The sequence below is a fragment of the Ranitomeya variabilis genome, chromosome 3 (genome assembly GCF_051348905.1).
Source record: "Ranitomeya variabilis isolate aRanVar5 chromosome 3, aRanVar5.hap1, whole genome shotgun sequence".
Lineage (NCBI taxonomy): Eukaryota > Metazoa > Chordata > Amphibia > Anura > Dendrobatidae > Ranitomeya > Ranitomeya variabilis.
The window spans coordinates 369,012,150-369,084,238 of NC_135234.1; positions in this window are offsets into that span (position 1 = coordinate 369,012,150).

Genomic DNA, 72,089 nt, shown 5'->3' on the forward strand with positions numbered 1-72,089 from the left:
CTCTGGGTGGATTTGGCCGCGGACATGGATGTTCAGGGTTTGTTTTCTCATGTGGATCAGCTTGCTGCAAGAGTTCAGAGTATCCAAGATTATGTTATTCAGACTCCAGCCTTAGAACCTGGAATTCCTACTCCAGATTTGTTTTACGGGGATAGATCTAAGTTTTTGAACTTTAAGAATAACTGCAAATTGTTTTTTGCTCTGAAACCCCGTTCCTCTGGTGACCCCACTCAGCAAGTTAAAATAGTTATTTCTCTGCTGCGTGGTGACCCTCAGGACTGGGCATTCTCCCTTGAGTAAGGGGATCCGGCATTGCTTAATGTAGATGCATTTTTTCAATCGCTCGGATTATTGTATGACGAACCTAACTCTGTAGAGCATGCTGAGAAAACACTTTTGGCCCTGTGTCAGGGTCAGGAAGCGGCAGAATTGTACTGCCAGAAATTTAGAAAATGGTCTGTGCTCACTAAATGGAATGAGGATGCTCTGGCAGCAATTTTCAGAAAGGGTCTTTCAGAAGCCCTTAAAGATGTTATGGTGGGGTTCTCCACGCCTGTTGGTTTGAGCGAATCTATGTCCCTAGCCATTCAGATTGATCGGCGCCTGCGCGAGAGCAAAGTGGTGCACCATATGGCAGCGTCCTCTGAACAGAGTCCTGAGCCTATGCAATGTGATAGGATTCTGACTAGAGTGGAACAGAGGGGATACAGACGTCAGAATGGGCTGTGTTTTTACTGTGGTGATTCTGCTCATACTATTTCTGATTGCCCTAAGCGTATTAAGAGGGTCGCTAGATCTGTTACCATTAGTACTGTACAGCCTAAGTTTCTCCTGTCTGTGACCCTGATTTGCTCGTTGTCATCTTTTTCTGTCATGGCATTTGTGGATTCAGGCGCTGCTCTGAATTTAATGGACTTAGAATTCGCCAGGCGCTGTGGCTTTTCTTTGCAGCCTTTGCAGAGTCCTATTCCCTTGAGGGGTATTGATGCTACACCGTTGGCCAAGAATAAACCTCAGTATTGGACTCAGCTGACTATGTGCATGGCTCCAGCACATCAGGAAGATTGTCGTTTTCTGGTGTTGCATAATTTACATGATGTTGTTGTACTGGGTTTTCCATGGTTACAAGTACACAATCCAGTGTTGGATTGGAAATCGATGTCTGTGACTAGTTGGGGTTGTCAAGGGGTACATAGTGACGTTCCTTTAATGTCAATTTCCTCTTCCCCCTCTTCTGATGTTCCTGAATTTTTGTCAGATTTCCAGGATGTATTCGATGAGCCCAAGTCCAGTTCCCTTCCTCCTCATAGGGACTGTGATTGTGCTATCGACTTGGTTCCTGGCTGTAAGTTCCCTAAGGGCCGACTCTTCAATCTGTCTGTGCCAGAGCATGCCGCTATGCGGAGCTATGTTAAAGAGTCTTTAGAGAAGGGGCATATTTGGCCATCTTCGTCACCATTGGGAGCAGGATTCTTTTTTGTTGCCAAGAAGGATGGCTCATTGAGACCTTGTATTGATTATCGCCTTCTTAATAAGATCACGGTCAAATTCCAATACCCTTTACCTTTGCTCTCTGATTTGTTGCTCGGATTAAGGGGGCTAGTTGGTTTACCAAGATTGACCTTCGAGGGGCATATAATCTTGTTTGTATTAAACAGGGTGACGAATGGAAAACTGCATTTAATATGCCCGAAGGCCACTTTGAATACCTGGTGATGCCTTTCGGGCTTTCTAATGCTCCTTCTGTATTTCAGTCCTTCATGCATGATATTTTTCACAATTATCTTGATAAATTTTTGATTGTGTATTTGGATGATATTTTGATTTTTTCCAATGATTGGGAGTCTCACGTGAAGCAGGTCAGGATGGTATTCCAGATCCTTCGTGATAATGCTCTATTTGTGAAGGGGTCTAAGTGCCTATTTGGGGTCCAGAAGGTCTCTTTTTTGGGGTTTATTTTTTCTCCTTCGTCTATAGAAATGGATCCTGTTAAGGTCCAAGCCATTCATGACTGGGTTCAACCCACATCTGTGAAGAGCCTTCAGAAATTTTTGGGCTTTGCTAATTTTTATCGCCGTTTCATTGCCAACATCTCTAGTGTGGTTAAGCCTCTGACCGATTTGACGAATAAGGGCGCTGATGTGGCAAATTGGTCCTATGAGGCTCTGGAGGCCTTTCAGGAGCTTAAGCGCCGATTTACTTCTGCCCCGGTCTTGCGTCAGCCTGATGTGTCTCTTCCTTTTCAGGTTGAAGTTGACGCTTCTGAGATTGGGGCAGGGGCCGTTTTGTCACAGAGGAACTCTGATGGTTCCTTGATGAAACCATGTGCCTTCTTTTCCCGAAAGTTTTCGCCTGCGGAACGCAATTATGATGTCGGCAATCGGGAGTTGTTGGCGATGAAGTGGGCATTTGAGGAGTGGCGACATTGGCTTGAGGGAGCCAAGCATCGCATTGTGGTCTTGACCGATCATAAGAATCTGATTTACCTCGAGTCGGCCAAGCGGCTGAACCCTAGACAGGCTCGATGGTCTCTGTTTTTCTCCCGTTTAGATTTTGTGGTCTCTTATCTTCCGGGATCTAAGAATGTTAAGGCAGATGCCCTCTCTAGGAGTTTTTTGCCGGATTCTCCTGGAGTTCTTGAGCCGGTTGGCATTCTTAGGGAAGGGGTTATTCTTTCTGCTATCTCCCCTGATTTACGGTGGGTGCTTCAGGAATTTCAGGCTGATAAACCTGACCGCTGTCCTGTGGGGAAGCTGTTTGTTCCTGATAGATGGACAAGTAAGGTAATTTCTGAGGTCCATTGTTCTGTGTTGGCCGGTCATCCTGGGATTTTTGGTACCAGTGATTTGTTTGCTAGGTCCTTTTGGTGGCCTTCCTTGTCGCGGGATGTGCGTTCTTTTGTGCAGTCCTGTGGGACCTGTGCCCGGGCTAAGCCTTTCTGTTCCCGTGCTAGTGGGTTGCTTTTGCCTTTGCCTGTCCCTGAGAGGCCCTGGATGCATATTTCCATGGATTTTATTTCAGATCTTCCTGTGTCTCAGAGGATGTCTGTTATCTGGGTGGTTTGTGACCGGTTCTCTAAGATGGTCCATTTGGTACCTTTGCCTAAATTGCCTTCCTCCTCTGATTTGGTTCCATTGTTTTTTCAGCATGTGGTTCCTTTGTATGGCATTCCGGAGAATATTGTGTCTGACAGAGGTTCCCAGTTTGTTTCCAGGTTTTGGCGGTCCTTTTGTGCCAGGATGGGCATTAATTTGTCTTTTTCTTCGGCGTTCCATCCTCAGACAAATGGCCAAACTGAGCGAACTAATCAAACCTTGGAAACCTATTTGAGATGCTTTGTGTCTGCTGATCAGGATGATTGGGTGGCTTTCTTGCCGTTGGCCGAGTTTGCCCTTAATAATCGGGCCAGTTCGGCTACTTTGGTTTCAACTTTTTTTGTAATTTTGGTTTCCATCCTCGTTTTTCTTCAGGGCAGGTTGAGCCTTCTGATTGTCCTGGTGTTGATTCCGTGATGGACAGGTTACAGCAGATTTGGACTCATGTGGTAGACAATTTGACGTTGTCTCAGGAAAAGGCTCAGCGTTTTGCTAACCGCCGTCGGTGTGTTGGTCCTCGGCTTCGTGTGGGGGATTTAGTCTGGTTATCTTCTCATCATGTTCCTATTAAGGTTTCTTCCCCTAAGTTCAAACCTCGGTTTATTGGTCCTTATAAGATTTCTGAGATTATCAATCCAGTGTCTTTTCGTTTGGCCCTTCCAGCCTCTTTTGCCATCCACAATGTTTTCCATAGATCGTTGTTGCGGAGATATGTGGTACCTGTGGTTCCCTCTGTGGATCCTCCTGCCCCAGTGTTGGTTGAGGGGGAGTTGGAATATGTGGTTGAAAAAATTTTGGATTCTCGTTTTTCAAGGCGGAGGCTTCAGTATCTTGTCAAGTGGAAGGGTTACGGCCAGGAGGATAATTCTTGGGTGGTTGCCTCCGATGTCCATGCCACTGATTTGGTTCGTGCTTTTCACTTGGCTCGTCCTGATCGGCCTGGGGGCTCTGGTGAGGGTTTGGTGACCCCTCCTCAAGGGGGGGTACTGTTGTGAATTCCGCTCTTGGGCTCCCTCCGGTGGTTGTAAGTAACACTTTTGTGAATTCTGCTCTTGGGCTCCCTCCTGTGGTTTTGAGTGGTATAGCTGCTTCTTGGATTTAGTATCAGCAGCTGCGTCCATTGATCTTCTTTCTGCTCGGCTATATTAGTCTGCTTTTTCCCTCAATCAATGCCAGTTGCTAATTGTTCCTGCCTGGAGGCACGGCTCTTGGATTTCCCTGACATTCTGTCTCGTTCAGCAAAGATAAGTCCTTGCTTGTCCTTTTGCAGTCCATTTGTTGTGGACTTATTGTTCAGCACATTCTATGATTTGCTCATTTGTCCAGCTTATCAGTATGGATCTATTTAGCTAAGCTGGAAGCTCTGGGCTGCAGATTTTGCCCTCCACACCTTTAGTCAGGTGTGGAGATTTTTGCATATCTCTGCGGTGGACTTTTTCTAGTTTTTATTACTGACCGCACAGTGTTTCTTTCCTTATTGTTTATCTAGCTAGAATTGGCCTCCTTTGCTAAAATCTTGTTTCATACTACGTATGTCATTTCCTTCTCCTCTCACAGCCAATATTTGTTGGGGCTGTCCTATCCTTTGGGGATTTTCTCTGAGGCAAGATAGCTTTCCGTTTTCTACCTTTAGTGGAAGCTAGTTCTCCGGCTGTGACGAGATGTCCAGGGAGTGACAGGAACATTCCACGGCTACTGCTAGTGTTGTGTTAAGATCAGGAACTGCGGTCTGTATAGTTACCACCTGCCCAGAACTAGTCGCATGTTGCTCCTAAATTACCAGTCCATAACAGAGGCGCAGCAGACAATGTTACTAGGCCCAACCCAACAAGTAGGCCAAATGCAGTTTAATATAAAAAATATTTAAACAAAAGCCTGAAGATTGAAGCGCAAGAAAAATAAACCAGGAGAACACCAAGGAGCGGCAAACACCGTTAGTAGGCCCCAACTCAACAAGTAGGCCAAATGCAGTTTAATATTTGAAACGGGACAACAGTTGAAGTTCAGCTTTGTTCAGTGAAGGAAAAAAAAGATGCAGCGGCAGACACCGTTATTACGCCCAAATAATAAAGACAGTGGTAGTAGGCGCAAAGTATTAAATGGAGTCCAGGGCCCCTGTATATTTTAACTATCATCTATCATTTCAAATAATTCATATTGGCAGTGCCATTTCAGGTTTTACCCACACAGACTACACATTGGTGGAGTTGGGAGAGGTAGTATTGCAAGTGGTAGAGCACAGTTCAATCTGGGGGGGAACACTCTCTCGTGGGCGGCGGTACTGGCACAGGGCCCCTAATATTACGATAGTGTAATATGAGTTGTGGTTCAGTGTCTCCCCCCAAAAAATTAGGAAGTCTGGTGGAAGAGGCCGTGGGCAGGGGTTGCCAGCTGGTACTGATGGTGCTGGTGGTGCTGCATCTCGTTGTAGTGGCAAAAGCACAGTAGCATTCAGCCTGCGTCATCGTCTGGCTACACAAGGCCTCGAAGGCTCGCTTACCAGGGAGTAGGAAAACAGCTTTTAAAGCCGGAGAAGCAGGAGAAAGTGTTGTCTTTCCTTGCTGACTCACTGTCTAGCTCTTTCGCCTCCTCTTCCCAAAGTTCTAAATGTAAGAGCAGCCAGTCGTCAGTGGATGCTCCCGGTCAGGAAAAAGATGTTTCCTTGTGTCCTTCTCCCAAACCAAAAGTGAAGGATGTAGCAGGCGACACTACAGGTTACTCCATGGAGCTCTTTACACATACCGTGCCTGGGTTTGAAAGGGAAATTGTACACTGCCAATTACAAGAAGAATAGAACATGGAGTGCACTGATGCACAGCCACAGCTAGATTGTGATGCTGTTCCATTGACTCTGATCACTACATTGCCCTCGCAGTTTACTGAGCCAGAATGTGACCCTGATGAGACTATGGTGCCCTGTCCCGAACGCTATAGCACCTTACACGGTGACACTGAGGAAGGTGCACATGACATTAAGGAGGAGGTGATAGATGACCCAGTTGTTGACCCAGATTGGCAGCCATTGGGGGAAGTGGGTGCCGCTGCCACTAGCTCAGAAGCGGAGGAGGATGATCCGCATCAGCCATCTACATTGCAACAGCTGTCATCTGGCAGGCCCGTATCAGGCCAAAAATGTTTGCGAAAAACAAAAACAGTTTTAGGAGAGCGTGGCCATTCGGTGAAAGTAGCACAGCACACAATGCCTGAAAAGGTTTTCAATAGTAGGAAGAGTGTAGTGTAGCAATTTTTTAACCAAGATCCGAATGATCAGTCAAAAGTTATCTGTAAGAAATGCTCTAAGACCTTTAGCAGAGAGAAGAATCTTCAAAATTTAAATACAACGTGCATGCTTAGACATTTAACCACCATGCACTTGCAAGCCTGGGTTAACTACGAAACGTCCCGTACCGTTGGTGCACCTGCTCGGAGGGAAGGTAGTCAGCAATGCTACATTGCTTCCCTCACTGTAAGCCCACCGGTTAGGACTTAGGACACCACCAGCAGCAAATCTAGAGGTATCGTCATAAGGCCAAAGCAGTCAGGGAATCACAAGGTTATTGGTAGGAAAGACTGTATGTAGGCCAACAACAAGAATACCATAACAAACTCTCTCTCAATCCACCATGTCCACCACCACCACCACCGCTAGTTCCACCATATGCAGCTCTCCAGTCCAGCTCACCCTACAAGAGACTCTCGTTAGGAAAAGAAAGTACTCATCCTCTCATCCGCGTACACAGGATTTGAATGCCCACATTGCTATACTAATCTCATTACAGATGATGCCCTACCGTTTGGTTGAAAGCGAAGCTTTTCAAAGACCTGATGGCCTACGCAGTACCACGCTATGACCTACCAGTCGACACTTCTTTGCGAGAAAAGCCATCCCAGCCCTCCACCAGCATGTCAAAGACCGCATTGTCCATGCCTTGAGGCAATCAGTCAGTGGAAAGGTGCACCTCACAACAGATGCATGGACCAGTAGGTATGGCCGGGGACGTTACATGTCCATCACGGCGCACTGGGTTAATGTGTAGGATGCAGGGTCCACAGGGGGCAGCCATAGTGCGACAGTTCAGCCTATCCCACAGTCTCAGGAAAAAGTTGGCATACGGCATTCGCCACTCCTCCTCCTCCTCCTCCTCCAGAAGCAAAAGCTCATGCACAGAGCGCAGTCGCCCTACCACTCCATCCGCAGCTGCCAGTGTTGCACACGGGGTGTCCCATTATCGAACAGCTAGTGGTAAGCGTCAGCAGGCTGTGTTTTAAATGAAGTGTTTGGGCGACAACAGACACACCGCGGAAGTACTGGTGGAGTACTTGCAGCAACAAACTCAGTCATGGCTGGGCAGTGTACATCTTGAGGCAGGCAAGGTATTCAGTGATAACGGAAGGAATTTTATGGCTGCCATAGCCCTTTCAGAACTGAAACACATACCTTGCCTGTCTCACACCTTTAACCTGGTGGTGCAGGGCTTCCTCAAAAATTATCCAAAGTTACCAGCCCTGCTCCTGAAGGTGCGAAGACTTTGCTCGCACATCTGCCGGATGCCCATACACTCCAGCCGTATGCTGAACCATCAGCGAATCTTCCCCAGCACCGCCTAATAATCAACGTTGCAACAAGGTGGAACTCCACACTGCACATGATTCAGAGGCTGTGCGAACAGAGGCGTGCTGTTATAAATTTGTGGGAGGATACACGGGAAGGCCCTTATCGATGTTCTTCCTCTCAGGTCATTCCCCTTTGATTACTGGGCATCTAAACTAGACACCTTTCCTGAATTGCCAGAATATGGATTACAGAACCTTGATTGCCCTGCTGTCAGTGTGCTTTCAGAAAGAGTGTTCAGTGCTGCTGGTTCAATACTAACCGAAAAAAGGACACGTCTGCCTACCAAAAATGTTGATTAGCTAACCTTCATTTAAATTAACCAATCATGGATTTCACATTCTTTTGCCCCACCTTCCCCTGCTGACTCGTAGCTTGCCTGAAACATGACTTGCTTTTGGGGGGAGACACAGAACCCCAACTCTGGCCCTGTGGTATAACACAACACTATGAACGTGGAAGAAAATGTCTGCCTAATATACGACGCACTAGCAGTACAGCTGAATATACACTGTGTGAGAATTTGAATCTCCATTTTTGGGGGGGAGACACTGAACCCTAACTCTGTCCCTGTGGGATAACACAACACTATGAACGTGGCAGAAAGTGGCTGCCTGATATATGACACACTATCAGTACAGCAGAATATAAACTGTGTGAGAATTACTATCTCACTTTTGGGGGGAGACACTGAACCACAACTCTGGCCCAGTGGTATAACACAACACTATAAACATGGCAGAAAGTGGCTGCCTGATATACGACACACTAGCAGTACAGCAGAATATAAACTGTGTGAGAATTACTATCTCACTTTTGGGGGGAGACACTGAACCACAACTCTGGCCCTGTGGTACAACACAACACTATGAATGTGGAAGAAAGTGTCTGCCTGATATACGACGCACTAACAGTACAGCTGAATATACACTGTGTGAGAATTTGAATCTCCATTTTTTGGGGGGAGACACTGAACCCTAACTCTGGCCCTGTGGGATAACACAACACTATGAACGTGGCAGAAAGTGGCTGCCTGATATATGAAACACTAGCAGTACAGCAGAATATAAACTGTGTGAGAATTACTATCTCACTTTTGGGGGGAGACACTGAACCACAACTCTGGCCCAGTGGTATAACACAACACTATGAACGTGGCAGAAAGTGGCTGCCTGATATACGACACACTAGCAGTACAGCAGAATATAAACTGTGTGAGAATTACTATCTCACTTTTGGGGGGAGACACTGAACCACAACTCTGGCCCAGTGGTATAACACAACACTATGAACGTGGCAGAAAGTGGCTGTAATTATTATAAAAAAAAATAAAAAATACTGCAATAACAAGCTTCCTACAATGATCTCAGGGCAAGTACGGCAGCAATAAAAAGGACAGCTGAACAAAAAAATTGGTAGACAAATAAACAAGACAGGTAACTGTGCAGAAAGGAGCAACAGGATTTTTGCTTTGAAAAAAGCAGTTGGTTTGCACAGCACCGTGCACACAGCTATGCAGCTGCTGCACTAAAATACGACCTCCACTGTCCCTGCACAAAAAGGTGGTGTGGGACAGTGAAAATCGCTCCAGCACAAGCGGTTTGGGGTTTTTTATTTCCTCCCTAACTCTGTCCCTGCTTCTGACTAACTGCAGCAAACTCTCCCTATGCTCAGATCAGCAGAAGTAAGATGGCGGTCGGCGTGCACGCCCCTTTATAGCCCCTGTGACGCTGCAGACAGCAAGCCAATCACTGCCATGCCCTTCTCTAAGATGGTGGGGACCGATACCTATGTCATCATGCTGCCCACACTCTGCGTCCTCATTCATTGGCTGAAAAACGGCGGTAACAGCGTCATATGAAACGCGACTTTGGATCCCACACTAGGATCGGTTCGGGTTTCATGAAACCCGACTTTGCCTAAAAGTCGCCGATTTCTGAAAATGACCGATCCGTTTGCTCAACCCTAGTGATGAGTGGCAAAATGCATTCTTGAATTCAAGTCTAATTCAAAGTATAGTAAAGTATAGTAATTAGAAATCTCTAATTTGAAAGATGGAATTTGAAAGATACATGGATCAGACTAAAGTCTTGATCAGACTCCTGGGTCTGAATATATCCCCAGCTAAGGGCAATCAGGAGATGGAGAGTAGTCATCATGGTGGAGACAGGGAAGTGTTGGCTGTAGGGACCTTGGCACATATGGCAGACTTAATGTACAGCTGCCTTTCCCATGGCCCTTGTTTTACATTCATCTCGGCCAAAAAAGAGTACTGATTGTTCACCTTGATAGACCCATGCTACAAGGAGAACTTTGCATCTTTTTTTCCTGAGGTGGAGAGGTATTCTAAACTCGTGCTATACCAGATAACCATTGTGGAATATATGTTGAAAAAATTCCCATCAGACAATGCCAGAGGCAGGGGGCAAGGTACCTTGCCCAACCAAGTAGGAGAGGCCAAGGAGACACACAGCAGGTACAGCAGAGGCAGGGTACAATGTTAAAGTCCTGGGCCAATTTAATGACACCCTCCCTGCGTTCATGACCTGATGACTGGGTATTTTTGACAAGAAGGGAAATATTTTCAAAGATGGTCAAGCAATACCTGGCCAACAAAGCCAGCATACTCCCTAATTCCTCTGCGACCTTCAGCTATTGGGTCTCAAGGAAAGACACCTGACATGAGCTGCCCCTCTATGCCTTGGAGTTGTTGTTCTGTCCTGCCCCCTAGCGTCTTATCTGATAGGATTTTTAATGCCACCAGGGGGGTCAGAACAGACAGGTGCTTTCATCTGTCAACAGAAAGTGCTGACAGGCTCACTCTGATAACAATGAACAAAGCATGAATTAGATCAGACCTTTCCACACCAATACATGACAATGCACATATAGTACTTTTACTGTTCAATATTTGAATGGATGGATTACCTTACTTGTATTTTTTTCCTGGCTTTGAACTTTCTTATTTTTTTATGAGACATTCCAGTTGGTGTTTTCAAGGGTGTATGGATGACCCTGCTTGTAATTATTGACAGACTCTGCAATGTGTGCAGAGGTTTAATGAGTGTAGGAGTAACATAACTACACTTTGTTCACAATATTTGAATGATGCACTACAGTTGGCTTCAAGGATGTATGGAGGACCCTGTTTGTAATTTTTGTCAGTATTTGCACTTAGTGCATAGCCTTTATGAGTCTAGGAGTACCACTACATTACTGTTTGAACAGAATGTGTATGAGGCCCTCATTTAAGTCTAATACAGGGTGTATCTGAGTCCTTCTGACTCACTAATTTTTGGCAGTTCTTGCTTCCTTCATAAATTTCACTGATATTTCCAATTTCTTCAAAACAATTCAATTTTGGTTAACCTAAATTACATTTTTTTTAAAACCGTTTTTAAAATTTGCCTTATAAACAAGTCATTATACAGGAAAAATGTTTCTTAACTTTTTTTGTGTAAACTACAATTTCTCGCTAATTTTGAATATTTTGTTGTCTGTCCTTAAAGTGGAGTAAAACTATAACATGAGTCTTCCCCATGCTGTTCTCCTTCCATTCAGCACTTTTTCCATCCATTTCAGCATTTTCACTTCCCCCAGACCTCCTTATAGAGTCTACTGGAAAAATGCTTGGATTTCTCATTGACTCCCATTTTACTTGTTATTCGAAATGAGCATCCGAGTATTAGGAATTGCTCAGTTCATGTAACGAGCATATAAGCATTTTAGTGCTGGCTCATTTTTAGTGCCTTCATATTTTTGTCCATGTATTAGTGTTATTTCACACATGTATTATGCCATGACTACCACTATGTACTACCATGTGTAGTCTCGAAAGCTTGCAATGTGTTACCATCTTTTCAGTTAGCCATTAAAAGGTATCAACCACTGAGGACTATCAATTCTAAATATTTTTCATGACTACCACTAGTCATTCAGTATGAGCACTGGCTAGGCATGTGATTTGAGTTGGCAAAGTCACAATAAATTTTAGAACATACTGAACGATAAGAATAAGGTTTCTACAGCCACCCCCATGATGACAAGAAGTAACCTGATTGTCTCCGAATGATGCATTTTATCATACGCATTACTTCTTCCTCCTTCGCAGACCTTTTTTTTGTTTTTGGAACCAGCCCCATTCTATCTCACCTCCACAATCCTCTCACCCACACAAGTTTCGAATATTACTCCACAATCTTTCTATTAATGTGGTCTATGCCGTAATCAGCAGCTGCCAGCTACATCATTTCTCTTGCCAACTTTCTGTGTTAACAAATGTTGAAAAATGTGCTTAACTTCTTCTTTGCCACTGATATCCGATGGCATTGTAAACACTGAAAATATTGCCTTGCATACAGCACTTAGTTACAGCTGAAACTAGAAGTTTACACTATATAAAAAGACACATATGCATGTTTTTCTCAATATTTGACATGAAATCAGAATAAACCTTTCCCATTTTAGGTCAATTAGGATTACGATAATTAATTTAAATAATTAATTTAACATTTGCCAAATGCCAGAATACTAATAAGAGAGAGAATGTTTTAAGGCATTTTTAATACTTACTGCAAAGTCAAAAGTATACAAACATTTCATTAGTATTTGATACCATTGCCCTTAAACTGAATGACTTAGGATACCCTTTCACAAGCTTCTCACAATAGTTGGTCAGAATTTGGGTCCATTCCTCCTGACAAGACTGGTGTTACTGATCCAGGTTTGTAGGTCGCCTTGTTCGCACCTGCCTTTTCAGCTTTGCCCATAAATTTTCAATAGGATTGAGATCAGGGCTTTGTGATGGCATCTCCAAAACATTGACTTTCTTAACCTTGTTACCTTTTTGGCAGTATGCTTTGGGTCATTGTCCATTTGGAATCCATTTCCGCCCAAGCTTTAACTTCCTGGTTGATGTCTTGAGATGTTGCTTCAGTATTGCCATATAATCTTTTCTCATGATGCCATCTATTTTGTGAAGTGCATCAGTCCCTCCTGCAGCAAAACAACCCCACAACATGATGCTGCCACCCCTGTGTTTCACAGATGGGATGGTGTTCTTAGGCTTCCAAGCTTCTTCCTTTTTTCTCTAAATGCAATGATGGTCATTATGCCCCAAAAGTTCAATTTTAGTTTAATCAGACCACAGGACACGTCTCCAAAAATTAAAGTATTTGTTCCTATGTGCATTTGCAAATATTAAACTGGCTTTTTTATGTTTCTTTATGCCTTTCAGCCCATGTTGCTACAGTACTCGTTTCACTGTGGATATTTACACAATCTTACCAGCTTTCACAATGTTCACAAGATCTTTTGCTTTTGTCTTTGGGTTGATAAGCACACGTTGGACCAAAGCACGTTCATCTCTGGGACACAGAACCCATCTTCTTCCTGACAGGTTTGATGGCTAGACATTCCCATCTTGTTTGTACTTGCGTATAATTGTTTGTACAGATGATTGAGGCAATCTTGATATTGTACCCAAGAATAAGCCAGTCTTGTGCAAGTTCACAATCCTCTTCCTGATATCTTGGCTGATTTCTTTAGACTTTCCCATGAGGCTACACAAAGAAGCAGCGTGTTTCAGGTGTGCATTAAAATACATCCACAGGTGTGTCTCTAATTAACTTTTCAGAAGCTTTCAAACACATGACATCATCATATGGGCAGTCCAGAATAGTTTAAAGGCATAGTAATCTTAGCATATGTAAAGGTTTGACTTGCAGTAAGTAGTAAAAATGCCTTAAAACATTCTCTCTTTCATTATTCCTGCATTTGGCAAATGTTAATAATTATGGTAATCCTAATTGACCTAAAACAGGAAAGGTTTATTCTGATTTCATGTCAGATAATGAGAAAGCATTAAGTTACTTACCGGTAATGGCATTTTTCGGAGGCCCATGACAGCACCACGAGAGGGGATCCTCTCTTCAGGAACTGGAAACCTACAGATACAAAAGAGCGGCACCTCTCCCACGCATCAGTTGGATTACAGAGTTTGAGAGGACCTCCATGGTTAATGGCACAAAAAAATACATACAAAAAATATATACAACTTTAACAATTCACCCTATGTGAAAACTTATAAGCGGAAGAAGTGCACATCCATACTTCACGGGAGGGAACTAAGGGTGTTGTTATGGGCCTCTGAAAAATGACATTACCGGTAGGTAACTTAATGATTTATTCGGACTCCCATGACAACACCACAAGAGAATTACAGAGATGTAAAACTAGTAGGGAGTGACTACAGCCTGCAGCACCATTAACCCAAAGGTAAGTTCTGAGGAAGCACCCATGTCCAATCTATAATGGTTAAAGAAGGTGGACGGGGATGACCACATAGCAGCCTTACATATCTGTATTTGTATATTAGCTTTCTGGCCGAGCACTCTGCCCTCCTGCATGTGGTGGATTTTAATTGCATCATTGTCCTACCTACCCATAAAATCATACTTTGAAGAGAGGTTTTCACATCTACCCAGGAATTCAAACTTCAGTCTTAGAGAGTTATGCACACTAGACACATAGGACCCAGCAGATTTGAGACCACCTAGTGGTTGGCTGCTGGGCATACATGAATTGACCAAATTATGTGCTAAGCGTCTAATTTTTTTCTAGTATCCAGAAGCCATATGGCTATTCATATTTCATATATTTCATATGACATGCTTTAGCACTAGAGTGCAACTTTTTTTTGATTATTGTATATGGAGATGGCTGCTCGTAGTATACACCTGTTCACACAAGCTTGGAAGTGCCAGTCATTTTTTTGTCATAGTTTAAGTCACGAAGTGTCGCCAGCTCTCAGTCAGCAGAGAGGCAGAGCACAGGTGAGGAGTGCTGCTCCCCTGACCTCTGCCACAGAAATCAATGGGGCTACAAATAACTGGAGGTGCTGCCTATCGCTTTGTATTTTGTCTTACTGACCACAGCGCTGTCCATTGTTATCTGTAGCTCCATAGCAGGAGAGCCCTGCTTACTTCTTCTCAGTCTCAGGATCTGCTGAGATGAAAAGTGTGGATCTTGACTTCTGAGATAGAGCTACAGATAGCACTGGACAACAGGCAGAGCCATAAGCACATCTCTGCCAAGTACTGAGTACACAGCAGGCAGCCCAGAATAAGAATTGCTCCCAGTGTACAAAACATATTACTGGTACTACATGGTACTGTGCAGTGAGAATTGCATCCAGTATACAGGACAGGTTTTAACTATATACTATAATGCTGTGTATGTATATAATATATAGTGCACTTCTGTGTATATAACAATATAATGTGGAAAGCTATATATATAACTACAATATGTACTTTGTAGTGTGGTGCTATGTATATAGTATATATTGTGAAGTTGTGTTTTCTATATATTATATAATGTAGTACTATGTATATAGTATATACCATATAGTTTGAACTCCAGTAGAGCTGTGTATAGCTATATATTATGCTTGTGGAACTGCTCCACTGGAGACCATAGTGGATTTCAAAGTATATTATATAGTACCATATATACTGTGTACATAACACCATACTCAGAGGTGTAATGACTGCGGTTACAGAGAGTGTGACCACAATTGAAGATGTGGAGGAGGTGACCTGCTGACACTCGCCCCTATTTCAGCTGGATGTACGTCATCCACTTGGAATGTACTGCGGCATAGAGAGACACTAGCTAGCTATATACATCTGCTATATATGACAGTTGATGTCAGTGTGCTCGTTGCAGGCAGCACAGGACATCACTGTCATGTGTCACCCCACTCCCTCTGCACTGGCTATGGAGGAGGCAGAAGACGCTACTCATCATCAAATCAGCTGGGACAGGGGAGATTTTTTCTTTTTTTTTTTCAATTTTAAATGTTTATTTAAAGAGTGCCAGGATTGAGAACATCACTACAAGATGGGGGCCAGAATTGGGAACATTATTATTCAAAGGGGCCACGGCAGGGTACAATATTAAGGAAAGGGGCCAAGATGGATGACATTATTACAAGATGGGGTCCAGAATGGAAGACATTATTAAAGAAAGGTGTCAGGACGGAAGGGCAGTAGCATAGCTACCGGGGGGCAGAGGGGGCCATCGCCCCAGGCTCGGTGTTCAGAGGGGGCCCACCCGGAGCTACGCTACTGTAACTGTATCATCGCTCACCGAGTGCAGATACAGTTACATCCTGCGGCAGAGCAAGGAGAATTGATCTCCCTGCTGTGCCGCTATGGGGCCCCTGAGCAGGCCTATAGGGGTACTGCCTTATACTACAGGGTCTGCCTATATGGGTGCTGCCTTATACTACAGGGTCTGCCTATGGGGGTGCTGCCTTATACTACAGGGTCTGCCTATGGGGTGCTGCCTTTTACTACAGGGTCTGCCTATGAGGTGCTGTCTTATACTACAGAGTCTGCCTATGGGTGCTGCCTTGTGCTATATAGTCTGCCTATGGGGGCTGCCTTATGCTATAGAGTCTGCCTATGGGGCTGCCTTGTTCTATAGAGTCTGTCTATGGGGGCTGCCTTATGCTAAAGAGTCTGCCTATGGGAGCTGCCTTGTGCTATAGAATCTGCCTATCAGGGTGCATTAAACAATATAGAGTCTGCCTATGGGAAGTGCATTATAGTATATTTAGAATGATCTGGTGCATTATACTATATGAAGGCTATCTAGGGTACCATCGCACAGTGTGGGGATTACAGTGAGTGGGCCATTATACAGTGTATGAGCCGTCAAGCAGTTTGGGGGCTACTAAGGGGTCAGTATACTGTATGGGTGGTACTGTACAGTGAGGGGGTATTGTACTGTGTATAAGAGAGCATCATACTGTGTATAGCGGAGCTGAACAGGGTACTGCCTTATACTACAGGGTCTGCCTATATGGGTGTTGCCTTATTCTACAGGGTCTGCCTATGGGGGTGTTGCCTTATACTACAGGGTCTGCCTATGGGGTTCTGCCTTATACTACAGAGTCTGCCTATGGGTGCTGCCTTGTGCTATAGAATCTGCCTATGGGGGCTGCCTTATGCTATAGAGTCTGCCTTTGGAACTGCCTTGTGCTACAAAGTCTGCCTATGGGGCTGCCTTATGCTAAACGGTCTGCCTATGGTGCTATAGAATCTGCCTATCAGGGTGCATTATACAATATAGAGTCTGCCTATGGGGAGTGCATTATACTATATTTAGAATGGTGCATTATACTATATATATGTATATATATATATATATATATATATATATATATATATATATATATAGGGTACCATCTAACAGTGTGGGGATTACAGTGAGGGGGCCATCATACAGCATACAGTGTGGGAGCCATCAAACAGTTTGGGGGCTACTAAGGGGTCAGTATACTGTATGGGTTGTACTGTACATTGAGGGGGTATTGTACTGTGTATAAGAGAGCATCATACTGTGTATAGGGGAGCTGTATGGGGGGAAACTCGGGACATTAAATGTAAAGTGGGCACTTATTGTTATAGGGGCACTCAGGTTACTGTGACAGTCAAAGGGGCTCACAGAGCATTATTACTTTCTAGGGGGAAAAATGTGGGCACTGTTTTCTAGGGCACTTGCGCCAAGCATTACCATATTATAGAGGGGTTCTTTAGAATTTAGAAGGCACAGAGAACTACACAGTAGGTGCAGTAATAGGGACACATATGGCAGCAGCGGCTCAGTATTGGGGTATCAGCAGGATGAGGAGTTTGTTCAGGTTGGGAATAGATGGTGATGGGGCTGGAATATGAGAAGTGAAATGTGTCTTTGTTGTATTCTCTACAGCCGAGTTGTAGCTGGAAGAAGTTGTCATGTCGGTCTGAGCCAGAAGGAAAAGATGGGAAAAGTGAACGATTCCATCAGAAAGAATGTCAGCGGTAAGTCATTATCTGTAACTGTGCTGTGATCTCTTATATGTTCTGTATGACTGGTATCTACCACTGACCATATGGTGGTAATATCCATGTTGGTCTTTATATAGAGATTATCTTCAGTAACAGTGCGGTCATCTGCTGAGATTCTCCTCCACTATTAGGGCACATCATCCAGTTGTAATCAAGGTTATCTGGTTAGGGGCCCACTCAGAAGTCCCCCCCCCCCCCCCGAACCAAAACCAAAGCTATGCCTCTGCGGAACGGGCATTATTAAAGAAGTGGGCCAGGATGTAGAACATTATTAAAATAAAGGATAAAGATTATGGTCACATTTGCAAATCTGTACGCCCCTAACATTCACCAAGTGCAATGGATCACAAATACATTAGACACTTTACAACTCTTTAAAGAAGGACTTCTGATCGTGGGGGGAGATTTCAATTTAACACTTCATCCTGAGATAGATGCTTCTAGCGGTTCCTCTCCCATCTCTCACACATTACGACGTAAACTCTTGAACAAACTAGATGCTCTGCAACTCATAGACCCCTGGCATCTTTCTCACCCTATCACTAACGACTACACGTTCTTCTCCCCTCCTCACTCCTCATACCACCCAATTGACTTTCTCCTAGCCCAAGCTCAAGCTTTACAAATAATAAAAGACACCAAAATAGGAGCTATCACCATTTCAGACCATGCACCTATTTTTATTGATCTCATTATCAACTCACTACCCCACCCTGCCTTATCTTGGAGACTAAACGAATCTCTTTTAGATTCTCCAAATAATATGGGAAAAATAAAAACCGTACTCTCACAGTATTTTGCTGAAAACATTACTAAAAATCAACTCACTCCTAATATATGGGAAGCCCATAAAGCGGTCCTTAGAGGGGAACTAATTTCTATCGCTTCCTATGCTAAGAAACAAAGGGACAAGGAGATCATGTTGCTTTTACATCAAGTCAGTTTAGCAGAACGTCTACATAAAAAGTCAGTCTCTCGGGATTCCCGTCAGGACCTTGCCTTTCTCCGCAGCAAACTTAAAGATTTGCTAAACGCCAAATCTGCAAAAACGTTCTTACACTGCAGACATAGGTTTTATATTCATGGGAATGAATGCAGCAAGCTTACCACCCAATTGCTCAAAAATCAAAAAGAGAGAATGTTTATAAAGCATATCCATACCAAGGCGAACAAGAGGGTGGCTAGATCCGAGGAGATTGCTGAAGCTTTTCGACAATACTACGAATCACTTTACGATACACCTGTACCTATGAGAGAGTGCCCTGCTGCTGAAGACAGGATTCATAGTTTCTTGGCTCCCATCTCCCTCCCCAAAGTACTTCCCAATGATCACTTAGCTCTTCTATCTAAAATCACTCTTCAAGAAATTAAAGATGTCCTTCAAACCATCCAAAACAACAAAACTCCAGGTCCAGACAGTTTCCCTGTAGGTTACTACAAGAAATTTTCCGATACTCTTCTCCCCCACCTACCTGACCTCTTCAATTCATTTCTGGAAGGGGAGAGTCCACCTAGTCAATCCCTAGAGGCGTATATTACCGTAATTCCCAAGGACGGCAGGGACGGCAGCTTCTGTAGTAACTATAGACCAATTTCTTTGCTCAATACCGACCTAAAATTATGGGCAAAGGTTCTGGCTGCCAGAATCAATAGTGTTTTAGAAACACTAATTCATCCTGACCAAGTTGGCTTCGTTAAAGGTAGAGAGGGCAAGGACAATTCTGTTAAAACCCTCCTAGCTATTTCTCATGCTAAGCACTCTGGCATTCCCCTTGCCATTCTGTCGACAGATGCCGAGAAGGCCTTCAATAGAATCAGCTGGCACTACCTGATTTGTACTTTACAAAAGTTTGAGTTTCCTCCTCCGTTTATAGAGGCTATCATGACTCTCTACACGACTCCAACTGCTAAGGTCAGAGCGAATGGATTATTTTCGATTTCCTTCATGATTAGAAATGGCACTAGACAGGGCTGCCCTCTCTCCCCTTCCCTCTTCGTATTGGTGATGGAGACCTTGATCCAGAAAATTAGACAGGACCCTGATATTAAAGGATTAACAGCGGGCCAGAATGAATTCAAGACAGCTGCTTTTGCTGATGATCTTTTACTCCTGATCTCTAATCCCAAAACAGCCTTCTCCATTCTTTTAAATTTATTTAATGAGTTTGGTATTATCTCAAATTTTAAAATTAATATGAGCAAATCGGAAGTTCTGAATATCTCGATACCAGATTCAGTAATCACGATTCTCAGACAAACTACCCCTTTTAATTGGCCTCCTGAGAAATTAAAATTACTAGAGATTTATCTTGCTTCAGACCCCACCACACTCTTCAAATTTAACTTTCTCCCTTTACTAGCTAAGATACAAGCTTTGCTCAAAGCTTACAATTTACCTTATATCTCCTGGATGGGTAGGATTAATGCTATTAAATCCTACATTCTTCCAAAAAAATTTTATGTAATGAATATGATTCCCATCCCTCTTCCCAGTTCTTTCTTCACTTCCGTGAATAAATTGGTTGCAAATTATGTATGGAAATCTAAAAGAGCCAGACTCCCCCCTAAAATTCTTTCCCTACCAAAAAATAAAGGCGGACTTGGCCTCCCCAACTTTAAGGCTTACTACCATGCAATTCACCTCGCTAGATAGTTACATTTGGTTAAGTATAACCCAGACCCTAAAAACCCTAAATTCGAAATTAGTCTGATGGGTAACAAGGCAGATATTTTTCTTTGGTCATCCTGTGCTCCTCCCACTCACTCACTCGATGTTATAACTCACAACACCTTAGCTATTCGACGCTCTCTAGTTCCTAATAAAGTGCCTCATTGTTATTTCTTAGACAATATCCCATTGAAAATCATCCCCTGGCTTTATGACTCCAATTATACTGATGCTTTTGGTCTGTGGGACTCTTTACCTAACCTACCAATTTCACACCTTCTTTCCAACCAAATTCCCTGCATAGACGCTTGGCCAAGGGACACCAAGAGACGACCCCATGACCCTTTTCAAAAACACCATGTAAATTTTATTATTTCCAAATTTAAGTCAGGATTAAAACATAACTCTGATTGGCTCTGGTTAGAATTTCTGGTAGGCCTCAGATCCCCTCCCCCTAAACTCATTTCTAAAATCTACACTAATCTCATTGGTCCTCCCACCCAGTTCAAACCACTTTACCTATCTTCATGGGAATCGGAATTAAAACTGTCTTTGTCTCCCCAAGAATCGAGCCATATTTTGAGTAACTCTCATGGCTTCTCAAGATGCATCTCGCTACAAGAAAATTCCTTTAAAATTCTCTCACGCTGGTATAGAACCTCTGAAAAATTATTCTACATGGGTTTTACTTCCTCCCCGCTCTGCTGGAGGTGTTTAAAATCGGTGGGCTCCCTGGCACACATTTTTTGGCTGTATCCTATTATCTCCAAATACTGGTTAGATATCAATAAATATCTCCGTCACTTAAGCTTGATTACACAGGACCTAAAACCTCAAGAAGTTTTACTCTCGCTCCCTGCACAAGCGTATAAACCCAAAAAACATGACTTCTTCTTTTGTTAGCAGCGGCAAAGCACCTGATTTCAACTCATTGGTGACAACCGTCCCCCCCTACTTTGAATGAGTGAATAAGTAAAGTTCAGGACATTTATAGAATGGAAGAACTGTCAAGCTAGGATTCCGGTACACATGAAAAATTTCTACTCACTTGGCAGCCCTGGGTTAATAACCACCACCCCCTCCCCTGACTGTGCCATTCATCCATTTATTGTCCATCCTTTTCCCGAGCCTACCTTTACCACTGGATGCCATTAGAGCCAAGGTGCGGAGCCCGACCTTAACTAAATATGATTATTGTATTCCAGCTATATTTCCATTGTTTGCTCGACCCCTCATGTTTTTACTGACTCTTTTTCACAGGTCTCTGGGAGATACGTTTTCGGTCTTGTGGAGACACCACTATAACCTCTCATTTTTTTTACCTGGAAAATTGTTCTTCCCCTTTGATTATATAGTTATGTGATCTATACTCGGTCGCTCACATGAGGTTTGATCCGAATGCTTTTCATCTTTGTTATAATGTCGCACTTTTCATCTTCTGGATCAATTGTGTACTACAATTTCTCACATGTTTATTTTGTGATTGGCCGGTGTAGGTCACATTCCTTGACCCTGTTATGTTGTGTTATGAAAAAACTTTTTTCTTAAGTAAAGAATTTATAAAAAAAATAAAGGATAAAGATAAGGGACATTAAAAAAAATGGGGGCTAGGACAGGAGACATTATTACAGGATAGAGGACACTATAAATGTGTCAAAGCCAGTATGGAGACATTATTGAAAAATGAGACCAGGAAGGGACATTATTATAGGAATGAGGAGCAATATTACAGCATGGGGAAATTTATTACAGGATGGGAACATTATTAAATTTTGGCGGGCAGGACAGGGGTCATAATTTTTAAAGGGAATCTGACAGAAGTTTTTTGCTTTGTAATCTGAGGCCAATATGAGGCAGAGGTTAAAACATCGAATTCAGCAATATGTCACATGTCCAGCCTTGTGGTGTTATTTACTTAGACTGAGACTTAGATTTATACTACTGATTATCATTGCTTGTACTACAGAAGCCAAAGCAGTGAGCCCTACTCTGACTCCTCCCCTTCTGTGATAAACACCTGTCTATAGCTATTCACACAAGGATCCTGGTGTGGGTGGGGTTAGCTTGCTCAGCTCTACTGCAATGTTAAGTCTAAAAACTCTTGATTGTATCAGAATGCCAGCATCATTTAAACTAAGTGATACATCATTGGATTTAGTGTCTCTTTGCCTACATCATGTTGCTTTTAAGGTGTTAAGATGGAGACCATTATTAAAGAAAGGTACCAAGCTTGAGGGGATGTTATCACAGGATTTGGGACATTATTGCCCTATGGGTGCAAGGATAGGGGATGTTATTACAGGATGGGGGACAACATTACAGGGCGAGGGACAATATTATAAGACAGTGGACATTATTACAGGAAGGAAAACATTATTAAAGAAATTGATTCAACATGCTTGACATTATTAAGGAATGAGGCCATGATGGGGGTCATTATTCAAGAATAGAATGCTGGATGGGGACATTATTAAATTAATGGGCCAGGATGGAGAACATTATTAAATAATTTGGCCAGGATGGAGGACATTATTGAAAGAAGGGGGCCAGAACAAGGAACCTTATTAAAGGACTAGATGGTGGCCCGATTCTAACGCATTGGGTATTCTAGAATATGCATGTCCACGTAGTATATTGCACAGCCCACGTAGATAATTGCCCAGCCATGTAGTATATTGCCCAGCCACATAGTATATTGCCCAGCCCACGTAATATATTGCCCAGCCACGTAGTATATTGCCCAGCCACGTAGTATATTGCACAGCCACGTAGTATATTGCACAGCCCACGTAGTATATTTCCCAGCCACGTAGTATATTGCACAGCCCACGTAGTATATTGCTCAGCCCACGCAGTACATTGCACAGCCCACGTAGTACATTGCACAGCCCACATAGTATATTGCACAGCCCACGTAGTATATAGCAGCCCACGTATTATATTGCACAGCCCACGTATTATTTTGCACAGCCCACATATTATATTGCACAGCCCACACAGTATATTGCACAGCCCATGTATTAGATTGCACAGCCCACATATTATATTGCACAGCCCATGTAGTATATTGCACAGCCCACGTATTATACTGCACAGCCCACGTAGCATATAGCACAGCCCACGCAGTATATTGCACACCCAGTGCAGTATATTGCACAGCCCACGTATTATATTGCATAGCCCATGTATTATATTGCACAGCCCACGTAGTATATTGCACAGCCCACGTATTATATTGCACAGCCCACGTATTATATTGCACAGCCCACGTAGGATATTGCACAGCCCATGTATTATATTGCACAGCCCACGTATTATATTGCACAGCCCACGTAGTATATTGCACAGCCCATGTGTTATGATCCTTAGTGGTTGAGGATCACAAATTACTCCAGCAAGGTGACTAAACATAGGACAAGCTCTAGGGAGGTGGAAAACTGGACTGACCGCAAAACTGAACCTATCCAACCACACTAGAAGCAGCCGGTGAACGTGTCTAAAATCCTAGACGTCTCGAGCCAGCCTGAGGAACTAACTACCCCTAGAGAGAAAGAAAGACCTCTCTTGCCTCCAGAGAAATAATCCCCAAAAGATATAGAAGCCGCCAACAGATAATAACGGTGAGTGTTGTGAATTTGGATTCTGGGCTCCCCCGGTGGCTACTGGTGGAATTGAACTTGTGACATCATCTTCCCTGTTCACCTGTTCTGATTAGATCTGGGTGTCGCTATATAACCTGGCTTCTCTGTTAGATGCTTGCCGGTCAACAATGTTATCAGAAGCCTCTCTGTGCTTGTTCCTGCTCCCAGACATCTACTAGATAAGTTGGACATTCGTCCATGTTTTGTTTTTGTATTTTGGTTCCAGTTCACAGCTGCAGTTTCGTTACTGTGTCTGGAAAGCTCTTGTTGATCAGGAATTGCCACTCTGGTATTATGAGTTAATGCCAGAGTCCTAAAGTAATTTCTGGATGGTGTTTTGTTAGGGTTTTCTACTGACCATGAAAGTGTGCTTTCTGTCTTCTGCTATCTAGAAAGCGGACCTCAAATTTGCTAAAACTATTTTCCTGCTGCGTTTGTTGTTTCATCTCATATCACCGCCAATATATGTGGGGGGCCTCTGTCTCCTTTTTTTGGGCATTTCTCTAGAGGTGAGTCAGGTCTTATATTTCCCTCTGCTAGCATTATTTAGTTCTCCGGCCGGCGCTGGGCATATAGGGATAAAAAGTAGGACATGCTACCTGGCTACTTCTAGATGATGCGGTAGGTTTAGTTCATGGTCAGTATAGTTACATCTTCCAAGAGCTTGTTCCTATAGAGGCTTATGCTAGTTCTCTGGCCATGGAGATCATGACAGTTTGACCGGCCCACTAAAGGGTTAAAATCCTTGGCTGAGAAAGGAGAGAAATAAGAAGTCTGCTGAGAGTTTTTTTTTTTTTTTTTTTTTCTCTGTGCTCTTAATTGGATCACTTGCCAGTCTGTCTATGCTGCAGTCTTTTTTTTTTTTCTCTCTCCTTATAATCTTTGAATGGCTTTGTGTTCACCTGTTAATAATGGATCTTCAGAGTGTAACTGCAGGTTTGAATAATCTCACCACGAAAGTACAAAATTTGCAAGATTTTATTATTCATGCTCCGGTATCTGAGCCGAGAATTCCTTTGCCGGAATTCTTCTCAGGGAATAGATCTAGCTTTCAGAATTTTAGAAATAATTGTAAGCTATTTTTGTCCCTGAAATCTCGTTCTGCTGGAGACCCTGCACAGCAGGTTGGGATTGTGATTTCCTTGCTCCGCGGCGACCCTCAAGACTGGGCTTTTGCATTGGCACCAGGGGATCCTGCGTTGCGCAATGTGGATGCGTTTTTTTTGGCCTTGGGCTTGCTGTATGAGGAACCTCATTTGGAACTTCAGGCAGAAAAAACTTTGATGTCCCTATCGCAGGGGCAAGATGAAGCTGAAATTTACTGCCAAAGATTCCGTAAATGGTCTGTGCTTACTCAGTGGAATGAGTGTGCCTTGGCGGCTACTTTCAGAGAGGGTCTCTCTGATGCCATTAAGGATGTTATGGTGGGGTTCCCTGTGCCTGCGGGTCTGAATGAGTCCATGACAATGGCCATTCAGATCGATAGGCGTCTGCGGGAGCGCAAACCAGTGCACCATCTGGCGGTGTCCACTGAGAAGTCGCCAGAGAGTATGCAGTGTGATAGAATTCTGTCCAGAAGCGAGCGGCAGAATTTTAGACGGAAAAATGGGTTGTGTTTCTATTGTGGGGATTCTACTCATGTTATATCAGCATGCTCTAAGCGTACTAAAAAGCTTGATAAATCCGTTTCCATTGGCACTTTACAGTCTAAATTTATTTTGTCTGTGACCCTGATTTGCTCTTTGTCATCTATTACTACTGACGCCTATATCGACTCTGGCGCCGCTTTGAGTCTTATGGATTGGTCCTTTGCCAATCGTTGTGGGTATGATTTAGAGCCTTTGGAAACTCTTATTCCTCTGAAGGGGATTGACTCCACCCCATTGGCTAATAATAAACCACAATACTGGACACAAGTGACTATGTGTATTAATCCGGATCACCAGGAGACTATTCGTTTTCTGGTGCTGTATAATCTACATGATGATTTGGTGCTGGGATTGCCATGGCTGCAGTCTCACAACCCAGTCCTTGACTGGAGAGCTATGTCTGTGTTGAGCTGGGGATGTAAGGGGACTCATGGGGACGTACCTTTGGTGTCCATTTCATCATCTATTCCCTCTGAAATCCCTGAGTTCCTGTCTGATTATCGTGACGTCTTTGAAGAACCCAAGCTGGGTTCACTACCTCCGCACCGTGAGTGCGATTGTGCTATAGATTTAATTCCGGGTAGTAAATACCCAAAGGGTCGTTTATTTAATCTGTCTGTGCCTGAACATACTGCTATGCGAGAATATATAAAGGAGTCCTTGGAAAAGGGACATATTCGTCCATCGTCATCTCCCTTAGGAGCCGGTTTTTTCTTTGTGTCAAAAAAAGACGGCTCTTTGAGACCATGTATTGATTATCGGCTTTTGAATAGAATCACGGTTAAATATCAATACCCATTGCCGTTGCTGACTGATTTGTTTGCTCGCATAAAGGGGGCCAAGTGGTTCTCTAAGATTGATCTCCGTGGGGCGTATAATTTGGTGCGGATCAGGCAGGGGGATGAGTGGAAAACCGCATTTAATACGCCCGAGGGCCACTTTGAGTATTTGGTGATGCCTTTTGGTCTTTCTAATGCCCCTTCAGTCTTCCAGTCCTTTATGCATGATATTTTCCGCGATTTTTTGGATAAATTTATGATAGTGTATCTGGATGATATTCTGATTTTTTCGGATGACTGGGACTCTCATGTCCAGCAAGTCAAGAGGGTTTTTCAGGTTTTGCGGTCTAATTCTCTGTGTGTCAAGGGTTCTAAGTGCGTTTTTGGGGTTCAGAGAATTTCCTTTTTGGGATATATTTTTTCTCCCTCTTCCATTGAGATGGATCCTGTCAAGGTTCAAGCTATTTGTGATTGGACGCAGCCCTCTTCTCTTAAAAGTCTTCAGAAATTTTTGGGCTTTGCCAACTTTTATCGTCGATTTATTTCTGGTTTTTCGGATGTCGTTAAGCCATTGACCGATTTGACTAGACAGGGTGCTGATGTTGCTAATTGGTCCCCTGATGCTGTGGAGGCCTTTCAGGAGCTTAAGCGCTGTTTTTCTTCTGCCCCTGTGTTGCGTCAGCCTGATGTGACTCTTCCTTTTCAGGTTGAGGTCGACGCTTCTGAGATCGGAGCTGGGGCAGTGTTGTCGCAGAAAAGTTCTGACTGCGCCGTGATGAGGCCTTGTGCCTTCTTTTCCCGTAAATTTTCGCCCGCTGAGCGGAATTATGATGTTGGGAATCGGGAGCTTTTGGCCATGAAGTGGGCGTTTGAGGAGTGGCGCCATTGGCTCGAGGGGGCCAGACATCAGGTGGTGGTATTGACTGACCACAAAAATTTGATTTATCTTGAGACCGCCAGGCGCCTGAATCCTAGACAGGCGCGCTGGTCATTATTTTTTTCTCGGTTTAATTTTGTGGTATCGTACCTACCAGGTTCTAAGAATGTTAAGGCGGATGCCCTTTCTAGGAGTTTTGAGCCTGATTCACCTGGCAACTCTGACCCCACAGGTATTCTTAAGGAGGGAGTTATCTTGTCAGCCGTTTCTCCAGACCTGCGGCGGGCCTTGCAGGAGTTTCAGGCGGATAGACCGGATCGTTGTCCGCCTGATAGGCTGTTTGTTCCTGATGATTGGACCAGTAAAGTCATCTCTGAGGTGCATTCTTCTGCGTTGGCAGGTCATCCTGGAATTTTTGGTACCAGGGATTTGGTGGCAAGATCCTTCTGGTGGCCTTCCCTGTCACGAGATGTGCGAGGCTTTGTGCAGTCTTGTGACGTTTGTGCTCGGGCCAAGCCTTGTTGTTCTCGGGCTAGTGGATTATTGTTGCCCTTGCCTATTCCTAAGAGGCCTTGGACACACATCTCGATGGATTTTATTTCAGATCTGCCTGTTTCTCAGAAGATGTCTGTCATCTGGGTGGTGTGTGACCGTTTTTCTAAGATGGTTCATTTGGTTCCCCTGCCCAAATTGCCTTCTTCTTCCGAGTTGGTGCCCCTGTTTTTTCAAAATGTTGTTCGTTTGCATGGTATTCCTGAGAATATCGTTTCTGACAGAGGAACCCAATTTGTGTCTAGATTTTGGCGGGCATTTTGTGCTAGGATGGGCATAGATTTGTCTTTTTCGTCTGCTTTTCACCCTCAGACTAATGGCCAGACCGAGCGGACTAATCAGACCCTGGAGACATATCTGAGGTGTTTTGTGTCTGCTGACCAGGATGATTGGGTTGCTTTTTTGCCATTGGCGGAGTTCGCCCTCAATAATCGGGCCAGCTCTGCCACCTTGGTTTCCCCGTTTTTCTGTAATTCGGGGTTCCATCCTCGATTTTCCTCCGGTCAGATGGAATCCTCGGATTGTCCTGGAGTGGATGCGGTGGTGGAGAGATTGCATCATATCTGGGGGCAGGTGATGGACAATTTAAAGTTGTCCCAGGAGAAGACTCAGCTTTTTGCCAACCGTCACCGTCGTGTTGGTCCTCGGCTTTGTGTTGGAGATTTGGTGTGGTTGTCTTCTCGTTTTGTCCCTATGAGGGTCTCATCTCCTAAGTTTAAGCCTCGGTTCATCGGTCCGTATAAAATATTGGAGATTCTTAACCCTGTTTCCTTCCGTTTGGACCTCCCTGCATCCTTTTCTATTCATAACGTTTTTCATCGGTCGTTATTGCGCAGGTATGAGGCACCGGTTGTGCCTTCCGTTGAGCCTCCTGCTCCGGTGTTGGTTGAGGGTGAGTTGGAGTACGTTGTGGAAAAAATCCTAGACTCCCGTGTTTCCAGACGGAGACTCCAGTATCTGGTCAAGTGGAAGGGATATGGCCAGGAGGATAATTCTTGGGTCACTGCATCTGATGTTCATGCCTCTGATCTGGTTCGTGCCTTTCATAGGGCCCATCCTGATCGCCCTGGTGGTTCTGGTGAGGGTTCGGTGCCCCCTCCTTGAGGGGGGGGTACTGTTGTGAATTTGGATTCTGGGCTCCCCCGGTGGCTACTGGTGGAATTGAACTTGTGACATCATCTTCCCTGTTCACCTGTTCTGATTAGATCTGGGTGTCGCTATATAACCTGGCTTCTCTGTTAGATGCTTGCCGGTCAACAATGTTATCAGAAGCCTCTCTGTGCTTGTTCCTGCTCCCAGACATCTACTAGATAAGTTGGACATTCGTCCATGTTTTGTTTTTGTATTTTGGTTCCAGTTCACAGCTGCAGTTTCGTTACTGTGTCTGGAAAGCTCTTGTTGATCAGGAATTGCCACTCTGGTATTATGAGTTAATGCCAGAGTCCTAAAGTAATTTCTGGATGGTGTTTTGTTAGGGTTTTCTACTGACCATGAAAGTGTGCTTTCTGTCTTCTGCTATCTAGAAAGCGGACCTCAAATTTGCTAAAACTATTTTCCTGCTGCGTTTGTTGTTTCATCTCATATCACCGCCAATATATGTGGGGGGCCTCTGTCTCCTTTTTTTGGGCATTTCTCTAGAGGTGAGTCAGGTCTTATATTTCCCTCTGCTAGCATTATTTAGTTCTCCGGCCGGCGCTGGGCATATAGGGATAAAAAGTAGGACATGCTACCTGGCTACTTCTAGATGATGCGGTAGGTTTAGTTCATGGTCAGTATAGTTACATCTTCCAAGAGCTTGTTCCTATAGAGGCTTATGCTAGTTCTCTGGCCATGGAGATCATGACAGGTGAGGTAAGAGGAAGGTACATACACAGGGGTGAAAGCAGATTCAGCAAAAGAGGCCCACTAATTCTAGATAGCAGAAAATAGAAAAGGGGTCTATGCGGTCAGTAAAAAACCCTTACAAAATATCCACACTGAGATTTCAAGAACCCCCACACCAACTAACGGTGTGAGGGGAGAAACTCAGTCCCCTAAAGCAACCAGCAAGTAAGACATCACATTTTAACAAGCTGGACAAAAAACATGATGAACGCTGATAATCAGAAACTGAACAAACAAAAACTTAGCTTGTCTTGGAGAGACTGGGAGCAAGGTAGTCACCAGGAATCTGAAGAGCACTGAATACATTGATAGCAGGCAAGGAACTGAGTATCCAGGTGAGCTAAATAGGAAACCAACCAAGGATAACGAACCAGGTGATGAAGCCAACCTGCAGAAAGACAACACTACACAGTACCGCTTGTGACCACTAGAGGGAGCCCAAAAATAGAGTTCACAACAGTACCCCCCTTGAGGAGGGGTCACCGAACCCTCATCAAGACCCCCAGGGCGATCAGGACGAGCCGCGTGGAAGGCATGAACCAAATCGGCCGCATGAACATCAGAGGCGACAACCCAGGAATTATCCTCCTGACCATAGCCCTTCCACTTAACCAGATACTGAAGTCTCCGTCTAGAGATACGAGAATCAAAAATCTTCTCCACCACGTACTCCAATTCGCCCTTGACCAGCACCGGATCAGGAGGCTCAACAGAAGGAACCACAGGTACCACATACCTCCGCAACAAAGACCTATGGAACACATTATGGATGGCAAATGATGCCGGGAGATCCAAACGAAAAGACACCGGGTTAAGGATTTACAAGATCTTATAAGTACCGATGAAGCGAGGCTTAAACTTAGGAGATGAAACCTTCATAGGAACATACCGAGAAGACAGCCACACCAAATCCCCAACACGAAGTCGGGGACCCACACCGCGACGGCGGTTGGCAAAGCGCTGAGCCCTCTCCTGTGACAATTTCAGATTGTCCACCACATGGCTCCAAATCTGCTGCAACCTATCCACCACAGAATCCACCCCAGGACAGAAGACTCAACCTGACCCGAGGAAAAACGAGGATGGAAACCAGAATTGCAGAAAAAAGGCGAAACCAAGGTAGCAGAACTAGCCCGATTATTAAGGGCAAACTTGGCCAATGGCAAAAAAGTCACCCAATCATCCTGATTAGCAGAAACAAAACATCTCAAATAAGTCTCCAACGTCTGATTTGTTCGCTTGGTTTGGCCATTAGTCTGAGGATGGAAGGCCGACGAAAAAGACAAATCAATGCCCATCTTAGCACAAAAAGTTCGCCAAAACCTGGACACAAACTGGGATCCTCTATCAGACACAATATTTTCAGGAATGCCGTGCAAGCGAACCACATTCTGAAAAAATAGAGGAACCAAATCGGAGGAGGAAGGCAGCTTAGGCAAGGGCACCAAATGGACCATCTTGGAAAAACGATCACACACCACCCAGATGACAGACATTTTCTGAGATACTGGCAGATCCGAAATAAAATCCATGGAAATGTGCCTCCAAGGCCTTTTCGGGACAGGCAAAGGCAAAAGCAAACCGCTGGCACGAGAACAGCAAGGCTTAGCCCGAACACAAGTCCCACAACACTGCACAAAGGAACGCACATCCCGCGACAAGGAAGGCCACCAGAAGGACCTAGCCACCAAATCTCTGGTACCAAAAATCCCAGGATGACCCGCCAACACCGAAGAATGAACCTCGGAAATAACTCTGCTGGTCCATCTATCCAGGACAAACAGTCTCTCTGGTGGACAACGGTCAGGTCTATCCGCCTGAAATTTCTGCAGCACTCGTCGCAAATCTGGAGAAATGGCAGACAAAATCACTCCCTCTCTGAGAATACCAGCCGGCTCAGAAACTCCCAGAGAGTCAGGCACAAAACTCCTAGAAAGTGCATCAGCTTTCACGTTCTTCGAACCAGGCAGGTACGAGACCACTAAGTTGAAACGGGAGAAAAGCAACGACCTACGAGCCTGTCTAGGATTCAGGCGCTTGGCAGACTCGAGGTAAATCAGATTTTTGTGATCAGTCAGGACCACCACACGATGTTTAGCTCCTTCGAGCCAATGTCGCCACTCCTCAAATGCCCACTTCATAGCCAACAACTCCCGATTACCAACATCATAATTTCACTCGGCAGGCGAAAACTTTCTTGAAAAGATAGCACACGGCTTCATCACAGAGCCCTCAGAGCTTCTCTGCGACAAAACAGCCCCTGCTCCAATCTCGGAAGCATCAACCTCGACCTGGAAGGGGAGAGAGGCATCTGGCTGACATAAGACTGGAGCTGAAGAAAACCGGTGCTTAAGCTCCCGAAAGGCCTCCACGGCTGCAGGAGACCAATTAGTCACATCAGAGCCCTTCTTGGTCAAATCCGTCAAAGGTTTAAACACACTAGAAAAATTAGCGATGAAACGATGGTAAAAATTAGCAAAACCCAAGAACTTCTGAAGACTCTTAACAGACGTGGGCTGAGTCCAGTCATGAATAGCCTGGACCTTGACTGGGTCCATCTCCACAGTAGAAGGAGAAAAAATAAAACCCAAAAAGGAGACCTTCTGTACTCCGAAGAGGCATTTTGAGCCCTTCACAAATAAAGCATTAGCACGCAGGACCTGAAACACCATCCTGACCTGCTTCACATGGGACTCCCAATCATCAGAAAAAACCAAAATGTCATCCAGATAAACAATCATAAATTTATCCAGATATTCTCGGAAAATGTCATGCATGAAGGACTGAAACACAGAAGGAGCATTAGAGAGTCCAAAAGGCATCACCAAGTACTCAAAATGGCCTTCGGGCGTATTAAATGCTGTTTTCCATTCATCTCCCTGCTTAATGCGCACAAGATTATATGCACCACAGAGATCTATCTTGGTGAACCAACTGGCACCCTTAATCCGAGCAAACAAATCAGACAATAGTGGCAAAGGATACTGAAATTTGACTGTGATTTTATTCAGAAGGCGATAATCTATACACGGTCTCAAAGAACCGTCCTTCTTGGCCACAAAAAAGAATCCTGCACCAAGAGGGGAAGAGGATGGGCGAATATGTCCCTTCTCCAAAGACTCCTTTATATAACTCCGCATCGCGGCATGCTCTGGTATAGACAAATTAAAAAGTCGTCCCTTAGGGAATTTACTACCAGGAATTAAATTTATAGCACAGTCACAATCCGTATGAGGGGGCAGGACAGTGGACCTGGGCTCATCAAATACATCCTGGTAGTCAGACAAAAACTCAGGGACCACAGAAGGAGTGGAAGAAGCAATAGACACCAATGGAGTATCGCCATGAATTCCCTGACAACCCCAACTAGACACAGACATAGCTTTCCAATCTAAAACTGGATTATGAGCCTGCAGCTATGGCAGACCCAAAACGACAACATCATGTAAATTATGCAGAACAAGAAAGCGAATCACCTCCTGATGAACGGGAGTCATGCACATGGTCATTTGTGTCCAATACTGAGGTTTATTCTCAGCCAATGGCGTAGCATCAATTCCCCTCAGAGGAATAGGAAATTCCAAAGGCTCCAGGACAAAACCACAGCGCCTGGCAAATGACAAATCCATCAGATTCAGGGCAGCACCCGAATCCACAAAGGCCATAACCGAGTAGGACGACAAAGAACAAATCAAAGTAACAGACAAAATAAATTTAGGCTGTATAGTACCAATGGTGACAGGTTTAACAACCTTTTTTAAGCGTTTAGAGCATGCTGAGATTACATGAGCAGAATCACCACAGTAAAAGCACAACCCATTTTGACATCTATGACTTTGTCGCTCAATTCTGGTCAGAGTTCGATCACATTGCATAGACTCAGGTCCCTGTTCAGAAAATACCGCCAAAGGATGAGCAGATTTGCGCTCCCGCAAACGCCGATCAACCTGAATGGCTAAAGCCATAGAATCACTCAGACTTGTAGGGGTGGGGAACCCCACCATAACATCCTTAATGGCTTCAGAAAGACGTTCTCTGAAATTTGCAGCCAGGGCACACTCATTCCATTGAGTAAGCACTGACCATTTCCGAAATTTTTGACAATACACCTCTGCTTCATCCTGCCCTTGAGAGAGGGCCAGCAATGCTTTTTCTGCCTAATTCTCAAGATTAGGCTCCTCATAAAGCAATCCAAGAGCCAGAAAAAACGCATCCACATTAAGCAATGCAGGATCTCCTGGCGCCAGAGAGAAAGCCCAATCCTGCGGGTCGCCACGCAACAAGGAGATAACAATTTTTACTTGCTGAGCGGAATCACCAGAGGAACGAGGTCTCAGAGATAGAAATAACTTACAATTATTCTTAAAATTCTGAAACCTAGATCTATCTCCAGAAAACAACTCAGGAATGGGTATCTTTGGTTCTGACATAGGGCTATGAATAACAAAATCCTGAATACTTTGCACCCGTGCAGCAAGATGATCCACACTAGAAGTCAGAGTCTGAACATCCATGTCTGCAGCTGAGCTCAAAACCACTCAGAGTTCAAGGGGAAGAAAGAAGCTAGACAGACTGCAGCACAAAAAAAAAAAAAAATGTACTCAGGTCTTCTTTTAATCCCACTTCTGCGATGCATAAAACACTTTTTGGCCTGCTATACTGTTATGATCCTTAGTGGTTGAGGATCACAAATTACTCCAGCAAGGTGACTAAACATAGGACAAGCTCTAGGGAGGTGGAAAACTGGACTGACCGCAAAACTGAACCTATCCAACCACACTAGAAGCAGCCGGTGAACGTGTCTAAAATCCTAGACATCTCGAGCCAGCCTGAGGAACTAACTACCCCTAGAGAGAAAGAAAGACCTCTCTTGCCTCCAGAGAAATAATCCCCAAAAGATATAGAAGCCCCCAACAGATAATAACGGTGAGGTAAGAGGAAGGCACATACACAGGGGTGAAAGCAGATTCAGCAAAAGAGGCCCATTAATTCTAGATAGCAGAAAATAGAAAAGGGGTCTATGCGGTCAGTAAAAAACCCTTACAAAATATCCACACTGAGATTTCAAGAACCCCCCACACCAACTAACGGTGTGAGGGGAGAAACTCAGTCCCCTAAAGCAACCAGCAAGTAAGACATCACATTTTAACAAGCTGGACAAAAAACATGATGAACGCTGATAATCAGAAACTGAACAAACAAAAACTTAGCTTGTCTTGGAGAGACTGGGAGCAAGGTAGTCACCAGGAATCTGAAGAGCACTGAATACATTGATAGCAGGCAAGGAACTGAGTATCCAGGTGAGCTAAATAGGAAAACAAACCAAGGATAACGAACCAGGTGATGAAGCCAACCTGCAGAAAGACAACACTACACAGTACCGCATGTGACCACTAGAGGGAGCCCAAAAATAGAGTTCACAACACCCATGTATTATATTGCACAGCCCACGTATTATATTGCACAGCCCACTTATTATATTGCACAGCCCATGTATTATATTGCACAGCCCACGTATTATATTGCACAGCCCACGTATTATATTGCACAGCCCACGTAGTATATTTCACAGCCCACGTAGTATATTTCACAGCCCATGTATTATATTGCACAGCCCACGTAGTATATTGCACAGCCCACGTATTATATTGCATAGCCCACGTAGTATATTGCACAGCCCACGTAGTATATTGCACAGCCCAGGTATATTGCACAGCCCACGTAGTATAGTGCACAGCCCACGTATTTTATTGCACAGCCCACGTAGTATATAGCACAGCCCACGCAGTATATAGCAATGTGGGCATCATATCCCTGTTAAAAAAAAGAATTAAAATAAAAAATAGTTATATACTCACCTTCCGTTGGCTCCGCATCCAGGCGAAGCGGTTATTGACGCTCCGGTGACCGCTCCATGCATTGCGGTCTCGCGAGATGATGACGTAGCGGTCTCGCGAGACCGCTACGTCATCATCTCGCGAGACCGCAATGCATGGAGCAGTCACCGAAGCGTCGCAAGGAGCGGGGATGGCCTGTTCCTGATCCGGGGGCCGACGGACGGTAAGTATATAACGATTTTTTATTTTTTTAATTATTTTTAACATTAGATCTTTTAACTATTGATGCCGCATAGGCAGCATCAATAGTTAAAAGTTGGTCACACAGGGTTAATAGCAGTGGTAACGGAGTGCATTACACCGCAGCATAACGCGGTCCGTTACCACTGCAATTAACCCTGTGTGAGCGCTGACTGGAGGGGATTATGGAGCGGGCACTGACTGCGGGGAGGAAGGAGCGACCATGTTGCCGCCGGACTGTGCCCGTCGCTGATTGGTCGTGGGCGTTTTGCCACGACCAATCAGCTACTTGGATTTCCATGACAGACAGAGGCCGCGACCAATGAATATCCGTGACAGACAGACAGACAGACAGACAGAAGTGATATTAAAGGATATGAGCCAAGATTGGGGACATTATTAAAGCATGAGTGAAATTTTTGAAGAAGGGCAAAAACAGAGGACATTATTAATGAAAGGGGCAAGGAGGGAGGCATTATAAAAGAAAGGGTTTAGAATGGGATCATTATGAAAGAAAGTTAAGAGTATGTGGGACATTATTAAAGGATGGGAACCAGGAAGGGGGACATTACTACATATTGGGCACCAGAATTGGTGACATTATTAACCCTTCCTGATATAGCTATTTTCCATTTTTGTGGTTCAGTTTTTTACTCTTCTTCTTCCAGCAGCCATAACATTTTTATTTTTGCTTTGACATAGCCATACAAGTGCTTGTTTCCTGTTGGATGAGTTGTACTTTTGAATGACCCCATTCATTGCATGATGTGATGTACTGGAGAAAAGCTTTTAAGTGCGGTAAAATAGCGAAAAAAGTGCAACGCCACAATTGTTTTTTTTTGCTCTTATATTTACCATAATGACTAGACGGTAGAAATAACCTGGCAATATGATTCTCCTGATAAGTAGATAATACAGCATAAGCAGCAATAACTACACTCCCTGACAGAAGTTATGTCACTTATCCATGTTATGTAAATAAAAGCTTATAACTTGACGGTAAATTCATCCATTGGTTGTATAAATTATTCTTTTGAAAGCTGAAACCCTCCGAAATGTGGTCTAGGTTAAGAAAATAAACTGGCATCAATGCAGAAATATTGATCAGTTAATGGACACAGAAAGGTCAGATTTTGGCAAGACAAAAGTTCTGTCGCCCACGGAATGTAATATGATATTCAAACAAATAATTAACTTAAAATACAAATAAATGTTGCATAACATTGGTGAAAGAAGTTGTGGTGCTATTAGAGTCATATTTAATATTTTGTGTGACTGCTATGAGCTTGAAGGACTGCATCCATGCGGTTCAACAATGATTCATACAATTTATTAATGAAGTCATCAGGAATAGCAAAGAATGCAGTCTTACATGCCTCCCAGAGTTCATCTAGATTCTTTGGTTTTGTCTTCCAAGCTTCCTCTTTCATCCTACCCCAAACATGCTCAATGATGTTCATGTCTGGTGACTGGGCTGGCCAGTCCTTGAGCACCTTGATCTTTTTTGCCTGGAGGAACTTTGTTGCAGAGATGTATGTATGAGATGGAGCACCATCCTGCTGCAGAATTTGACCCCTTTTATGATTTTGAATATAAGAGGTAGCTAATACTTCTTGATAATTTTGGCTATTGATATTGCCTTCCACTTTGCAAATGTTTTGCACACCCCCATACTGAATGTAACCCCAGACCATGATCTTTCCACCACCAAATTTAACTGTTTTCTGGTTGTATGTTGGATCCATACCGGCTCCAGTAGGTCTCCTGCAGTATTTGCAGCTGCTGTGGTGTAATTCTACTGAAGATTAATCAGAGAAATCCACCTTCTGCCACTTTTCCAGCGTCCATCTGTTTAGCAGGCTGTGCAAATGCCACACGGTTTTTTATTTGCATTTTGTTTAGTGCTGGCTTCTGGGCACTAATTCGAGCATGGAGGCAATTTCAAGACAGAATCCTACAAACTGTTCTAATTGACACAGGGACTTGAGGTGACCAGGCCTGTTGGAGCTCTGCTGCAGTGGAAGAGGGGCTTGTTTTGGATTTTCTAACCAACAAACGTTCCTCCTGAGCAGTTGTCTTGCTGGGTCTGCCGGACCTGGGCTTGTCAAACACATCTCCAGTCTCTTAAAATCTTTTTTTAAATTTTTTGTACTTGACCCTGAGACACATTAAAGGTGCCAGCCATCTCTGCAGTGGATCTGGTCTTCAGCCTCTTGATTAGCCAGGCTTTGGTCTTAGGGTGGATTTTTGGCATGTTGTCAGAGCTCAAGTTGCAGTTCAAGTGAAGGTCTGGGGTGCTGGGTTTCTTTTTATACACACACACACTAATTAACTGATCATTTACTGTTCACAGGTGAGGATGTAAACTAGGATTGGGTGCATTATATGACCAGGCGACAAAACTTTTGTCTTGCCAAAATCTGACCATTCTGTGTCAATTAACTGATCAATATATCTGCATTGATGCCAATTTATTTTCTTAACCTAAACCACATTTCTGACGGTTTCTGCTTTCAAAAAAAATAATTTGTACAGCCAATGGATGAATTTAACATCAGGTTATAAGCTTTTATTTACATAACATGGATAAGCGACATAACTTCTGTCAGTGAGTGTAGTACCTCATCATTTATTTTTATCAATAACTAATCTGAAATTCTTTTTAATATTCAGAACATTCATTTGTGGTAGAAAATGGCCATGTGAACATTTGTCTTCTCATCTGTTCTGGGCATTTTAAGGTTTTTCCATTGGAGTACTATGTGACAGTTAATTACAATCTTTTCTTGGCAGTTTTATTATTATTATTTTTTTTTTTGGCAGTGATATTTAACCCACTATCTATGATCATACTGCCAAATTCAGCTTGTCTTTCAGTATGTGATAATGTGGAATACATGCTGTACTGTATGCAAAATAAACGAAACATGCAATCTTTGTATATCTGATGTTTGTATATACAGTATGTCAGTGGATTTTTTTGCTACTTAATAAACACAAGAGAGCAATACATTAGTCAATAACTCTTGGTTCTCTCCTTAAAGGGATTGTCTCATGAACAATGTGTAAGTTCCATAATTGAATGTGTTAAAAAGAAAATATTCCTGTGCTGAGATAATCTTATAAATGTGCCCCTGCTATGTACTGTGTAATGGCTATTACCCACTATGCAGAGCTGCTCAAGTTCATGGTTGGCACATACAACAGCTCCTGGCCAAGGGAGAAAGCATTAGTCACTTATGATGAGGAAACAAATGGCTCATGGCTGTTGGTTTCTGAGGGAACACATTTCTCTCCCTGAGGTAACATATTTCCCTGCCTAAAAGAGATGTATCTTTGCCTAATGAAACTTATTCCTCTGCCTGAAGTAACCTATTTCTCTGCCTGATGTAACACATTTCTCAGCACAAGGCAACACAATTCCCTGCTTGTTTTTTCACATGAGTGAGGGTTTCTGCCACACCATCAGCCCTCTGAGCTCATAAAAATGAAGAAAGCAACCATCAGCACTCTATCAACAGATGCAAAGTCAAAAGCACCAAGGAACCCACTTGAAGATATGGATCGCCTGCCAGGGCCTAGGGGTACTCTGTACTGGGTCCGGTTGTCCTTAAAGGGGTGGTTTGGTCACAGTGACAGCGACCCGGACGTTGGCCCTGGGCGTCCAAATTAAAGGGAAGGTCTTTAAAGGGTTTATTTGGAAGAAAAATTGTTTGTGATGCCACCTGTGGTATTCGGTCAGGGATGACCGACACTGCTTAAAGGGGTCCACTTGGAATGATGGCACTGTGGCAGGGATGGTATGGCTTCCCACAGGTGAAGTTGGATCCTCAGGGCTCTAGGTGTAGTAGGGACAGGTGGTAGGTGGTGTAGAAAGAATCAGATGACAAAAAGTTGCAGTCTCTCTAATTTTTTACTTGTGTAAGGCAGCCACAGTCCAGGGTACAGATGACAGGTGATAGTGAGATCCGGACATCTTGGAATCGATTCAGAAATCCCCCTAGCCAGGTGGGATTGGAAGCCTTCCTCTCTGCGCCGTGTTGTAGTCCCTTGCTGCCTTAGGCCTCACACAAGGTCCTCACTTTCTCTCTGCCCCTTTTGGTAGGACACTACCTGCATGGCAGACAACTTGAGCCTTTTTACAGGGGTCTCTCAGTTGACTCTGGGCTCTATGCGCTGCTGTGCCTTTGGGTATTAATGGTGGACAGGCAACTTGAAATCTACTGTCTTCCGGTTTCTGCTGTAGGTCATACAGTCCCACACAGCCTCGGTCTTCCAGCCACCGGTTCCTGCGCTTCAGCGTGGAGGAAACTCAGATGCAGCTCCCCTCCAGCCCTTTATTTCTCCTGTGCTTTTCCTCCCCTATCAGTCTCCTACAGACTGCACTGTTGCTCTCTCCTTCCAGGAGCTGCAGCACCACATGTATGCATGGCCCCAGCTTTCCTCTCTCAGACTCTCTCTGTCTGCTTCCTCTCTCCTCTGTCTCTCTCACAGACTGAACCGCTAACTCCTCCTCCAGCCAGAATATATAGTGAAGTTCCCCTGAACCTGGGTCTCTTGCTCCCCCTTCTAGCCTGCAGTCAGAACAGTGTTGCATGCACTGGTTACCTGCTAAAGGGATCCTTCCTTGCTTCCAAGCATGGCATCTCCCTCTCTATGAGGAGGGCAATACCACTGTAACAACTGGTTACCTGGGGTGTTACAAAGATAATCCAGTAAATAGTGATTACTTGTCAGTGCTATCTCCATTGTTTGCAGATCACGCCAGACACTACATTTTTTCTTCTCTCCTGATGTCCATTAACAGTTTAAGCACTTAAAAACATGGAAACAAAATCCTAGTTTTTCCATATAGAACCGTTTTAATAAAAGAAAAATCAAACATATACTGTAAATAATTTCACCACATCCATACAAAACCTTACTGTAAAACTATTTATTTATTTTTTCCACTTGATGAACATTAAGGCTATGTGCACACGTTCAGGATTTCTTGCAGAAATTTCCTGAGCAAAACAGGACATTTTCTGCAAGCAATCCGCATGCGTTTTTTGAGTGTTTTTCTCGCGTTTTTACCAAATTTTTTGGTGCGTTTTTGTGGGGGGGTTTTTTGCAGATTTTTCCGGAGGTTCCCAATGCAATAATATAGCGGGAAATCCGCAAAAAATCCGCAAAATTAATGAACAAGCTGCGTTTTTTACTGCGATGCGTTTTTTTCGCGCAAAAAAACGCTTCATGTGCACAAAAGTTGCGGAATGCATTCTAAATGATGGGATGCATAATGCATGCATTTTTTCCGTTTTTATATATTTTAAAAACGCGAAAAAAACACGAAAAATCTGCTACGTGTGCACACAGCTTTAAGGAAAAAAATCAAAATCAATGCAAGAGTTGATCTTTTTTGTTCAATGAGTAAAAAAAATGAAATAAAAAAATTAAAAAAAGTAAAATGTATTAAAAAAACAATAAAACTTAATTTTGTTTTTGTTTTTTAAAAAACCCTCACGTTGCTCTGTAAATGAAAAAAGAAAAAAAATTTATGGTTCTCAAAATATGTTGACAAAAAAAGATATTATTCTAGACTACATTAGACTTCCTCCAGGCACCACAGCTAAGCTGTAGCTAAAAATCCAAGAGCTGCACTATTAGGCTGGAGTCACACTTGGCGTAAGACAATACGCCACGTATTATACGTCCGTACTACGGCCGTAATACGGAGAAATGTTCCCAAAATAGTGATCCGTAGTCAGGGTGTGTCAGCGTATTTTGCGCATGGCATCCTCCGTATGTAATCCGTATGGCATCCGTACTGCGAGATTTTCTCGCAGGCTTGCAAAACCAACATCTAATGGATTTATGTGCTCAAATGTTCGGGAAAACATATATACAGTATATATATATATATATATATATATATATATATATATATATATATATATATGTCATTGAGACACACATATATATAGTCTGTATTTAGATTTCATTCAGCGCGATATCTGTGAACAGCCGGTAATTCAATTGCCGGCTTCTCATTTCTCCTTCACAAACCCGACAGGATATGAGACATGGTTTACATACAGTAAACCATCTCATATCCCCTTTTTTTTTGCATATTCCACACTACTAATGTTAGTAGTGTGTATGTGCAAAATGTGGGCGCTGTAGCTGCTAAAATAAAGGGTTAAATGGCGGAAAAAATTGGCGTGGGCTCCCGCGCAATTTTCTCCGCCAGAATGGTAAAGCATCTGGAAGATGCGCCTATTCTGGCACTTGGCCACTCTCTTCCCACTCCCTGTAGCGGTGGGATATGGGGTAATGAAGGGTTAATGCCACCTTGCTATTGTAAGGTGACATTAAGCCAGATTAATAATGGAGAGGCGTCAATTATGACACCTATCCATTATTAATCCAATTGTATGAAAGGGTTAAAAAAACACACACACACATGATTTAAAAGTATTTTAATGAAATAAACACAGCGGTTGTTTTAATAATTTATTGCTCTCTCAATCCATTTGCAGGCCCTCGCTTGGCAAAATAATAAACACACAAGATATATACCCTCAGCTGAACCGTCACGTCCCACGAGGTAATCCATCTTAAGGGGTTAAAATATTTTACAGGCAGGAGCCCTGCAAATGCAGCTGTGCTCCGTGCCTGTAATCCCCGGCGAATGAATGAAATGTAGGTCATTGACCTACATTTCCTTCAGTCGCGGTGATGCGCCCCCTGGTGGATGTCCTCATATGACCTGGAGCGTGGGAAAAAGTTCCCAGGCTGCAGTTCATGAGAACATCCAGCAGGGGCGCATCACCACGACTCAATGTAAGTACAGATCCAGCTTTCCTTTCAGCACCCGGGGATTACAGGCACGAGCGAGTGGTTTATCGCAGCTCATGCCTGTAATATTAGTTAACCCCTTCAGATGGATTACATCGTGGGACTTGATCGGACATCAGAAGGTATGTATATTGTGCGTTTATTATTTTGCCAAGCGAGCGTGTTGCTGATGGATTGAGAGAGCAATAAATTATTAAAACAACCTGTTTGTTTATTTCATTAAAATACTTTTAAATCATGTGTGTGTGTGTTTTTTAACCCTTTCATACAATTGGATTAATAATGGATAGGTGTCATAATTGACGCCTCCCCATTATTAATCTGGCTTAATGTCACCTTACAATAGCAAGGTGGCATTAACCCTTCATTACCCCATATCCCACCGCTACAGGGAGTGGGAAGAGAGTGGCCAAGTACCAGAATAGGCGCATCTTCCAGATGTGCCTTTTCTGGGGTGGCTGGGGGCAGATGTTTTTAGCCACGAGGGGGCCAATAACCATGGACCCTCTCCTGGCTATTAATATCTGCCCTCAGTCACTGGCTTTACCATTCTGGCGGAGAAAATTGCGCGGGAGCCCACGCCAATTTTTTCCGCCATTTAACCCTTTATTTTAGCAGCTACAGCGCCCACATTTTGCACATACACACTACTAACATTAGTAGTGTGGAATATGCAAAAAAAAGGGGGATATGAGATGGTTTACTGTATGTAAACCATGTCTCATATCCTGTCGGGTTTGTGAAGGAGAAATGAGAAGCCGGCAATTGAATTACCGGCTGTTCACAGATATCGCGCTGAATGAAATCTAAATACAGACTATATATATATGTGTCTCAATGACATATATATATATATATATATATATATATATATATATATATATATATATATATACTGTATATATGTTTTCCCGAACATTTGAGCACATAAATCCATTAGATGTCGGTTTTGCAAGCCTGCGAGAAAATCTCGCAGTACGGATGCCATACGGATTACATACGGAGGATGCCATGCGCAAAATACGCTGACACACCCTGACTACGGATCACTATTTTGGGAACATTTCTCCGTATTACGGCCGTAGTACGGACGTATAATACGTGGCGTATTGTCTTACGCCAAGTGTGACTCCAGCCTTAGAGATAGCATCAAGGAAAATAGACAGCAGGTATACAGCATTTAGAGATGGGCTAATCTGCTAAGATTCCAATTCAGCAAATCATGCTGAATTTATATGGAAATTCAAAAAGCAGTGAAATTATTCGATGCAAATTGAATGGTCCTTATTATTCTCTGGGGTTTCGCAAGGCCCCAGAGTACAATAAATGTACATCATGATGTCACATCATGCTACTTTACCTGTGCAAAGATGTGAGAGGTCTAATAATGCCAGAAATCCAGAGGTCGAAGAGTATGTGCTGTTTAGGGGTAAAGGACAGGATTACAGGACAGGGGGCTTAGCATGGCAGGTGAGAGGAAAAGCAAGTACGCAAGTATTATTAGCATTTTTTTAAACATTTGCATGGCATTCAGCAGTTCAGCAAAATGGTAGTTTCATCTGGACTCGATTTTGTTGAAAACCCATGGAGCAAGTCACAAACAATCTGTTCTACTGAAAGCAACTTTTTGTACAATTTAAGGAAATATCAATTCTACTTGAATACATTAAAATTACATAATATTTCAATATGCAAATTGCCTCTTCTAAGAAAAAGAGGACTTAAACTCTCTAGCGCCACCTGTTGGAAGTAGCGATCCTACAAGTCACAATCAACCCTTTAACGAGTATTTCAAAGCTTTCAACTAGAAAAAGTGTCAAAGGTATTAGAGGGTACACAAGGGTTTGTTTGTAATTTGTAACAGAGCTTTATACATGAAACAATAGGATATTTTTTAATCAAGACTTTTTCTAAAATTAATTACTTTTCTACTTTAAATGTGTCACCCCCAAAAAAACATCAAACACTAAATTAATATGAAGCAAATCTTAAGTACTACAAAGCCTCAAAATGCCATGAAAAGTAGTGTTCAAAATAATAGCAGTCCAATATGACTAACCAGATTAATCACTTCTTTTGGTATAAATTATAATACCACACGTCAAACAATTTACCAGTTGGTGCAGTAGATTCTAAGAAAACCAACAGACTCCACATTCATGATCTGCATGTTTTTGAGTCTGTGTATTAGAATAATTAATTGAAAGGGGGTGTAATCAAAATAATAGCAGGAGATCAATTAGTGAGGTCAATCATTCTGTGAAGAAATAAGTGTGAATCAGGTGTCTCTTACTTAAAGGGAACGTGCCACCAGTTTTCTTGTAGTTTGTTTTTTTGTGAAATTAAGCTTAAAATAGTAATTAAAATGTATTAATGCAATGTTTGCACTGTTTGCAAACATTTCTATATTAAAAATATTACATATTTTTGTACAAATATATATAATTACCACTAAGGGGAGCATTTTCTGTTTTAGACCTCAAGCAGCTATAGTAAGACTTACCAGCATTACTGTTAGCTGGAAAATTGGGGCAGTAACTGCTGACATCAACCTTTCCCTCCCCTTTTGGGTGGTCTATTATCCCTGGGGCAGAATGAAGAGTAGCATCACAGGGCAGCGCCATTTTGTGGGCGACTGCCCTGTGATCTGCTATCACCAGTAGTTACTGTCTCCCTCTCTCCCATCAGTCTTCATATGTCTCTCTCACCCAGACTACATGTATCTCACCCCCCTCCACAAGTTCATTGCAGACCCACAGCTCCTTATCTTTACTGAGGGATGAGTTACAGCTCTTGCTGACAGCTTCTGCTGGGATAATGCTGATTGTATACTGTTTCTCCTTGATGTCTTTGCAGTCTCTGATACTCTGCCCGAGCTATTCTCCTGCATTTTACTCCTGTCAATCTATGATCTGTTCTGCTGGAAGCAGTGCTGCTTATGTTAGCAAATCCTAATGACAGGAAAAGAGAATCGCGCACAGTTGACAGCCAAGGGCTCCATGAATATGGCAGCAGAACACTACCACTACTGTGAATTGTGCAGCCCACAGAGGCATGCCCAGTTCACAGCAGTGACATTTCTATTACAATAGATAGGGTCGGTGTCTGTCTGTTATCTCTTATGACCATGGAGTGCCGTATGACACTGAAAGTGTTGTGCTGCTACTGTGAAAGCAAGATGTCAGCCTCCAGTGCCTTATTTAAACTCCTATAACACATGAAATATGTTTCAAATGCAATCAAAACTTGGTTATAACAGCATGTTATGCTACATTACATCAATTTATTAATGATCTACAAACGCGGTACCTTCCCTTTAACCCCTTTCTGACCTCGGCCAGGATACTATGTCCGAGGTCAGATCCCCCGCTTTGATCCAGGGCTGTGGCGGTGAGCCCGCATCAAAGCCAGGACATGTCAGCTGTTTCGAACAGCTGACATGTGCCTGCAATAGCGGCAGGTGAAATTGTGATTCACCCGCCGCTATTAACTAGTTAAATGCCGCTGTCAAACGCTGACAGCGGCATTTAACCGGCGCTTCCGGCCGGGCGGCCGGAAATGATCGCATCGCCGACCCCCGTCACATGACCGGGGGTCAGCGATGCTACTGTATAGTAACCATAGAGGTCCTTGAGACCTCTATGGTTACTGATCCCGGAGAGCTGTGAGCGCCACCCTGTGGTCGGCGCTCATAGCACACCTGCATTTCTGCTGCATAGCAGTGATCTGATGATCGCTGCTATGTAGCAGAACCGATCGCGTTGTGCCAGCTTTTAGCATGGCAAAAGTAAAAAAAAGTGAAAAAAAGTGAAAAAATAAAAAAAATATAAAAGTTTAAATCACCCCCCTTTCGCCCCATTCAAAATAAATCAATAAAAAAAAATTAAACCTACACATATTTGGTATCGCCGTGTTCAGAATTGCCCGATCTATCAATAAAAAAAGCATTAATCTGATCGCTAAACAGTGTAGCAAGCAAAAAATTTGAAACGCCAGAATTACGTTTTTTTGGTCGTCGCAACATTGCATTAAAATGCAATAACGGGCGATCAAAAGAATGTATCTGCACCAAAATGGTATCATTAAAGATGCCAGCTCAGCCAAAAAATAAGCCCTCACCCGACCCCAGATCACGAAAAATGGAGACGCTACGGGTATCGGAATATGGCACAATTTTTTTTTTTTTTTTAGCAAAGTTTGGAATTTTTTTTCACCACTTAGATAAAAAATAACCTAGTCATGTTAGGTGTCTATGAACTCGTAATGACCTGGAGAATAATAATGGCAGGTCAGTTTTAGCATTTAGTGAACCTAGCAAAAAAGCCAAACAAAAGCCAAGTGTGTGATTGCACTTTTTTTGCAATTTCACTGCACTTGGAATTTTTTTCCCGTTTTCTAGTACAGGACATGGTAAAACCAATGGTGTCGTTCAAAAGTACAACTTGTCCCACAAAAAAAAAGCCCTCACATGGCCATATTGACAGAAAAGTAAAAAAGTTATGGCTCTGGGAAGGAGGGGAGCGAAAAACGAACACTGAAAAACGGAAAATCCCAAGGTCATGAAAGGGTTAATGGTGAAGCCAGGACATGTTGTATATGCAATTCTCATTGAAAGCCTGAGAAATGTGGGTCATTCAAGACATTGTTCAGAAGAACAGCAAACTTTGATTAAAAAGATAATTGGAGATGGTAACACTTATAAAGAAGTGTTGACAATGATAGGCTGTTCAGCTAAAATGATCTCCAATGTTTTAAAATGAAAAGTCAAACCAGAGAGACATGGAAGAAAATGGAAGACTACCGTTCAACTAGATGGAAGAATAGCCAGAATGGCAAAGACTCAGCCAATGATCAGCTCCAGCATGATCAAAGACAGTCTCAAGTTACCTGTGAGTATTGTTACAGTTAGAAGATGCCTGTGTGAAGCTAATTCTTAGCACGAAGTCCCACTGTTAAAAATAAGACATGACATGAAGTGGATATAATTTGCCTAAACTGGCCTAAAGAGAAATGGAGAAACATTTTGCATACTGATGAAAGTAAAATTGTTCTTTTTGGGTCAAAGACATTTTGTCAGACGACCCCCAAACTCTGCATTCAGTGCACTCTGAAGACAGGGAAGCATGATGCTGCAAGCATCATGATATGGGCATGTTTCTCTAACTATGGTACCAGGCCTATTTACCGCATACCAGGAATCATGGACCAGTTTTCATATATTAAAATACTTGAAGAGGTCATGTTACCTTATGCTGAAGAGGACATGCCCTTGATATTGGTGTTTCAACAAGACAACGATCCTAAACACACCAGCAAATGAGCAAAATCTTGGTTCCAGTCTAAAAAATTGAGGTTATGAAGTGGCCAGCACAATCCCTGGACCATAATCTGATAGAACACTTGTAGGGGTGACATTAAAAAACCTGTTTCTGAGGCAAAGCCAACAAATGCCAAAAATTTGTGGGATGTAGTCCAAGCATCCTGGGCAGGAATAACAGTTGACAGGTGCCAGAAGTTGGTTGACTCTATGCAACATAGATGTGAATCAGTTCTAAAAACCTGTCGATATACAACTAAATATTAGGTTAGTGATTCACAGGATTGCTAAATCCACCAAAAAATAGTACATGTGAGTTTGTAAAGACAAATGCAGGCACTGTTTTTTTTTAGAACAGTCCAATGTTCATTTTTAGCTATTTGCAGTAAAGTAGTTAAAAATTATATATATTTCTCTTCATGTTTTGAATTAGAAAACAGTGTGCAATGTTCCAAATGCATGGAAATGAAAACTATTATAAAGATTTTGTGATTAACTCATGTTTCTGAACACTCTGCTATGATATTGAACACTACTGTATTTGAAACTCTGATGTCTACTAAGACTGTAATGAAACCCTTTCAAGCCTTTTAACGCAAGCATAGCCAAAGTAGTGTCAAAGTGATCTCAACATGTATGGCTATGTATGGCAACCTGTAGTAAAAACATAGCCTGTTTAGTAACATAATTTTACACAATTTCCTCTAACTAAAAAGGAGCAACAAAAAAAGTCAAATAAATAGCAAAAAATAATAGCAGTACAACTTTGCTGGGAGCTGCATTAGTGAGTTGTGTACATATGTCAAGTTAGACTAAGGGCTTGCTCACACTTGCAATTAAAAAAATTGGACCCATTCTCATCCAGAAGAGTGGGACAATTTTTTTCTCACTTGTCATCCATGTACAGTCTGTTTTTTACTCAGCAGCTAATAATCTTTTACAGGACCACTTACACTTTCCTATGCTATAGAATTTTAATTTATCCATAAAAATCAGATGCCATACTGATGGTCCATATGGTATGCAATTTTTTTCTTGCACTTTCCAATTTCGGAGTGAAATCGCAGCTTGCTGCAATTATTTTCTCATACCGAATACAGCTTAGAATGAATTCACAGATCTGTACTGCCTCATTTGAATAACACTGGTTTGAGCGCAATCCGATTTTTTACTGGATTGCAATTGTCTGATTTATGTGCAAGAGTGAGCGAATCCCCTACACATGTCTACTTAAAAAGTACTAGTGAAAGCATCCGTTTTTACTATCCGTGTTGTTTTTCTGTTGGCCATCCATGTGTGTATGTATACCATACGTGTGCTCTCCATGTGCCATACGTTCCAGAATAGAATGCAGATAGGAAATGACTAATTTTTATGTGTTAAAGTGTGCTGTGCAAAGATAATAGATACAGTTGTGGTCAAAAGTTTACATACCCCGGCAGAATTTATGCTTTCTTGGCCTTTTTTCAAAGAATATGAAAGATAACACCAAAACTTTTTCTCCACTCATGTTTAGTGGTTGGGTGAAGCCATTTTTTTGTCCAACTACTGTATTTTCTCTTTCTAAATCATAATGGCAACCCAAAACATCCAAATGACTCTGATCAAAAGTTAACATACCCTGGTGATTTTGACCTGAGAACATGCACAGAGGTTGACACACATGAGTTTGAATGGCTACTAAAGTTAACATCCTCACCTGTGACCTGTTTGCTTGTAATCAGTATGTGTGAATAAAAGCTGAGTGAGTTTCTGGGATCCAGACAGACTCTTGCATCTTTCATCCAGCCACTGACATTTCTGGATTGTGAGTCATGGGAAAAGCAAAAGAATTGTCAATGGATCTACGGGAAAAGGTAGTGGAACTGTATAAAACAGGAAAGGGATAGAAAAAAAATCCAAGGAATTGATAATGCCTGTCAGCAGCATTCAAACTGTGATTAACAAATGGAAAATTAGTGGCTCTGTAAAAACAAAACCACGGTCAGGTAGACCAACAAAAATTTCATCCACAACTGCCAGGTACATTGTTTTGGATCCAAAGAAAGACCCACAAATAACATCAGCTGAAATACAGGACTCTCTGAAAACTAGCGGTGTGGCTGTTTCAAGATGCACAGTAAGGAGCCATTTGAAGAAAAATGGGCTGCATGGTCAAGTCGCCAGAAGAAAGCCATTACTGCGCAAATGCCAGAAAGTATCTTGCCTACAATACACAAAAGAGCACAGAGACAAGCCTCAAAACTTCTGGAACTAGGTAATTTGGAGTGATGAGTGCAAAATTTAACTTTTTGGCCACAACCATACACATTACTTTTGTTGAGAGGTCAACAAGGCCTATGATGAAAGGAACACCATTGGGGATGTGTGAGCTACAAAGGCACAGGAAACTTGGTCAAAGTTGAAGGAAAGATGAATGCAGCATGATATCAGCAAATACTGGAGGCAAATTTGCAATCATCAGCATCGAAGCTGCGCATTGGAAAAAATTTGGACATTCCAACATGACAACCATACACGTTACTTTTGTTGAGAGGTCAACAAGGCCTATGATGAAAGGAACACCATTGGGGATGTGTGAGCTACAAAGGCACAGGAAACTTGGTCAAAGTTGAAGGAAAGATGAATGCAGCATGATATCAGCAAATACTGGAGGCAAATTTGCAATCATCAGCATCGAAGCTGCGCATTGGAAAAAATTTGGACATTCCAACATGACAATGATCCAAAACACAAGGCCATGTTGACATGTCACTGGCTACAGCAGAACACAGTTAATGTTCTGGGGTGGCAATCTCAGTCTCCTGACCTCAATATAATTGAGCTACTCTGGGCAGATCTCAAGCATGCTGTTCATCCTAGACAGCACAGAAATTGGAGGCATTTTGCCAAGAAGAGTGGGCAGCTTTACCATCTGAGAAAATAAAGAATCTCATCCACAATTACCACAAAAGACTTCAAGCTGTCATTGATATTAGAGGGGGCAATACACGGTATTAAGAAATAGGGTATGTGAAGTTTTGATCAGGGTCATTTGGATGTTTTGGGTTGTCATTATGATTTAAAAAGAGAAAACACAGTAGTTTGACAATAAATGACCTCACCCATTCATTAACCATGAGTGGAGAAAAAGTTTTGGTGTTATCATTCATATTTTCTGAAAAAAGGCCAAGAAAGCAAAAATTCTGCCAGGGTATGTAAACTTTTGAGCACAACTGTACAGATGTAATTTTTGTAAGGCCCACTGTGAAGTTTAGTGGGCAAAAGCACCCACAGTTGAACTACCACACCCAGGAGAAGCAACCCTGCACCCCTGGGATTAAGTGATGCTGGAGATCAAGGAGGCCAGCTAGTGCCTTTGCTGTCGTCGCTGTCAGGACTCCAGCAAAATCTGTGCAGCTGAATGGAGCATAGTGTCCTGCACAGTTCAATAAGTATCCAACTGTCACACAACCCCAGTGGTAAGGTTGAGGCTGATAAGCGATGTTTTAGTGAACATATATGTAGCGGGAGTGAGTAAAGCTACTTCACATTACCAGAAAAGAGCTGGGTTCATCACACCATGAGGGGCTGTTGGCTCAGTGTACTGAATAACTGTGGAGAGCTATAGTCATCATCAACTGCTCCAGTAAAAGTGATTTTTTTTCTCCTGTTGCACTTGAAAAAAAACAGGTTTAACCAGCAGCACTCAGATATCTACGGTGCACGCTCCACAGTCCATGAATCCAACTGGACCAATACTCACAAAGTCAATGAAAAAAGGAGCAGCATCCATGTTCAGGTGAAGAAAAATTCAAACTTCTTTATTCTGCCATTACAAACATGCAACGTTTCGGCTGGAAATCAGCCTTTATCAAGCATAAAATAGACCATCAGTGGCCATCTTAAATAGTGTGGAACCCACATGTGGGCCAATCACCATCAAGGGCGGCCTTTAATACATAAATCCAAAATAGCACATAATATGTACATCCAATAAAAGATCATGTCATTGTGGCGATACAGTATACCATAATTAGACATATCATATAAAAATACATATCAAAAACAAAAGAAAATAGAAGTACAGCCATATAGGGACACCCCATGTCAAAATATCAGCCAATCACATCCCCGTTGTAGAATTGTCATGGTGATCACAACCCTGTATACATAGAGGCTGTCCAATCGCAATAATCGCTGATAAATGCGCCAAAACTGACCTCACACTATCACATCCTGAAGTCCAGAGGCTGCAAGACGCCGGCGCACGCGCACAGGAACCCCCCACGTCACTAGGTCATGTGACCGCAACGTGAGCGAAAAACCGGCGCAAGCGCACAACAGCATGCAGCCAACCACTCATACCCGAAGCACCTGGTCCCCAGCGCCAGCACGTGTGAGGCAGGGAGGCGCCGCAGCGTAACCAAAACAGCCGCACCCCCTGCCAATCACACGGCCGCGCCGGACCCGTGCAACAGGGGAATGTAAAGGACCAGCCATATCCATGGCTCTCATACAACAGAGTGAATAGTGATGCATAAATGGAGGTAAACACCAGACATAGGGGAAACAAGCAAATAAGGAGAAGGAATACGGCATAAACGACATCATAGTCAATCAAATGGACATGATCTTTTATTGGATGTACATATTATGTGCTATTTTGGATTTATGTATTAAAGGCCGCCCTTGATGGTGATTGGCCCACATGTGGGTTCCACACTATTTAAGATGGCCACTGATGGTCTATTTTATGCTTGATAAAGGCTGATTTCCAGCCGAAACGTTGCATGTTTGTAATGGCAGAATAAAGAAGTTTGAATTTTTCTTCACCTGAACATGGATGCTGCTCCTTTTTTCATTGACTCTGTTGCACTTGAGGTCTGGTGTCATGGTTCCCAATGGCAAGGGAAAGTCAGAGAACATAAATAACAGAACAGCTCTTGGGTGATGGAATCTCGAGCTGACCGTGAGCTAAACCTATCACACAACTAACAGTGGCCGGGTGACGTACCTACGTTTTATCCCTAGACGCCCAGCGCCAGCCGGAGGACTAACTAACCCTAATAGAGGAAAAGACAGACCTGGCTTACCTCTAGGGAAATTCCCCCAAAAAGGAGACAGAAGCCCCCCACATATATTGACGGTGAGTTCAGAGGAAAAGACATACGTAGTATGAAGGTAGGTTCAGCAAAGCGAGGTCCGCTTACTAGATAGCAAGAAGATACAATAGGGAACTTCACGGTCAGCTGAAAACCCTATTAAAATACCATCCCGAAATTACTTTAAGACTCATGTGTCAACTCATGACACCGGAGTGGCAATTTCGGCCCACAAGAGCTTCCAGCTACAGAAAAATAACATAACTGTGAACTGGAACAAAAATGCAAAACAAACTTAGGACTAAGAGTCCAACTTAGCTGATAGTAGTCTAGAAGCAGGAACATGCAACAGAAAGGCTCTGGTTACATTGATGGCCGGCACTAGAATAACTGAGCAGCAAGGCTAAATAGGATACTCCCATATCCTGATGGAAACAGGTGAACAGAGAAAGTGAAGCACACAAGTCCAGTACCACCAGTGACCACCGGGGGAGCCCAAAAACCAAATTCACAACAGTCTGGGCATTGATTATTGAGATGGGCTCATGTTGATTCCCTTCCACAACTTCTCCCTTTTTACTCATTATGCCCAGGCCCGGTGAAGGTCGACCCAGACACTTGGACAACTCTTTTGATAAAGAGTTGAATATTGTATATTGTAACTATCATCTATCATTTCAACAAATTTGTATTGGCAGTGCCATTGAAGGATTTAACAGCACAGACTACACAGTGGTGGAGCAGGGAGAGGTAAGGATTGCAAGTGGTAGAGCACTGTTCGAGCTGGGGGGAACATTCTCTCATGGGTGGCGGTACTGGCACAGGGCCCCTCATATTACGATGGTGTGTCTGACGTTGGTTGTGCACCACCACCGTCAGAGACACTTCATTGTACTATGAGCGACCCTGTGCCAGTGCCGTCGCCCAAGAGTGGGCACACCCACCAGTCCAGGCAAATGGCACTCGCACGGATGCTTGCGCCAGGTGGTAACCACGGCCCTGTGGGGGGAGTTATCCCATTTAGGGAGGTATAAAAATGGCCTATGGTGGACATTCAGCAGCTGCAAATGGAGGAATTGGAGAAGTCAGTAAGAGGAGGCCAAAAGCAAGACATTTTTCAGGCAAGCTACGTGTCAGCAGGGGAACGTGGGGCAAAATAATTTGAAATCCATGATTGGTTCATTTTAATGAAGGTTAAATCATCAACATTTTGGGTAGCCAGACGTGTCCTTTTTGCGGTCAGTATTGAACCAGCAACACTGAAGACTCTTTCTGATAGCACACTAGCAGCAGGGCAAGCGAGCTCCTGTAACGCATATTCTGCCAATTCAGGCCAGGTGTCTATCTTAGATGCCCAGTAATCAAAGGGGAATGACCTGTGAGGGAGAACATCGATAAGGGAGGAAAAATAGTTCGTAACCATACTGGACAAATGGTGTCTCCTGTCACTTTGAATCGATGCAGCAGTACCTGTCGTATTAGCGGTCATTGCAAAATCACTCCACAACCTGGTCATAAAACCCCTCTGTCCAATGCCACTTCAGATTTGTGCACCTCTAACACCTCTGCCATGTTGCCCCCTACGGCTCGTGTGAGAACCATCACCGCCGCTGTGTGCTGGGAATGCCTGAACCAAACGGTCTACAAGAGTTGCTTGTTTGGTAGCCAATATTTGCTCAAGGTTCTCATGTGGCATGATATTTTGTAATTTTCCTTTATATCGTGGATCCAGGAGGCAAGCAAACCAGTAATCGTCATCGGTCATCATTTTGATAATGCGGGGGTCCCATTTTAAGATACGCAAGGCATACTCAGCCATGTGGGCCAATGTTCCAGGTGTCAATTCACTGCTTGTGCTGGGTTGAGGAGCACTTTCTTGCAAATCAACATCACTTGTGTCCCGCAAAAACCCTGTACCTGACCTTGCAACGCCATCAGTTTCTCTTGCCCCCTGAGAAGCATCCTCCTCCCATAAATATTCATCCCCATCATCCTCCTCCTCCTCCTCTTCATCCGCCACCTCGTCCAGGAGAGTTCCCTGAACAGACAATGGCTGACTGTCATCAAGGCTTCCCTCCTCCTCGGCTGCAGACGCCTGCTCCTTAATGTGTGTCAAACTTTGCATCAGCAGATGCATTAGTGGGATGCTCATGCTTATGATGGCATCGTCTGCACTTACCAGCCATGTGCATTCCTCAAAACATTGAAGGACTTGACGGAGATGTTGTAGCTTCGACCACTGCACACCACACAACTCCATGTCTGCCATCCAAGTGCCTGCCCGTGTATGTGTATCCTCCCACAAATTAAGTACAGCACGCCTCTGTTCGCTCAGCCTCTGAACCATGTGCAGTGTGGAGTTCCACCTTGTTGCAACATCGATTATTAGGCGGTGCTTGGGAAGACTCAGTGATCGCTGATGGTTCTGCATACGGCTGGAGTGTACGGGCGACCGGCGGATGTGCGAGCAAAGTCTTCGCCCTTCAGGAGCAGAGCTGGTAACTCCGGATCATTTTTGAGGAAGCACTGCACCACCAGGTTCAAGGTGTGAGCCAGGTAAGGTATGTTTTTCAGTTCTGAAAGGGCTATGGCAGCCATAAAATTCCTTCCGTTATCACTGACTACCTAGCCTGCCTCAAGATGTACACTGCCCAGCCATAACTGCGTTTGTTGCTGCAAGTACTCGGCCAGTACTTCCGCGGTGTGTCTGTTGTCTCCCCGACACTGCATTTGTAACACAGTCTGCTGACGCTTACCACTCACTGTTCGATAATGGGACACCTCGTGTGCAACAATGTCAGCTGTGGATGGAGTGGTCGTGCGACTGCGCTCTGTGGACGAGCTGGGATGGCTTTTCTCGCAAAGAAGTGCCGACTGGGTAGGTCATAGCGTGGTACTGCGTAGGCCATCAGGTCTTTGAAAGCTTTGCTTTCAACCAGCTGGTAGGGCATCATCTCTAATGAGATTAGTATAGCAATGTGGGCGTTCAAACCCTGTGTATGCAGATGAGAGGATGAGTACTTTCTTTTCCTATCGAGAGTCTCTTGTAGGGTGAGCTGGACTGGAAAGCTGCATATGATGGAACTATCGGTCGGGGTGGTGGACATGGCGGATTGAGGGAGGGTTGGTGATGGTATCCTTGATGTTGGCCTACATACAGTGTTTCCTACCAAGAACCTTGTAATTCCCTGACTACTTTCGCCTTGCGATGATACCTCCACATTTGCTGCTGATGGTGTCCAAACCGGTGGGCTTACAGTGAGGAAAGCAAAGTAGCATTGCTGACTACCTTCATTCTGAGCAGGTGCACCAACCCTACGGGACCTTTGGTAGTTATTCCAGGCTTGCAAGTGCATGCTGGTTAAATGTCTAAGCATACACGTTGTATTTAAATTTTGAAGATTCTTTCCTCTGCTAAAGGTCTTTGAGCATTTCTTACAGATAACTTTGCACTGATCATTCGGATCTTCGTTAAAAAATTGCCACACTAAACTCTTCCTACTATGGAATACCTTTTCTGGCATTGCACGCTGTGCTACTTTCACCGGATGGCCACGCTGTCCTAAAACTGTTTTTGTTTTTGACAAATGTTTTTGGCCTGATACGGGCCTGCCAGATGACAGCTGTTGCGATGTAGATGGCTGCTGCGGATCATCCCCCTCTGCTTCTGATCTACTGTCAGCGGCACCCTCTTACCCCAATGGCTGCCAATCTGGGTCAACAACTGGGTCATCTATCACCTCCTCTTCAATGTCATGTGCACCTTCCTCTGTGTCACCGTGTAAGGTGCTATAGCGTTCGGGACGGGGCACCATAGTCTCATCAGGGTCAGATTCTGGCTCAGTACACTGCGAGGGCAATGTAGTGATCTGAGTCAATGGAACAGCATAATAATCTAGCTGTGGCTGTGCATCAGTGCACTCCATGTCCGATTCATCTTGTAATGGGCAGTTAACAATTTCCCTTTCTAACCCATGCACGGTATGTTTAAAAAGCTCCATGGAGTAACCTGTAGTGTCGCCTGACGCATCCTTCACTTTTGGTTTGGGTGAAGGACACAAGGAAACATCTTGTTCCTGACCGGGAGCATCCACTGACGACTCGCTGCTTTTATATTTGGAACTTTCTGAAGAGGAGGCGATAGAGCTAGAGGCTGTCATCAAGGAAAGCCAAAATTTTTCCTGCTGCTCCGGCTTTAAAAGCTGTTTTCCTACTCCCAGATAAGGGAGCCTTCGAGGCCTTGTGTAGCCAGACGATGACGTTGGCTCAACACCTCCAGCCTTTGGTGCTATTGTGCTTTTCCCACTACCACCAGATGCACCACCACCACCACCATCAGTACCAGCTGGCAACCTACGCCCACGGCCTCTTCCACCAGACTTCCTCAATTTTGGAAAATCTAACCAAAATAACAACCATAATATGGTACTGTAAAACAAGGTAGAAGGTGTATATAAACTTGTTGAGAATTTAAATCTCTCTTTTTTGGGGGGGAGACAGAACCAAAACTCAGGCCCTGTGCATAAAACAACGCAATGTAAGTGGCTGAAAGTGGCTGGCTGATATATGACAATGTAACAGGACTGAAGTATATCCACTTTGTGAGAATTTGAATCTCCCTTTTTTTGGGGGGAGACTGAACCTAAACTCAGGCCCAGTGTATAAAACAACGCAATGTAAGTGGCTGAAAGTGGCTGGCTGATATACGACAAACTAACAGGACAGAAGTATATCTACTTTGTGAGAATTTGAATCTCCCTTTTTTTGGGGGGAGACTGAACCTAAACTCAGGCCCAGTGTATAAAACAACACAATGTAAGTGGCTGAAAGTGGCTGGCTGACATACGACAAACTAACAGGACAGAAGTATATCCACTTTGTGAGAATTTGAATCTCCGTTTTTTTTTGGGAGACTGAACCTAAACTAAGGCCCAGTGTAGAAAACAACACAATGTAAGTGGCTGAAAGTGGCTGGCTGATATACGACAAACTAACAGGACAGAAGTATATGCACTTTGTGAGAATTTGAATCTCCCTTTTTTGGGGGGAGACTGAACCTAAACTCAGGCCCAGTGTATAAAACAACGCAATGTAAGTGGCTGAAAGTGGCTGGCTGATATATGAAAAAATACAAGGACTGTAGTACAATTTCAATCTCCCTACAATGATCTCAGGACAAGTATGGCAGCAATAAAAAGGACTGCTGCACACAAAAGTTAGGGTGTTAATCTTCCCTCCCTAACTATATCCCTTCTTCTGATGAAGCTGCAGCAATCTCTCCCTATGCTACGATCGGCAGAAGTAAAATGGCGGTCGGCATGTACACCCCTTTATAGCCCCTGTGACGCCGCAGAAAGCAAGCCAATCACTGTCATGCCTTTCTCTAAGATGGTGGGGACCGAGACCTATGTCATCACGCTGCCCACACCCTGCGTCCTCCTTCATTGGCTGAAAAATGGCGCTGAACGCGTCATACGAAACGCGACTTTGGCGCGCTGATCGCCGACCACATCGCCGATCCCACACTAGGATCGGGTCGGGTTTCATGAAACCCGACTTTGCCGAAAGTCGGCGATTTTTGAATTTGTCTGATCCGTTTCGCTCAACCCTAGTGTTCAATACTTACAGCATTTCATTTGATGTATATGTATTGATCGTGCAGGCTTGCTTGCCCATTTATCAATATTTTTTGGAGTTTGTTTTCTACATGGCCTGAGAAAGAAGCATAGTGAGGGTTCAGCTCAAGGTGGGGCGAAACTTCTAAGTAAACCCCTGACTAGGAAACCATGTTTACAACCATGGTGGAGCAGACTAATTGGTTTAGGGGACCCTCTGCAGATGACCATGCTGTTACTTAAAATAAATTTCTATACAAAGACCAACACCGATATTACTGACCATGTAGTGGTACATACTAGTCTTAAAGAACATATAACAGATTAACTTACAGTTATGTATTACGACTTACAATTTCTTTCTCATGGAGTTGTTCACTTTTCCATCTGGCCCAGACCAACATAACAACGTCTTTCAGGTACAACTTATCCACAAAATTTACCACAAAGACTACTTATGACTTCTCAGCACTGTCACAATGCTGATCTGCTGCTGCTTTGTGTGCAGTGTCGGACTGGAGCACCTTGGGCCCACCAGAGAAAATCATTTTTGGGGCCCACTATGTAGTTACATACAAATAAATACAAGACCACCGATTGTGCAGTTAAACGAGTTGATATCAGGGTATAATATAAGGTAGTACACATCTTAGGCTGGTTTCACACTTGCGTTTTGATCTGCAGCGTTTTTAAAAAAAGGTGGTGAAAAAACGCATGTAAATGCATGCAAACACTGCGTTTTTTAGACGCATGCGTTTTTGCATGCAGAAAAAAAACGTGGCGTTTTGACGTGTTTACATGCGTTTTTTCCTGCGTTTGCGTTTTTGAAACGCATGCTGAGAAGTGTGTGACAGCTGCCAATCATCAAAATCAACTAGAAAACCCACTATTAATAGAATTAGCTAGGGTTAGGGTTAGGGTTAGGATCCCTAGGGTTAGGGTTAGGGGTAGCTTTTTATTAGAAGAATGTCCTGGTCACCAGGTCACTGATAAGCCACCCCCCACCATCAAGGTGATAAAGGGATCCAAACCCTAACCCTAACCATAACCCTAGGGATCCAAACCCTAACCCTAACCCTACCCCAAACCCTAACCCTACCCCTAACCCTACCCTTACCCCTAACCCTACCCCTAACCCTAACCCTACCCTAACCCTAACCCTAACCATAACCCTTTTGATCCTAACCCTAACCCTACCCCTAACCCTAACCATAACCCTAACCATAACCATAACCCTAGGGATCCTAACCCTAACCCTAAGGGTTAGGATCCTAACCCTAACCCTATGGGTTAGGGTTAGGATCCCTAGGGTTAGGGTTAGGGTTAGGATACCTAGGGTTACTAGGGATCCTAACCCTAACCGTTACCCTAGGGATCCTAACCCTATCCCTAACCCTAAGGGTTAGGATCCTAACCCTAACCCTAAGGGTTAGGGTTAGGGTTAGGATCCCTAGGGTTACTAGGGATCCTAACCTTAGGGTTAGGGTTAGGGTTAGGATCCCTAGTAACCCAAGGGTTAGGGTTAGGGTTTTCTTGTTTTTTTTTGTGTTTTCTTGTGTTTTTCTATAAAAACGCATGCGTTTTTAACGCAAGCAAACGCATGTGCTTAAAAACGCATGCGTTTACATAGACAGCAATACATTTTTTTGCCGCAAATAAATGCATGCTTTTTTTGCGGAAAAAAAACGCCGCTAGAAATTACTACAGGTTGCATTTCTGCAACTAAACGCACGCGTCAAAAAATGCATGCGTTGCCGAAAACGCGTCAAAACGCACGCGTTTTTAATGTTAAGTATAGAAAAAAACGCATGCGTTTTTTAGCGCTAAAACGCTGCAGATCAAAACGCAAGTGTGAAACCAGCATTAATGATATAGCAGGTGTTGGGTAGCCCCCTCATAGTATATAATATAGCCCACTCATAGAATATAAAGTAGCCCTCTCATAAAATATAATGCATCCATCATATAGTATAATGCAGCACCCTCATAGATTATAATGCAGCCCCCTCATAAAATATAATGCAGCCCAGTCATAGGGTATAATGCAGCCAGCCTCATATAGTATAATGCAGCCCCCTACAGAATATAATGTAGCCCTCCTCAGAGTATAATGCAACCCCCTCATAAGGTATAATACAGCCTCCTCATAGAATATCCAAAAAGAATTGGAGTACATGTCCAGAAAAATATACCAAATTTTATTAAATTACACAGATGACAAGGCAAACATAATACAACACTTAAAGACATAAGTATATAAATTCAAATGAGGTGGGTAGCACAGACCAAACAATCGGTGCTGTCCGTTGCCAACGCCGTATATGTACAAAAAATCCCTTGCAATAATGCAAAATATCTAAAAGGGCACAGAGTCAGAGGGAAATATGTTGGGTCGTATAGAAAAAACACCGTGCAGCCCTGTACACAGGCTAGCACCTAAATAGCTATATATTCAAACCCATCCCCATCCTCTTACCACAGTATTGGCGTCAGACCTGGGCAGCACCGTTAAGAGGATGGGGACGGGTTTGAATATATAGCTATTTAGGTGCTAGCCTGTGTACAGGGCTGCACGGTGTTTTTTCTATACGACCCAACATATTTCCCTCTGACTCTGTGCCCTTTTAGATATTTTGCATTATTGCATGTGATTTTTTGTACATATACAGCGTTGGCAACGGACAGCACCGATTGTTTGGTCTGTGCTACCCACCTCATTTGAATTTATATACTTATGTCTTTAAGTGTTGTATTATGTTTGCCTTGTCATCTGTGTAATTTAATAAAATTTGGTATATTTTTCTGGACATGTACTCCAATTCTTTTTGGTTATTTATGCAGTAGGAGTGTCCTTTCTTCAATTAATCGTGTTCCCCCCTGCTTTTATGCTCCCCCACTGAGGTTGTGAGCAATGCGGGTGAACTTTAAATGGTTATTTTTCTTCTTGGGTTTGTTTTACTCCTCATAGAATATAATGTAGCCCCCTCATAGGGTATAATGCAGCCCTCCATAGAATATAATGTAGTACCCTTCATATAGTATAGTGCAGCCCCCCTCGTATGGTATAATGCTGCCCACTAGTACGGTATGATGCTGCCCCCTCATATGGTATAATGCTGCCCCCATCATAGAGTATAATGCTGTCCCCTCATACGGTTTAATGCTGCCCCCTCATACGGTATAATGCTGCCCTCCTCATAGGGTACAGCGAGTACGCGATGAAGTGATGTCATCACGCTTCGGCTATAACAGAGGCAAAGGGGAATGATGGGAGAGAGATCATCATCTGACAAGCTCTCTCTCCTCCATTATTGCTTTCAACTGTATCGGCCTGCATTGGGAAGTTGTGCTGGTGCTGGGCCCCCCTGACATAGTGGCCGCATGGGCTGGGGGCCCCTAGGGGTGCAGGGGTCCTGGTCTGTCAGCCCTGACAGCAGTCAGTGGCCTGCGGCTAACACTGCCACTATTAAAATGAAATGAGTATTCACCCCTCTCCAAGCCCATGGCAGCGTGGGGAGCAGACAATATTAATTTCTCTTTAGCAGCGGGTCAGGCTCTAGCCGCAGCAGCTGGCTTCTCCCTTCTGTCACCTGCTGCTGCTCCGCATAGCAGTGGGGGCCCTAGGCAACTGCTGACCCTGTATTCCAGCAGGTCACAGTGACTGGGCCTACCAGAGAATTCTCCGGTCTCCGGTGGGCCAGTCCGACCCTGACTGTGGTCTGACCCTGAATGTGTGTCCTGTTATGATCCGGTGACCTTGGAGCCGTATGAGAGACTTTCTCAGGAGTAGGTGGTACCTGTACTGACCGCAAACCCTAAACTAACACCGCAACTAGAAGTAGCCGTGGGATGTACCTAACACGTCCTAGACACCTCGACACAGCCAGAGGACTAAATACCCCTATAGATGGAAATGGGAATTCTATCTTGCCTCAGAGCAGAACCCCAGAGGATAGGCTGCCCCCCACAAATATTGACTGTGAGTATAAGAGGAAAAACACACGCAGGCAGAAAAACAGGATTTAGCAAAAGAGGCACTTCTAGCTAAACAGAAAAGGATAGGACAGAATTCTAAGCGGTCAGTATTAAAATCCTAAAAATATCCACAGCAGATAATACAAATATACTACATCTAACTAAAGACATAGAAAGTATATCTGCATCTCCTGAGAATCCAGCATGACTGAAAAATCCAAACAAAGTCTAAGCTGGACAAAAACACAATGAATTGCACTGAATTGCAAAGCACACTGCATGTGTGCACAGAGACAAAAAAACAGACACTTATCTTAGCTGAATTGGCAGCAGGGCATGAGGAGCCAGAGAGAGATGCAATCCCTCCAAGTACAAGGGACAACTGGCGAGGACTCATGGATCCTGCACACCTAAATACCTAATAGAGCTGAAATCAGCAGAAACACCTGCCCAGGATTACAACCCCAAGACAACTGCACTACCACCAACAACCACCGGAGGGAGCCCAAGAGCAGAATTCACAACAGTACCCCCCTCCCTGAAGAGGGGTCACCGAACCCTCACCAGAGCCCCCAGGCCGATCAGGACGAGCCAGATGAAAGGCACGGACCAAATCAGCAGCATGGACATCAGAGGCAAAAAACCAAGAATTATCCTCCTGGCCATAACCCTTCCATTTGACAAGGTACTGAAGCCTCCGCCTCGAAAAGCGAGAATCCAAAATCTTCTCAACCACATACTCCAACTCCCCATCAACCAACACAGGAGCAGGAGGATCAACCGAGGGAACAACGGGCACCACATATTTCCGTAATAAAGATCTGTGGAAAACATTATGGATGGCAAAAGAGGCCGGAAGGGCCAAACGAAAGGACACAGGATTGATAATCTCAGAAATCCTGTAAGGACCAATAAACCGAGGCTTAAACTTAGGGGAAGAAACCTTCATAGGAACATGACGGGAAGACAACCAGACCAAATCCCCAACCTGAAGCCGGGAACCAACACACCGACGACGGTTAGCAAAACGCTGAGCCTCCTCCTGAGACAACACCAAATTGTCCACCACATGAGCCCAAATCTGCTGTAACCTGTCAACCACAGAATCCACACCAGGACAATCAGAAGGTTCAACTTGCCCCGAAGAAAAACGAGGATGAAAACCAAAATTATAAAAGAAGGGTGAAACCAAGGTAGCCGAACTAACCCGATTATTAAGGGCAAACTCGGCCAATGGCAAGAAAGCCACCCAATCATCCTGATCAGCAGACACAAAGCATCTCAAATAAGTTTCCAAAGTCTGATCAGTTCGCTCGGTCTGGCCATTTGTCTGAGGATGAAATGCGGAAGAAAAAGACAAATCAATGCCCAGCCTAGCACAAAAGGCCCGCCAAAACCTAGAAACAAACTGGGAACCTCTGTCGGACACAATATTCTCCAGAATACCGTGCAAACGAACCACATGCTGAAAAAACAACGGAACCAAAACAGAAGAGGAAGGCAATTTAGGCAAAGGCACCAAATGAACCATCTTAGAAAACCGGTCACAAACCACCCAGATAACCGACATCCTCTGGGAAACTGGAAGATCTGAAATAAAATCCATAGAAAAATGCATCCAGGGCCTCTCAGGGACCGGCAAAGGCAAAAGCAACCCACTAGCACGGGAACAACAAGGTTTGGCCCACGCACAAGTCCCACAGGACTGCACAAAAGAACGCACATCACGCGACAAAGAAGGCCACCAAAAGGACCTACCAACCAAATCTCTGGTACCAAAAATACCAGGATGGCCTGCCAACACAGAACAATGAACCTCAGAAATCACTCTACTAGTCCATCTATCAGGAACAAACAGTTTCCCCACTGGACAGCGGTCAGGTTTGTCAGCCTGAAATTCCTGCAGAACCCGTCGCAAATCAGGGGAAATGGCAGAAAGGACCACCCCTTCCTTCAGAATACCTCAGGAGAATCAGGCAAAAAACTCCTAGAGAGGGCATCAGCCTTAACATTCTTAGAACCCGGAAGATACGAGACCACGAAATCAAAACGGGAGAAAAACAGGGACCATCGAGCCTGTCTAGGATTCAGCCGTTTGGCAGATTCGAGGTAAATCAGATTTTTATGATCGGTCAAGACCACAATACGGTGCTTGGCTCCCTCAAGCCAATGTCGCCATTCCTCAAATGCCAACATCTCCCGATTGCCGACATCATAATTGCGTTCAGCAGGTGAAAACTTACGGGAAAAGAAGCCACACGGTTTCATCAAGGAACCATCAGAATTCCTCTGAGACAAAACGGCCCCTGCCCCAATCTCAGAAGCCTCAACCTCAACCTGAAACGGAAGAGAAACATCTGGCTGACGCAACACCGGGGCAGAAGTAAATCGGCGTTTAAGCTCCTGAAAGGCAGAGACAGCCACAGGGGACCAATTCGTTACATCAGCGCCTTCCTTCGTCAAATCGGTCAAGGGTTTAACCACACTGGAGAAGTTAGCAATGAAAGGGCGATAAAAATTAGCAAAGCTCAAAAATTTCTGAAGGCTCTTCACAGATGTGGGCTGAATCCAATCATGAATGGCCTGAACCTTAACCGGATTCATATCTATAGATGAGGGAGAAAAAATGAAGCCCAAAAAGGAAACCTTCTGCACTCCAAAGAGACACTTAGACCCCTTCACAAGCAAAGCATTATCACGAAGGATCTGAAATACCATCCTGACTTGTTTCACATGAGACTCCCAATCATCGGAAAAAATTAAGATGTCATCCAAATATACAATCATGAATTTATCAAGATAATTCCGGAAGATATCATGCATGAAGGACTGAAAAACAGATGGAGCATTAGAGAGCCCGAATGGCATCACAAGGTATTCAAAATGGCCTTCGGGCGTATTAAACGCAGTTTTCCATTCATCACACTGCTTTATACGAACAAGATTATCTGCCCCCCGAAGGTCAATTTTAGTAAACCAACAAGCCCCCTTAATCCTGGCAAACAAATCGGAAAGCAAAGGTAAAGGGTATTGAAACTTGACCGTGATCTTATTCAAGAGGCAATAATCAATACAGGGTCTCAAGGAGCCATCCTTCTTAGCAACAAAAAAAAATCCCGCTCCCAACGGTGAAGAAGATGGCCGAATATGCCCTTTCTCCAAAGACTCCTTAACATTACTCCGCATGGCGGTATGTTCCGGCACAGACAGGTTGAAAAGTCGGCCCTTAGGAAACTTACAGCCTGGAATCAAGTCAATAGCACAATCACAGTCCCTATGCGGTGGAAGGGAACTGGACTTGGGCTCATCGAATACATCCTGAAAATCGGACAAAAACTCTGGAACTTCAGAAGAGGAGGAAGAGGAGATTGACATCACAGGAACGTCTTTATGAACCCCCTGACAACCCCAACTAGTCACAGACATAGACTTCCAATCCAACACAGGATTATGTATCTGCAACCATGGAAAACCCAGCACAATAGCATCATGCAAATTATGCAACACCAGAAAACGACAATCTTCCTGATGGGCTGGCGCCATGCACATGGTCACCTGTGTCCAAAACTGGGGTTTATTTTTAGCCAAAGGTGTAGCATCAATGCCCCTTAAAGGAATAGGGTTCTGTAAAAACTGCAAGGGGAAACCACAACACCTGGCAAATTCAAAGTCCATTAAATTCAAAGCGGCGCCCGAGTCCACAAACGCCATGACAGAAAATGACGACAATGAGCAGATCAAGGTCACAGATAACAGAAATTTAGGCTGTACAGTTCCGATGGTAACAGAACTAGCAATTCTCTTTGTACGCTTTGGGCAGACTGAAATGACATGAGAAGCATCGCCACAATAAAAACACAACCTATTCTGACTTCTGAATCCTTGTTGTTCCGTTCTAGACAGAATCCTATCACACTGCATAGGCTCAGGCATCTGCTCTGAGGACAACGCCACAGCGCGCACAGTTCTGCGCTCCCGCAAGCGCCAATCAATCTGAATGGCCAGAGACATAGAATCACTCAGACCAACAGGCGTGGGAAACCCCACCATAACATCTTTAACAGATTCAGAAAGACCCTTTATGAAAATTGCCGCCAAAGCATCCTCTTTCCATTTAGTCAGCACAGACCATTTTCTAAATTTCTGACAATACAATTCTGCGCTTCTTGACCCTGAGACAGGGCCAACAAGGTCTTCTCAGATCCACAGAACTTGGTTCATCATATAATAATCCTAGAGCCTGAAAAAAGGCATCTACATTATGCAAGGCCGGATTCCCAGATTCCAGGGATAATGCCCAATCCTGAGGGTCGCCACGCAGCAGGGAGATGACAATTTTAACCTGCTGAATGGGATCACCAGAGGAACGAGGCTTCAGAGCAAAAAACAGTTTACAATTGTTTTTAAAACTCAAAAATTTGGACCTGTCCCCAAAAAACAAATCAGGAGTAGGAATCCTAGGCTCTAAAAGCGGAGTCTGAACAATATAATCAGAAATACCCTGTAACCTAGCAGCAAGCTGGTCTATACGAAAAACTAATCCCTGAACATCCATGCTAGCACAAGACTCCTCAGTCACCCAGAGGAAAAGAGGGAAGAAAAGACAAAGCAGGCTACAGAAAAAAAAATGGCTCTTTCTTCCCTTCTTCTGAGATGCATTTAACTCATTGTTGGCCAGTTGTACTGTTATGATCCGGTGACCTTGGAGCCGCATGAGAGACTTTCTCAGGAGTAGGTGGTACCTGTACTGACCGCAAACCCTAAACTAACACCGCAACTAGAAGTAGCCGTGGGATGTACCTAACACGTCCTAGACACCTCGACACAGCCGGAGGACTAAATACCCCTATAGATGGAAATGGGAATTCTATCTTGCCTCAGAGAAGAACCCCAGAGGATAGGCAGCCCCCCACAAATATTGACTGTGAGTATAAGAGGAAAAACACTCGCAGGCAGAAAAACAGGATTTAGCAAAAGAGGCACTTCTAGCTAAACAGAAAAGGATAGGACAGAATTCTAAGCGGTCAGTATTAAAATCCTAAAAATATCCACAGCAGATAATACAAATATACTACATCTAACTAAAGACATAGAAAGTATATCTGCATCTCCTGAGAATCCAGCATGACTGAAAAATCCAAACAAAGTCTAAGCTGGACAAAAACTGTTGTGAATTCCGCTCTTGGGCTCCCTCCGGTGGTTATAAGTAGCATTTTTGTGAATTCTGCTCTTGGGCTCCCTCCTGTGGTTTTGAGTGGTATGGCTGCTTCTTGGATTTAGCATCAGCAGCTGTTCTCACTGATCTTCTTTCTGGCTCGGCTATATTAGTCTGGCCTTATCCCTAATTCAATGCCAGTTGTCAATTGTTGAGCTTGGAGTCATGGCTCTCTGAGGATTTCCCTGCCACTCTGACCATTTCAGCAAAGCTAAGTCCTTGCTTGTCTTTTTGCAGTTCACTTATTGTGGACTTTGTTGTTTGGCATTTTCTATGTTTTGCTCATTTGTCCAGCTTATCAGTATGGATCTATTTAGCTAAGCTGGAAGCTCTGGGCAGCAGAGTTTGCCCTCCACACCTTTAGTCAGGTGTGGAGATTTTTGCATTTCTCTGTGGTGGACTTTTTCTAGTTTTTATTACTGACCGCACAATTTTTTGTTCTGTACTAATTCTGTCTAGCTAGTAGTGGCCTCCTTTGCTAAATCTTGTTTCATACTACGTATGTCATTTCCTTCTCCTCTCACAGTCATTATTTGTGGGGGGCTGTCCTATCCTTTGGGGATTTTCTCTGAGGCAAGATAGCTTTCCTGTTTCTACCTTTAGGGGTAGCTAGATCTCCGGCTGTGGCGAGGTGTCTAGGGAGTGACAGGAACATCCCACGGCTACTGCTGGTGTCTGTGTTAAGATTAGGAACTGCGGTCGGTATAGTTACCACCTGCTCAGAGCTAGTCGCATGTCGCTCCTTAATCACGAGACCATAACAAAAAACACAATGAATTGCACTGAATTGCAAAGCACACTGCATGTGTGCACAGAGACAAAAAACCATACACTTATCTTAGCTGAATTGGCAGCAGGGCATGAGGAGCCAGAGAGAGATGCAATCCCTCCAAGTACAATGGACAACTGGCGAGGACTCATGGATCCTGCACACCTAAATACCTAATAGAGCTGAATTTAGCAGAAACACCTGCCCAGGATTACAACCCCAAGACAACTGCACTACCACCAACAACCACTGGAGGGAGCCCAAGAGCAGAATTCACAACAGTGTCCCTATTACTGCACCTGCTCTGTGGCACAAAAAACAGTGCTCCTCGTGGTGCCCCACATAATAATGCCCACCATGGTACCCCTTAGGCCATGTGCACACGTTCAGTATTTTTCGCGTTTTTTTCGCATTTTTTCGCTATAAAAACGTGATAAAAACGCGAAAAAAACGCTTACATGTGCCTCCTATTATTTACAGTGTATTCCGCATTTCTTGTGTAAATGTTGCATTTTTTTCCACGAAAAAATCGCATCGCGGAAAAAAAAGCAACATGTTCATTAAATTTGCGGAATTGCGGGGATTCCGCACATCTAGGAATGCATTGATTTGCTGTGCCCACCATGCGGGAAGTAAGCAGATCATGTGCGGTTGGTACCCAGAGTGGAGGAGAGGAGACTCTCCTCCACGGACTGGGCACCATATAATTGGTAAAAAAAAAAAGAATTAAAATAAAAAATAGTCATATACTCACCCTCTGATGGCCCCCGGAGTCTTCCCGCCTCTCATCGGAGCACGCTGCCGCTTCCGTTCCTATAGATGGTGTGTGTGAAGGACCTGCGATGACGTCGTGGGCTTGTGATTGGTCGCGTGACCGCTCATGTGACCGCGACGTCATCAAAGGTCCTGCACACACACACCATCTATAGGAACGGAAGCTGCTGAGGAGATCGGCTGTCTGCAGGTGAGTATAACCATTTTTTTTTTTTTTTTTTAATTATTTTTAAACATTCTATCTTTTACTATTGATGCTGCATAGGCATCATCTATAGTAAAAAGTTGGTCACACTTGTCAAACACTATGTTTGACAAGTGTGACCAACCTGTCAGTCAGTTTTCCAAGCGATGCTACAGATCGCTTGGAAAACTTTAGCATTCTGCAAGCTAATTTCGTTTGCAAAATGCTAAAAAAAACGCGAAAAAAACGGGAAAAAAACGCAAAAAAAAAAATTGCGGATTTCTTGCAGAAAATTTCCGGTTTTCTTCAGGAAATTTCTGCAAGAAATCCTGACGTGTGCACATACCCTTACAAAATATAATGCCTGACTTGAGACCTCTAGATGGAAAAAAATACACCCTAGAATATATTTATGCCCAGTGCGAGAGCCCTAGAAAACTGTGTCCACATTTTGCCCTTTGGAAAACAATAATGCCCCCCGTGCTTTATCAACAGTCACAATACCCTCAGTACCCCAGTAACAAGTGCCCATTACACATTTAGTAAAGTGTGATGTCCCCACAAGTGCCCTCTACACAGTTTAATGCTCCCCCCCCCAAAGCTCTCATCTAGACAATATATTGCTTCAATAGCTCTCTTCTAAACAGTATAATGCTTCCACAGCTCCCCTCTACGCATTATAATGCACCCAAATCTCGCCTATACACAGTATAATATCCTCACAGGTACGCTATAAGTATGATGAACCCACACCTCTCATCTACACAGTATGATGGGAATTAGCAGGAGAAATATAATCTTCCTCCAAGATGATTTCTTTAAGAATAAAATATGAACTCCACACATAATCTAAGAAGGAAAAAAGAATCATTAGTTTAAAAGGGATGGGTTTGTTCGTACAGTATTTTGTTTTTATATTTTCACGTTATTTGTTGCTTTGCATTGTCGTATTAATATAAGATTTGCTTCTATGCATTTGGTTCCTATTCCACATACATGTATAAATTGTGTTCTGCATGCATTACTTATAAGCAGAATAACACTTTACATCTTTTGGAAGAATGCCATTAAACCATCCCATTACTGTGTAATTTTATGCTAGGTATGTTTATTGCATTTACAGCATTTTTATCACTGCTGAAGACCCATTTGTCATTTACTTCCAGGATATAAAGGGGAGCAGGCTGTATAGAACCCAACGCACTAATGCTTTTCTAATTTGTATAAATGCAATGGCGACTTCTTGCAAGGCATGCATTGTTTATCACTGTGACATATGCTTACATGCGTTTGTGCCAGAGAAATCAGTTGGCTTATTCAATAGAGCCACTCGTGGTTATGCTAATATCTGTGATTGTGCGCTTCTGCTCTTACAGCTTCACACACTCACCTGAGAAATAGCTTTTGTGCTCCTGTTAGTTGTACTCTGACTGCCTTCTAATGGTTCTGTAAAACAGTGCAGTTTAGTCTTTTTATGTGGATTTCTATGTGAATTTATGGTTTGCAGACAATCTCGGCCATTGGTAAGTTTAGGCAAAATATCAATTCAGAATCTTTGATTACTGCAGATTTAGACTCTGATTTTACAAATAGGGAGGAGATTTTTCCAGACCACAGTTGAATGGTATCAACTTAAGTTAAAGGATAGAAAAGACGAGTGTATTATCAGTGATCTTTCAGAGTTTAAGGAGAAACGTGCATATGAATTCCTCGCACTAGTATCAACCCTACAAACTGATGCATCTCAGTCTGATCTGAAATCCTCGGATAACAAATATAAATAAAAAAATTTGTGACTTGTGGACACTAGAGTTGAGCGACTTTTGCTTTTTTCGGATCGAGTCGGGTTTCGCGAAACCCGACTTTGTCAAAAGTCGGGTCGGGTGAAATCAGCCGATTATTGCGAAAAGTCGGGGGCCGACTGAAACACGAAACCCAATGCAAGTCAATGGGGAATCAAAGTCGGCAGTGAGTGGAGGACAGGAAAACACCTACAGTGCCCATTTTAATGCCAAAAACATCAATTCTTATTACTGAAGCTTGTCAATCTTAACTTACTTTATAATAATAGTTAGGCATTGAAAACTGAGGGTCATTTGGCTAAAATTGTGGGGGGTAGGGCTGGCTCAAGATTTTCGTGGGCCCAGGAAACGCGGAATACGTCACGGCGGTGGAGCAGGGAGAGGTAAGTATTTCAACTTTGCAAGTGCTGTGATCCTGAGCAAGCAGGGGGGACCCACTCGTTGGCATTGGCCCTGGCACAGGGCCCCTCATAGTACGGCGGTGTGTTTGACAGCAGGTGGCGACTCCCACCGGCAGAGACACTTTTGCGTACTATGAGGGGCCCTGTGCCAGTGACGTCGCCAACGAGTATGCCCCCCACCTGATGAAGTAACCTGCACTTTCATCTGCACCTTCCTCTTTGTCCCCGTGTAAGGTGGTATAGTATGCGGGAAGGGGAACCTGACTTTCAGCAGGGTCAGATTCTGGCTGTGTAGAGTGCAAGGGGAATGTAGTGGTCTGGGTCAATGTACCAGCAGACTCATCTAGCAGTGGCTGGGCAATGGGCAGGATGAGGAGGAAACA